Source organism: Chelonia mydas, chromosome 10 (assembly GCF_015237465.2).
Source record: "Chelonia mydas isolate rCheMyd1 chromosome 10, rCheMyd1.pri.v2, whole genome shotgun sequence".
Taxonomy (NCBI): Eukaryota; Metazoa; Chordata; order Testudines; family Cheloniidae; genus Chelonia; species Chelonia mydas.
Window position 1 is genome coordinate 69,298,137 of NC_051250.2, and position 70,855 is coordinate 69,368,991.

General features: G+C 47.4%; 2 protein-coding genes and 1 long non-coding RNA gene across 7 annotated transcripts in view; 1 reads left to right on the top strand and 2 right to left on the bottom strand.

The window, feature by feature from the left end:
* Positions 1-21,538: 21,538 nt before the first annotated feature.
* LOC114019606 lies at positions 21,539-36,364 on the bottom strand. Of its 2 annotated transcripts, XR_006284640.1 has the most exons (5): positions 36,144-36,364; positions 34,148-34,220; positions 33,456-33,566; positions 33,214-33,362; positions 21,539-22,305 (listed from the first exon to the last, which is right to left on the bottom strand). It is a non-coding gene; the product is annotated as an uncharacterized LOC114019606 (long non-coding RNA). The 2 variants fall into 2 exon arrangements; XR_005227067.2 differs by lacking the exon at positions 33,456-33,566.
* On the top strand, positions 36,315-53,913 carry DET1 (DET1 partner of COP1 E3 ubiquitin ligase). 3 transcript variants are annotated; one of them, XM_037910780.2, is made up of 5 exons: positions 36,333-36,473; positions 36,842-37,938; positions 43,858-44,048; positions 45,841-46,032; positions 50,408-53,913. In XM_037910780.2, the coding sequence occupies exons 2-5, from the start codon at positions 36,856-36,858 to the stop codon at positions 50,595-50,597; spliced, it is 1,656 nt and encodes a 551-aa protein (XP_037766708.1). In that variant the 5' UTR covers positions 36,333-36,473; positions 36,842-36,855; the 3' UTR covers positions 50,598-53,913. The 3 variants fall into 3 exon arrangements, with proteins under 3 accessions (XP_037766709.1, XP_037766708.1, XP_043380635.1); XM_043524700.1 differs by lacking the exon at positions 36,333-36,473 and adding an exon at positions 36,492-36,613; XM_037910781.2 differs by lacking the exon at positions 45,841-46,032 and having other exon boundaries at positions 36,315-36,473.
* Positions 53,914-67,875: 13,962 nt separating this feature from the next.
* MRPS11 (mitochondrial ribosomal protein S11) overlaps positions 67,876-70,855 on the bottom strand; it is a 6,732-nt gene continuing 3,752 nt past the window's right edge. For both annotated transcript variants that reach the window (XM_007060356.4, XM_043524701.1), the window contains exons 5-6: positions 68,731-68,796; positions 67,876-68,220 (exon numbers count right to left, since the gene is read on the bottom strand). In XM_007060356.4, the coding sequence (XP_007060418.1) occupies positions 68,113-68,220; positions 68,731-68,796 (174 nt within the window). In that variant the 3' untranslated portion in view covers positions 67,876-68,112. The remainder of the gene's footprint in view (positions 68,221-68,730; positions 68,797-70,855) is intronic.

The following is a 70,855-nucleotide window of genomic DNA, read 5'->3' on the forward strand; positions in this document are numbered from 1 at the left end:
TGGCTTCCTCCAACATGGGAGGCCTATCACGTGGACAAAGTCTTAGAGTCCTGGACTGAGAGGCAGGAGATTTCTGCATTCTAGTCTAACTCCGCGTGTGAGATCCTCAGGCAAGTAGTTTCACCTTGGTCACCAGATCAGTGGAGAAACTGAGTAATAACCAGAAACTCCACATAAGATGCAGCAGCACCTGAGCTGAAGATTTCCCATGGAGAGAAATAACACAGGTGGAGCATGGTACAAGAACAGGGATCAGCAGTACCTGAAGATTTAACTGAGAGCTACATGGAACGGGGAGGATGTGCCTCTTTTGGGATTAGAACCCGCAACCCTTGGATTTTAAAATAGCATCAACATTAGCTATCAACAACTGGTTACTACTAGGCATATACACACCTTCTAGTATTGTTTCTCACAGCCTTTAATGTATAAGGGAGCCATTAATGGAACTGAAATAACATCCATGAGCTGGGGAAAACACCATACCTCATGTTACTTTGGTCCCATAAGTGGATCCCTGTGGCAAAAATAAACCAGTAGAAAACAGAAGTAAAGAACAATTCAAGAAGTTTGTGTTTGCTCAGGATCTTGCTACTAACAGCAAGGAGGGCGACAGCAGGTTACCAACCCATCTCAGGCAGAGCTGATGTTCTGCGAGAAATCAGAGGTCGATTTCCTGACATCCCTTCTAGAAACACAACCCCAAACATGGCTCTGCCCAGCTCCAGCCACTCCGGGAGTGGTATTTGTATTCGGTTGTCATTGTGACTTCACCCCTCTGATCCTGACCCCAGCTCCTGTGTGGAAGAGCTGCTCACCACCAATAGGCCCTTCTCCCTAAGTCCCTGCAACAACTGGTGAACTGCCTGAAATCCGGAGTGGGGGGCTGAGCACAGAGGAAACCATATGTACTAAATAGAGAGCTCCCCTCATCAGCCTGTGGCTCTGTGCTCTAGCCTTGGGCTTCAAGGTACAGAGTGAGGAGCACTGACTATTAGAATTATCAAAGGTTATCCTGGGTGGGGTTTGTGTGGCCTAATTTGAGTGGATTCCAAATACAGCCCTAATTTCTGTGAGAAGATGACACTTGTGCAGAGGGGTCTCTGTTGAGAGCAGGCAGTCTAAGCCCATCTCCAGATGACTAATTCAGGCAGTAACTGAAGGGGAAATGAACAGCAGAAGGCTCTGGAACACCGAGAAGTCAGGCTCTCCATCTTGGCTTCCTTCAGGGAAATGTCTTAATTAAGAGTCTGTCTTGCAAGGAGAGATCATTTTAATCTTAGAGATTAAACATTTCTTCTTGAAATAGCAGTAAGGGAGAAGTTTTCCCCATGCCATCTTCTCCTCTCTGGATCAATTTGGCCAGTTGCAGAAATGAAGGACAGAGAGAGACTGGACAAGATTCCACCCCTCTTACCCCCACACGAGTTCTGCTAGTGCACCTGAGTCCTGGGCCCCTAAAGAACTCTGTAGTCCTGACCTGCAGCCCCCCATCATTCCAGTCCTGGGCTCCCATGCAGCTCTGCTGATGGTCCTCAATCTTGACCCACAATGCACCCTACTGTTCCAGTCCTGCTCTTGCTCCCTGCACTTCAGTCCTGACATGTGGTACCCCCTGCAAGGACTCGGTGCATTAGTCACAGCAAATAATTTATTCAGCACATATTGCCCCTTTCTCTGTTCGTTCAGGCTTTGATTTGGATGACTGTGTTCGCTGCATGTATTTGCATAATGGTTTGAGATAACTTAGGTCAGCCTGTTGTTTGCTCTTACCCCAGGCACCAATCATGGAAGATACAGTTATTTGCAGTGTGTCACTTCCCTGCTCCCTGTGTGGGGGCCGGCCCATCCACAATCTTCACAAAGGCTTCTGGTGCAAATACAGTCGAACTAGTGTTCACTTCCCTTTCTGCACACAGCCTTGTTGACTAGCATTTGCTCATAAGAACTTTCCTGGAGAGTGAACATATGGGTTGGGAATCCCAAAGCCAACTCAGTCTTTTCTATGACTGATTGTTTGACTGACACTTGCTATAGCCTTCACCCAGCTGTGTCCCCTGCAGTTGCAGGCCTGGCCTTTCCCAAGCTGACACTGACCACTGTGGATGAAAGGACAGTGCCCTTCCATCTGCTATATGCCACGGCCTCCATTAGCACTGTTCCTGCGGGAGCTAGAGTTGGCAGTGTGGGCTCCCTTTCTAAGGGGCTGAATGCCGAGCTTCCATACTGCTTCCAGCCAATCTCAGCACTAGGAATTAGGGGTTTAAAATCATCTCTCTTCCCTGCCCCCACGACTAGATTTGCTGCACCAGCCCCTTGCACTGTCTTGCACTGGGCTGGTTTTCTGTTACTGGAGGTCAGTTGTTGCTGCAGAGTCAGGGTTGGCCTCTGCCTCCCACAGCTTCACTAGGCCCATGCTGTGCTGCAGCCCACAATGCCAGTCTATCCCATAATAGCCTCACTGCACTAAGTGCCACAACTGTTTCTCATGCAAGTTCTTACATCAGGAAGAAGAGGCGGGCATGGGGCAGTGTGCGCTGGAGGGGAGGGGTACAGCGAAGGACCATTGTACCTGTTGCTTTTGCTTTGAAAGCATCTAGAGCATTGAAAAACCCAGCCCCTTCCCCACGGCCTTGACACGCACAGCTGTTCCCTTAGAAATAGCTGTTGCCATGGTTTTTCCAAAGAAAACACTTCCCCCCCCCCCCACCCCACCGCCTTAACCTTGTGACAGCAGCGATGACGTGGCTTCTTTGGAAAGGCCACTTCATGTAACTATGGTAACAATTAGCTCTCTATTTTACCTCAGGGGTTGTGTTAACTAGACAGACACAGATTTGTTCTCCCAGGGGCCAGGTGCTTCCCTTCCTGGCCATGTGTCCAGAGCACTGCTGCTGCCCCGCAGGGAGGAGGTCACCTCTAGCACCTTCGAGGGCCTTGCCTGGGGGAGGGGAGGGGACTCCTCTCCAGTACAGTAAGAAAATTTACTTACAGGACAGAGGTTGGAGGAGGGGGAGCAAAGCCAACCCACAGGGCTTCCCCCAAAACAATAATTCCCCCCCCCCACGTCCGTCATGCCTCCCTTCACATTAAGTTGCAAAGAGAAGCAAGACCAAAAGGGGATTGGGAAAATGGTAGGCAAGGGGTCCACCCACACCCAAACGGCTCCTGAGCCAATTCCCCAGCCCTGGCAGTTGTCCCAAGGGTGGTCAGATTTGTTGGGTCCTCTGGGCTGCAGGAATTAAGCCATGCTGTCCTGACATGGTTTTGCTGGGAGTTATGGCACAGTCTAGGCCAGCAAATGGCCATTCTCCTCTCCCTCTACTGAAGCCTCAAAAATGGGACAATGGGCCAGAGGGTAAAACCCAGTAACGCAAGGAATGTTGCTCGTACTCATTAATAGTCCAGCAGTGAAGGAGAAGAGCAGCTGGCTTAAAATGTGGCTCTAGTCTGAAAAGAGACTGTAAAAATGGCACCTTCTTACTCAACAAATCTGCTGCTTGGGTGTAACGGAGTCATAGCTGCTCACTGCAGTGACTAAAATAAGCACTGAATGGCTTTTTATTCCTCTTAGCCTTGCAAAGCCCACTCATTTCTGGGAGAGGGAGCTGGATTTGGTCCGACCTCGAGCATCATTAATACAACTGTTCACTTAGTTCCAGTTCTGCTCTCAGTTACACTCTGTGCAATCCACCAGACTCTTTATTACTGGGGAGGATGGTGCGAGGGCCAGACGGAGCCCAGCTCGTCTACCAGCACCCAGGCTGGGCGTGTGCACCAGCAGTTAGAAAAATCCTTCTTTTACTTTTCAGGAGAGCCAATGTGATGTGGGATCAATGAGAAACCAAACATGAGAGAAGCCCACAATGCCATTCTTACAGAGTTGCTTCAATATTCAGTGGGGATCTTTCTTTTTTATTGCATGAGCAAGTCAGCCATGTTCTTTCGAGACTCCATTCGCAACTGTCAAGGAGCATCTCCAGATTTCCCTCCTCTGAGCGTTAATGTTGCAAAGGATCATCAATAAACTCTAGAATGCAACATATCACTGCATAACTAGGAGCAGGCCGCAATGCAGGCCGCTTTGAAATGGATCAGATCCCTAGGGGAGGGTAGCACTAACTCCTGCCAAGAGAACGTGGGGAGCACCCTGCCTGGTTAAACCTCAGAAAGCCCTGCTTTGTGGAGGTGGAGGTCATGTCACAATGGCCAGGACACCCGACCATTGTATCCTTTTGGGTGGGGGATGGGGAGGAGAAAGAGGCCTAATCCTATGTATGAAGTTTCTCATCCTTTCAGTTTGGTGAATCTACTTCTCAGATGTCAGTTTACACCAATGTGAGAGTCCCAGTAGGAGATCTGGCTCTGGAACAGCGGAATCATTGAGATGACGGGACAGCATCAGTTTACTTAAAGGACCAAACTAGCGATCAGTTGTAGGGCTGAGGGAAAACCTCCTCCCCAAAAGAATGGGGCATGTAGATTTTTGGAGGGGAACACGGGAGATATTCAGGTGTGGATGTGCAATGTGCATAGGGTTAATGCAAGGTGTGCACTAAACACTGTCACAGTTCAGGCTTCAGGAGGCAGATTCTGGCCTCTGATCCCTGCCCACAGTTTCCTTGACTTCAGTGGGACTCACATGTGTATCACAACACGGACTGGCCCATGAAGACTTAATATGGGAGGGCAGGCCACCCACTCCCCAGTCAAAGGTTCAGTCCCTGCTCTAATTTCCTCTCCTCCCTCCTATGGAAGAGTGGATCTTCCCAATAGCAGCTGTCAAGGCACTGCAGCAAGCAAGCCTCACAGCGGGTGGGTGGAGAAGAGTGACAGAGTCTGAGAGGGCAGGCGGGGGCGTGTGCAGTGGTGTGTGTGCACAAGCGACAGAACATGCTACAACTGACAACATGAGTCAGCTACAGAGCCAAGAAGCAGAAAGGCCCAAGGAAGACAAAGGCTGGAGCTAGACTTGTGTTCTCAAGTCTGAGGGAAGTAGCCTTCACACACCCTTGTGAAGGGGAGGAGAACCCAGGACACCAAAGGCATTCTGAGCAGCTGGAGGGTCCAGCTCTGACAACCTCTCAAATGTTCCACATTGAGGGGGTGGGGAACAAGTCCGATCTCATTCACAGGCCCCATTGGCTCGTGGGATGGATGAGGAGCATGCAGATTATTTCCCCATCACACACAATCCCACTGAAGTTCTGAATGGAGTTAGAATGGGTAATTGTTTATATTTATGGGTGGCCTAGAAGCTGCACACAACCCAAGCTGGGCTACTTTCATTGTTTAGCTAAGGCCTGGTCTACCCTAGAAAGTTAGGTCAGCAAAACTACATTGGTCAGGGGTGTGAAAAGCCCACACCCCTGTGCAGCATAGTTACACTGACCTAAATCCCCACGCAGATAGCACTAGGTCGACAGAAGAATTCATCCACTGACCTACCTACCACCTCTCAGGGAGTTGGATTACCTAGGCTGATGGGAAAACCCCTCCTGTCCATATAGATAGTGTCTACACGGAAGCACACAGTGGTGCAGCTCTGCAACTGTAGCATTTTAAGCGTAGACAAGCCCTAAGGCAAGGAATGCAGTCTTGGCAGAAGGAAGGGAGGGAAGCAGGAGGGAGGGAAGAAACGGGGTGTATGCTCAACACAGCTAGATCTTAACAGCACCCTCAGCAGGCAACAGGCAAAAAGCCCCAAGTCCTTTTTGTGAGTGCAGGGACCGAGTCTGAGCTCCCATCCACCCTGGGGGAAGCAGGGTTTATGCAGAGCACTGCCCACTCTCAGAGACATAGCCTCAGTAACTCAGGAGGGGTTCATCATGTGGCCTAGGAGGAAGGTGATGCGGCATTAGAGTAGGTGATTGTCTGGTTTGAATCCTGCGCTCTGTTTCATTCTTCGCAGAACTGCCTGGACCCTTTCTTGCAGCTCCTCTCAGAGGGGCGCTTGGGCAGTCTAGCCAGAGAAGGAGGGTGATTGTGTTGTTTAGGCAACAGACAGAGACTTGGGAGAGCTGGATTTAAGTTCTGGCTCAGCCACAAAGTCCCTATGTGACCTTGGGAAATTCACAGTCTCTCTGCATCCCAGGTCCCCCTCTGGACAATGGAGATCACAACAGTTCCCTGCCTCCCAGAGGTGTTTGAAAAGTTCTATTGATGTGTATGTGAGGTGCTCACATGCTGCAGTGTTGGGGGCTATAGAAAAACCTAGACAGAGAGAACCGCTCTAGCCTTCCCAGTTCTTCACCCTGCTCCCCTACTGGCTAGCCAAAACACAGCTACTGTAAGGATCAGCCACACTCGGAATGAAAGAAGTGAGAGTAAGACAGCCAGAGAGCAGAGGGTGAGCACCCCCCAGCAATAATCAGAAATCCAGCCTGGTGTGAAGAGGTAATTATGCCTGGAGCCAGTGAGGGGAAGGGGGAGAGGGAGCCAAGTTCTCCATAGCAACAGGTGTTTGCCACGTAATGGAGCCCTTTCCGTTTGGCCTCAGCAGCAGTCACCCTTATTCACATGGTCATAAATAATTCAATTTTATCATTCACACACATGAATGCTGCAGGCTTGGGCTCCGTGCACATCCAGCCTCCATCTGTCTGGAGGGGGAAAGGCAAAGCACACACTGATAACAGAGGCAAACATTTGTTTAACATGTATGAGTGTGGCCAGATGGTACATTTGGAGCGGGGGAGATGGAAAGGAGCAGTAGAGAAGGGGAAAGGAGAGGAATGAAGTGAGCTAGAGGACATCCCCTCTTTAGCTCCAATTTCCATAGGGACCCTTAAAAAAATTCCGTGCCATTTCATGTTTTAGCCCGTATTTGCGGTCTTTGTAGTTGGTATTTGGAGACATCTTTAGATTGCCAGGTTAGCAGTTCGGCCGTGCTTCTTCCTGGGTAGCGAGCACAGTCAGAGGAAGCTCTAGCACCTATGGTCATCTCCATCAGTTAATGCAAGAAGTCCTTGCTAATCAGAGGGAGGCTGCTACATCTCCTAAAATATGTGGGACAACCCTGATTCCAGTAAACTAAGCTTACCCCTAGGACCAGGAAAGAACCCAAATAGATCAGGGGGGCTAAGACATCACACATGTATGATCATGGAATCGGGCTATTGCACAAAGATGCCAGCAACATGGATAGGCGTGGACTGGGTTTGGGGTACTCTTTGTCTGAAATCGAGTGGTACCACTCCCCTCTCCTTCCTGTCCCGTGAATGGGGATGGTAAGCTGATGGGCAGGATTTCTAGTGTGTACACAATGCCAGAGGGGATTTGGGGAGCATTAGTTTGCAGAAGGACCAAACTGGTCATCTGTTGTAGACTTGGGAAAAGCCTCCTAACCAGATGACTAGGGACATGTAGATTTTTAGGGTCAAACCAGGAAATCTTCAGTTCAGGTCTGAGCTAAATATCCCTGCTAAATATTCCTGTGCCAATATTAGTGAGGGGGAGTAAGCAGAAAGCTTTCCTCTCCAGCTGCTTCCTAGAGCCAGAGGATTCCTGGTGTTTACCGCTGTATCCCATGCTGCCTGAGAAGGGAGAACAGCCCCCCTGAAACTGTTGGCTTTGTCAGAAAATAATGAAACTGACAAACAGAAAGACACATTGCAGAACGCCCATTGTTAGTGTAATTAGTGGGCTCTGTGCTGCTCTCTCTTGTGGGTGAAGGGGGGCTGATGAGAGAAAACAATAGAATTAACAGAGTTAATAGGGTGGATTTTAAAGAGACTGCATATTATTCCAGAAGAGACTGTGCATGCTGCACACACACAAGCTGATCTGCCTACTGAAGACACAAAGATGGGTCATTAGCTCCCGGTGGCATCAGTTTCAAAAATCCCCTTGCAAATGCTACGAAATCCAGACCATATCATGCAGGGGCACAAAAGTTGAGATCTCTTGTCCCTCTCCATTAGATCCACATTCAGACAGAATGAGGGTTTTCATTCTTACACATGAATCACGCAGACCACGTAGGGGCAGATATCATATACTGTATGCGAGAATTATATCAAGTGTTATAATCAAATAGTGAAGCAATCAGAAGTCTAGAGTTACTCACATAACCTTAACTCTGTCCCCTTGTGCATTAGCTTTTCAATACATTATTATAATTCCATGACTGCATACTATTGTTTCCACAAGATCCCTACCTCATTCACTAGGTGCAAAATTAAGTACTGATTACTCTTTAGGACAGCACCTAAGTACATATTTATCTTTGAGGTTAAGTATTATCCTGAACTGAGGCCCCATGAATGATAATGATAATGAATATTAAATTATTTTAGATCACGTCGGTTCTATTGTTAAGAGGAAGGATGCACAATGTGCAATTACTATCTGTCAACCAACTTTTACAATTTTTCCTCTCTAGAAATGAAAATACTTATTTTAAATAAAATAAATGTGTGGGGACAGAGCTACAGGATACACAAGCAGCCATAGCTCTGACATTTCTGAACTGCATATACTAACTGCAGCTGTAATGCTCTTAATGTAGGGTTTTGTATGGAATTTCCTAGGATTGTTTTTAAAGTGATAAAAATATAAATATTTAGGTAACTAATATTTAAGAAATACAAACAAAACCCCTTTGGATGATCAAGACATGGACAATCACTACTTCAGCTATCTTCCTCGTATGTTGTATCCCTCTCTCGTTGTCTTTTCAGAATGTAAGCTCAAAGCCAATAACTGTGCCTTTCCATGTCAGTACAGACCTAGCACATTATGGGCATGACTGTAATAATTGTAGGCCCACAACTGTAGATAACCAGTACTAACCACAGGCAGTTAATTACACTTCCCAAACCACTTCTACTACACTGTTAGTGCCAAAGAAAGATGGTCAGGTCAGGTTCTAGCAGTCCTCCAGACAAGTGGTTATTACATTCATGGATCTCCACAATCCAATCTAGCACCCGCTATAATTGTCAACGAGAATCTGATGGGGCATTATCTTGCCATGGTATCAGAGCTCTATTCTCTGCTGTTTTGTGCAGCAGAGATTGCAAACACAGTTAAGACCTTCCGCAGGTCACCTTGCTAATCTTCCATCGGGTCAGTTACCCAAAAAGGAGCCATCTCAAGAACAACAACAGCTTCCTCAACAAGCTGGACCAACAAACCCTCTGGCAACTGTGGATACACTCATGTTTTACTAGTTCAGTCTTAGATCATACAACGGCCTTAGAATGCACTAACAACATGTACATGAATAAGATGAATCAACATGTTAGCTAGTAAATTATGGCTAGTCTCACTCTCATCATTCCTTGAAGAGGAAAGTCAGCAAGAACTGCCTGCTCTGAACTAGCCCAGGAAGGAAGATCTCATAGGTGATTAGTCCAGTCCTCATCAGGATTCCACAGAGGGATTACCATTTGACAAGCAACTGATTCAAGCTGGATGACAGTAGCAACAGCACATTATCTAGTATTCCTGATTCTTGGCATACAGGCATTTTGTTACAATTGTAGCTAACAGCAACATACAATCACTCTCCTAGAATTTTTACCTCCTCCAAAGGGTTTAACCCTCAAATTTCCCCAGGGAGGGTGTTCTTGGTCTTTCAGTGGGTTCCTAAACACTCACACCCTACTGCCTACTGCCCAACACTCCTGCACACCTTTCTGCTGCACCAGCAGGTAATGCTCAGGTGGCCTCTTGGATTTCCTTTGTGCTCATCAGTCACTACTATCTCAGCTCTCTCTGAGTGGCATGATGGTTAGGCTATTGCACAGGTGATAAGTGTCTTCCAAAGTGTCAGTTGGGAAGGATGGCTCAGTTGATTTCACCATGGGATTCAAAGGCTTCATCCATCACTGTATAGGCTTCCAATAGCAAGCTCCCTTGATATCACTGGGGAAGAGCTAGCAGGCTTTCTGGGGCTTCCTTATTATTGCTTTCAGTGGGGATTATTTTTAGCTCCTTCGTGAGCAATGTGGATGCTCAAATATCTAATCTTTATATAGAAGAGTGTGCAGTTGTTGGTGCTTCTTAGATTGACCTCATTGCCCTTCTCAGCTCTAAATTCAAGCTGGAGTAATGCAGCCACAGAGGCCATTTGAACCTTGTAATCAGTAAAGTGCTGCTGCATCACTGGCTGGAGTCACCCCATCACGTCTCCCCTTACACTAACCCCCAAACAAACAAACAAACAAAAAATCCACCCAGGGACAAGCCCCCTGGGGTTGATTGTTGGGAGATTTTAACCCAATGTGTGCCAAAGCACTTCAGCTCCCCGTGCTGCTGCTGCAAGTGGGAGAAGCAGATGTGCAAACCCAGGAAAGCAGCAGCCTCAGATTCCCACCCAGTGGGAGATTTCCATTTTATGACTTTATTTGCTTTTCTGCTACGTCAAAAAAAGGAGGGACCAGCCCAAACCCTCAGCACCCTGGGCAATTTCAGACATCATTACTTGTCACCTAGGTGACAACACCCCAACATCAGTGTAAGTAAATTCCACCAACAGATTTGTCTGCAGATGAATACTGAGGTGGGGCAGGAGACGAAGTAGAGATGTTTACTTTCTCTGACAGGGGACACATTCCAGGGAGCTGAGATATTTGCTCTGTTGCTTTAGGGGAAAAAATCTGTATATTGGGGATGGGACGTTTGACAGAGTATCTAGTAGCTCATCTATGAATAGCATCCACCCTTTGTGATCTGGGTAGGAAAGGAATTCCGTCCACAGGCAGACTGAGCTAGTCCCAGGGGGCTGACCCAGTGCCCTCCACCAACCCAGACAGACACTGAGGGCCAGATCCTCAGCTCGTGTATACCAGTGCAGCTTCTTTGAGTTGGAGGGACCTACACTCATTTACACCCGTGGAAGATCTGGTTCACTGATGTTCAAACCTGAGCACAAGGTAGCCTGGGGGAAGTGAATTGAAGAGTTTTTAAAACAGTCACATTTATACAGTCAGGAAGGCAGTTCCATATGGCGGGGAAACACACAACCCACTCCTCCTTCCTCGTCTTCTCTTAGCCTCTCCCAAGCCTCAGACCCCATCCCCCCCCACCCAGCCCATACAGTGACATTTCAATCCTTGGCAAGAAATAACGCAAGGCACTTACCTGCACTGGAGCCTGGCTTCTTCCTTCCCCCGAGATGGAAGAATCATGGATGGTAGGGCAGGAGCACTGCAAACCCGGAGAAAGCTGCATCTGCCACCTCACCCCCTCGGCTTTGTGCAGCCTTCTGCCCTTCCTGAGGTGATCATCATGTTCCCTGCCACATATACCCCGGGCGTCTCATGAGTAGAGGGTACCTGGACAGGGCAACCCACACACACACACACACACCATTTCTGCTCCGCACTCAGCGCCTGGTAGCTTTGCTTCCAGCAGGCAGCAGCAGTGTCTTCCCCATTTGCACTGAAGCTGCCGGAGACTTTCCAAGCCATCTGGCAACATGCCGGGGCCATGCCCCAAGCCCAGCTCGCTGCCAAGTGCCAAGCACGGGTGAGAAGACACCAAGCTCTCTGGCTTTGGCCAGGCATACAGCTGCATTTTGGGCCCCTCTGAATTTGAGAACCCTAGTTTGACTCAATTTAAAAACAGTCCCTGCTACACGCCCGTTTATACCCACCACTGGAGCGTCTGCTGCCTCTTGACACCCACATGAGCCTCGACCTGCCCCCAGCTCGTGCTGGGGCTGGAGAGGCAGCAGAATGAAGGGTATTTTCAAAGATCTAAATATGAACGCAAGAGAGAGCTAGGCAGACGTGGCTGGAGCCCCCCTCCAGAGTCCTGCAGACTGCAAGGACAAGGACACTGTCTGTGAAGGCGTCAACCAGAGAGATCAGCAGGGAGCTGTCCGCGGTTGTGGTGCTGCTAGGACGCTGAATAGGTATGGTCTGGGGAAATGCTGTCCACTTTGCTGGTGCTGAAATCGTACTGCAGCCTCCCTCTGGGGCCACGTTTCAGGTGTTACCGGACCCCTCACACATCTGCCCGCCGGAGTTATTGAAACCGGGGGCATTTACTTCTCAGGGTTCTGATGACATCGCCCACCTGACAAATCTCTGGTTACCATTCACCACGCCGCACAAAGGCAGCCAAATCCAGCCTTTCAATTATTAAACCCCAGGATATTACAGGACACATGACCCAGCACATGAAAAGTTCATCAGCTAGGACATCCCACCCTCCCCCCATCAAGAGAGGCTGGGGGAGATTGGAGCAAAACGGTGGCTAGACTGGGTCACTGAAGACAGAAGACTTGGGAAGAGCCAGAACCTCAGCCAGGGAAATGATTCTAACCTCCTACCCACCATCCAAACTGCAGCCAACCCTCCATCCTGAACTGTCTCTCGCCTGTTCCCCCACCTTCCCCAATCTACCTCTTTGCTGGGAAATAGCTCCCTTGTGATGGGGGACCCTTGGGAAAAAGACATGCTTTTTGCTGGGTGATGCTCAACAGAGAAGGATTGGACGCATTGATGATGGAGAAGTGCAAACATCAAGCCATTGGGCATGAGTTCCGCTGGCTGCTACCATTTAATAAACAGCAGCGGAGTAATTGGGGGTGGCAGTGACACACAATGAAGCCCCTTTGTTAAATCACAGCCCGCAATTGTTCTCCAATTCGATTTGCACTAAAGAGAAGTCAAAGCAAAGCGTTTTCTCCTCTTGTAAGGGGGAGGGGGAAGCTAAGGGAGAGAGAGAGATCCTCGGAGATATTAGATTAAAGCCCAATAACACAATCAAGAGTTTGCTGAATTACATTATTAGCATTCAACAAGTCCCGCAAAAGGGTAATTGCCATTTTCCAGGAGAGGATGCTAGGATGTCATTAATTGCACCGATCCCCGGGACGAGAAGGGAAGCCGGGACTGGAAAGCGAAATGAAAGGCGGGCGGAACCGCTTGTCGCAGGGAAAGGGGAGCTATTTAGGCTCTTGGTTAACAAGGGGGAAGCTAGCAGCTGCAGAGTCCCGGGGCAGTTTCACGGGGTGGGGTCCTTACAAGACCAGGCTGGTTGTATGCGTGGACGCTCAGCCCGATGGAGGGAGTGGGGGACATGGAAGTGCGAGAGAGGGAGGAACACAGTAGCTAGAAGGGAAGGAGAGGCAGGCGTGGAGGGAGAAGGAGAGCAGGTGAAGAAGCGGATGCAGCTAGCAGCGTCCGCCGCTGCCAAGATTTGCTCTGGGACAGGGAAGCCCTGGCTCGGGGGAGGGCTGCTAGGAACCCGCCAGAGCTGCCTCGCCCCGATTGCTCCCGAGCCGGGTTTGCAGGGTCCGTGGCAGCCGGCGGGGTCGGGCGCTGCTCTCGGGAGGACTAGCGCCAGAGTCCCTCTCCGTTCTCCCCTTACTTCCCCCAGCGCCTTCGCTCAGGCTGCAGCCAGCCGCACACGCGTGTTGGCCGCTCCCCTAAAGCCGGGGGCCGAGGCCCAGCGGGATGGGACCGGGGCAGGCTGAGAAAAGAACCGCGGCCCTGGAGCTGGGAGGGCAGCCGCCCCCTTCGCCGGTTGCAAGTCTAGACACACGCACTCACGCCAGCGCCACAAGACCCTGCGAGCCTCCCGGGGCTGGGGGCACAGGGGCTCCCGGGCAAACTTTCCCCAGCCCTGGGAGGAGGGGGGGGGGCAGTCTGAAATGAAGCCTTACCTCTGGCCATCTCCCTGGGGCGGACGGACAGCCGGTCTGGAGGCTTCGTTCCGCGCCTCGGTCTCCACCGGAAGGAGGGAAGCTTTCACCCAACGCTGCTTCTTGTTGTAGTTGTGCTCGCTGGGGGGGGGGGGCTGGGGGTGGCCAGGCTGCGCCGTGTCCTGCCACCTGGACCACCTGCCTCCTCCGTCCTGACAGCAGCAGGCTTGGACGGAGGGTGGGGCCGGGGCTGCTGGGCCCCGTCTTTTTATCAGGTGCAGAGACAATAGCCGGGGCTCCTGTTACAGGACTGTCTCTTTAAACCCTTGATCAACCCACAGGTGGCCTGTCACCACCGTGGACATCCATGACGTCACCTGAAAGGAGGTAGGGAGAAAAATCCGACTTCAGAACAAGAGTCCCTGGGCGACCATGGCAACAGATTGCAAATGTCAGTGCACACATCATCCATCCTGGTGCTACTAAACTGCCTTCCTAGTGCCTCCCACATGGGGGTGGGGGGTGGAATCAGTGTAAATCTACAGCAGTTAGCACCGTGCCAGCCTTGCTAAGGAAGAAGCATTGCAGGGCTGCCCAAAGGGGCTACCGGATTTGCAAAATCCTCTGTGCCTCAGCAAATCTCTTTCATCATAGCTCCTTCATTTATTCTCACTCTCTCCGCTGAGAACTAGCAGCAGCTCCTAGGATGGAAAAAGCTTAGCTGCTCCCTTGCTTAGAGCAAATCCCAAACAAGTGATGTTTTGCATCTGACTGTCAATAGGAAGAAGCTCTCTGAAGGAGAGAAGAGGCTGGGTTCCATTCAGAGTTAAGGAATACACCAATTAGCCTTAGTTCCGAAAACGGGGATTAAAATGCAGCTGCTTATCCTTTTTATAACCTCTTTACACACACCTGGTCCTATTTTTTCCTTGTTGCAGGAGAATAACTTGCCTCAGCTATAGACATATTCAAATCCGCTTGCTGCCCTCCTTCCCTGCTCTACCCTTTCAAAGTCAGCAAATGGGCACAGTATGTGGAAAGGTTTATTGTTTACTTGAAGAGGTTAGAACAGATTGGGTATGTAGAGGGGTGTGATAGGAGGAGGGGGTGAAGGCGCTATCTCTGAAACACTTGCAGATTCCCCCCTGGCAACTCAGTGCAGAGATGCGACCCCACAGGGCTCAGCATACTAGATGTTCAGACACTACCTGGGACTGGTATAAATACGTAACTAGATATTGATTGTGACGATTTAAGTGCCCATCTCAAGCTCTGGGCCCTTTAAAACAATTCCATGCAAAAGTTAAAACATTGTCACCCTCTCGGCATCGTTAATAGGTGGCCTGGAAATCATCTTAACAAACTAACCCCTTTAACAACAATGTCCATCAACCCACTTCCCCAAATGAAAGCGAAGGTGGGATGTTTGGATGATTAACCATCTGTGCTCTGGCAGACCAGGCAGGGGAACCAATTCCAAAGTCAAGGACACCTCCCAGAAAATGCCTTACCGAGAGCCCTGTATACACAGAATATATTATTCTCTCATATACAGAAAGGGCTCCAGTTGTGGGACCATGGTCTGAGAGAGTGCGATGGCCTCTCAGTTAGGCAGCTCCCATTCCATTCCATGTTTTATAGGTCAATAGCTCTGCTATTAAGTAGCCAGTGTAGTTACCTGAGAATGGGTGTAAATTACTCTCAAAGCGACGCACTGATTAACAAGTGGGTGGCTACATGCTGCATTAGCCTCAGTTTCCAAATGGTCTCAATGTGCAGCCACATGTTGAGCTCACTAATGTTATCTTGATGGATGGAACATACACTGATGGCAAGTCCCATTGCCTTGCTCCCTTGGCTCTGTGAAGTGTTATGCCCTGCAACATGGGTTGCTGCAAGAGTCAGGATCATTTAGAAAGATCTCATGCAACCTTTTAAATTGTCTACAGCTCTCAGTAAGCGCTTGTACAGCATCTAGCACAATAGGGCCCTGATCCCTTTGTGGGGTCCTTAGCCACAAGCGAAGTACAGGTAACAATACAATTTTGCCATTTTCAGCTGTGAAAAGAGCTTTGGGCACCAGTTAAAATGGGATTTTGTGATATTTCACTATGATGAAAAGGAAAGCGTATTGCCACGTTAAATAGTGCTATAAAGGTACATAGTGTTTTACAAATCACAAATCAAAACAAGGTCCTGGCCCCAAAAGGACGTAATCTGACTCAGACACATAAAGGACTACATAAAAAAAAAGTGAAAAATTTAAAGCAAATGGACAACGGGCCAATATCTGCTTCAATTACACCATTACCACCCTGCTGAAGTCAATGAGGTTGCAGAAGTGTCAATGTGAGCAAAATGTGGCCCCTAACTTTTTGTGAATTTGGGGACAACGCAAGTCATCCTAGTGTTTGTCTGCACTGAGAACATTTTCACTCAGAGCTGAAGTGAAGTTCATATTTCTGAATAATACTTTATTAAAGATCATACATTGCACCTTCCACCCAAAGAGCTCAAAATACTTTCCAAACATCAATTAAATCTCCCCACAGACTTGGGAGGTAAGTAACTACTGAATTAAGGTTGTTTTGGGATTTTTTGGCATGGTAAAAAATCTTAGACATTAGAGATAGTTGAGACCTTTGAAACCAGCTAGTGTCTGCCCACCTCAAAACCTAGGGCTGGATTGTTCCTTACATTCCTTGTCCAGTTACTCAAGCAATGGAGCTTCCACTCCCTCTCCAGGCTGAAGTTCAAGGTACTTGAATGTAAGGCAGGATGCTTTGCGTTAGAAACACTGTGCTGATAGATCCTTTCTAAAGAAAAAAAATGCAGGACTTAGATTTCTCATTGCAGAACTGACTAGTTACATCCTACATAGGAATCTTTAAAGGATAGCTTTTAGAGTGTTTAACCTAACTGAATTAATACTGCCTTTTATATTTAAGTGGCATAAAATACCATTCTGAAGGAAGCTTTCATAAGGCAAGTTGTAGGTTGTATGGACAACAAATGGTTTGACAGCTGAGAATGGCAGAATTCATTGAAGCTGCTGGATAACCCAATGGTCTAGCAGCCTAAGCATGCATGAGGCTGTTGTATGCACACTGAGTTAACATTTAATTAACAAGCCAAGTGTGTTCTGAGAATTCAGTCCTTGAGAGGGAATAGGTCTGACGATTGGTAAGAAATAGTATTCAAGGCTGAAGTGATCTTAACTGCTCAACAGTATCTGTACTAACCATTTTCTGAGCAAATCCCCAGAAAGCTGTATTTTCTCTGAAACAACGTGTAAGTCATGTTTAATGTTCAGCAACACTCTGTAGACCTTGTGGCTTTTGCTATTTCTGAAGCCTAGTGCTAGCCTTGGAGGGGGAAGTTAGTTTAAGGTTCATAAACGGAAGCATTTTCTTCTCTACAAGTGTGGCCCTTGCAAAGAGAGAGGCTGACGTTCTTCTTAGCAGCATGGGACTCAAGGGTATGCCTCGTGGCTTGAAATCCACAATGCAGTAGGTAATCCATTGCCCCTTGCTCATAGCATCTCCATAATCTGCCACATTAGGCCACTCATTGCACACAAGAAGGCACAGAGATCTAGATCCAGCAGGCTGTTAATAAAAGGCATCAGAAAGAGTACAAAAAAAGTATTAGTCATCAGAAGAAAAGTTGTTCCGATACCAAATAAATGAAAAGTTATACATGGGGCATAGTGCCTGCTCTCTGCACATGAGGGAGCTGGTGAAGCAGACCTGAAACAGAAGCTTTCCAATGCAAAGCAGGAGTGGGATCAGTGTTACTAGTCTGGAATTGGAAAGCACTTGTTCTTCCTGTTCCATTCAGGCCTCACAAACAGCATGGCTGAGAAGTCAGGCAGAGCCTTTCTTCTGCTGGATTGGACTCTTGAGGATAGGGGTCATATCTACCTGCTTGCACAGTGGAGCCCAAATCCTGCGTCTGGCCTTTAGGTGGAGCCACAATACAAATAATAGTAAAGGGACACCACACTGGGAGGACAAACCTGTGTCCCAGAGGAGAGGAATGGGACCAGGTTAAATGGAGAGAGAACTGTACAAAGAAGGAAACAAGGTGAAAGGTGTCACACATCAACAGATTGGTCTGTCTCAAACTAAGAGGGTTTAGGCTCTCTTTGGGTTTTGGAGATTTCTGCAAAGGACTGAAGTAAAGATTCTTAGATGAGAAATCCTAGTCTTAACAAAGGCCCTATCTGTCCCCCACATCATGACGTCCTTCACCAGAATCTTAATTCATTCCAATCCCTGATCAGATCCCAAACTCAGACCTTGAGGATGCCTACAAAACCTGACCTTTAATCAAAACTGGAAACCAATACGTATAGCACCCCAGATCTCTCTTCTTTTCAAATACGTGCCTCTGTTTTCACATATAAGTAACAATACCTTCAGAAGGGAGTTAAACATTCAGCCTCATTTGAGATTGAACAGGATGATTTCTGTGGTGGGACCAACTGACGTTTCATAGCGTGATGATTTGCTACTAATAAAACAATATCTGTGAATATTGCATCACAAATACACACTGGCTATGGTTCAAATCCATCCCTTCCTGAATTTTGACTTTATTCTTAACATATACACTAAAGCCCCAAGATAGGATTGCACTTACAAAGATAGGCTTTGGTCTGCACTAACTGCTTCTAGGTTTCCCCCCCTTTCTAGATCTCCTGACCCTCCTCCAAGCAGAGAGACTTTCAGCTGTTTATACTCCTTTCTCGGTGTTAATGAGCCTCATCTGATCTAACTGCCAGCACGAGTTGGCAGAGTAGCTCTGCACCACCCCACAAAGCCCTGAAGTCTAACACCTGGTCATAACCTGTTAATAGCAGCTATTTTACTGTCACTATGGCATCTGAAATGGCAACATAAGAGAATATGTATTAGTCCCATACAGTGGTGCAAATAGAAATCATTTCTTGCTGGTACTGTACTCATGGGACAGACATAAGACAGGAGCATGTAACCTCCCCACATGACCTTCCGTGTGACTCCACCCCACCCCCATCCCAGGGCCCCCACACTCTCCCCGTCCCCTCTGACACCTCCCTTTGTATATACAAACATCAACATGCTTAACTAATCACTTTCCCCCCAAATATGTAGTATTCAGTCTGTTTATATGGAATGTGGGAGTTGGGTGAGGAGCCATTTCAGCATATGTATGACTTATTAAAAGACAAATTTTAAGTAGAACTGTATCCCGAACTGCTTTATAGTATTGTACCCAAACATCGCATTTCAATGGGGGATTCAATTTCCTTTATAGGAACAGACTCCTGAAACTCTTACTAGTCCATAAAAGTGGTCAATAGTCATGCAAACTGTCCCATTATCTTCAATGGGATTGATCAAATGATTAAGGATTTACAGGATTAGGTTCCAAGTTTGTAAATTGTTCTGGATGAAACTGACAATGCCTGAGCTGTCAGATCAGAAGGAGCTTCATTCCAATAAAGGTGGGCAAATGTGTGATAAGTCTTAGCTCCATTGCTAAGATGAAGAACATATTTTCAGCAAAATTCTTGGCAGATTCCTAAGGCAGTTGGTTTAAGGCCATCAGTGTCCAGCATTGTAATCTTCACTTATAGTTCTCTCACCCCAAAAGCTGGAAAATGAGGCATTTTTTTGTTTGTTTAGCTGCTCCAGTTCCAGTCAACAAAATGCATGTTAGACTAGTTTGGCTGCAAAGAATAATTCTGTGTTTACACAGAACTGGGCTCACATCAGAATCCAAACATCCTCTGGTCAGTGCAAGCAGAGGCATTCCTCTAATGACCTGGACTTGATGTGATGCAGCATGAACGCCATGGATAATTCAGACCAATGGGGAGAAACAGAATAAAAACCATTGTTTTATTCAAACACCTTCCGTCCCCCTCACCCCTCCCCTCTTGAGGACTCCTGACCAACGTAAAACAACACAATACATATGCTAACAAACTTAAACAAAGCCTTTTTTAAAGTTTGTTAGCATATGTAGTGTGCTGGTAAAGCCATAAAGAATGAATGCCCTTCCTAGCCACTTTCTGCTCCTATAAGGAGCATAGCGCAGACCCGCCCCCCAGCCGTGTGCTCCTGTGGGGGTGCTGGCCCCTGTCTTTCCAGTATCCTGTACCTGCTAGAAATTTCTTGCAGGTATTGCATACTGGAGGGTACTGCCCTACTTGCACTGCTGGTCCCATGACTTGCAGGCAGGTCTGTATTGTAGATCTCTGCACCAACTCAAAGACCCACAATGAAAAAATGCATATTGGGGCTATGAATTTAAAGAGATTTCTCTGCAAACTGGAAAAGGAGCTGCTTCTTTTGCTTCTGTGCACTTCACCAGCCACTGCTGAGAACTAGGTTGTACCGTTCCATTATCATCCCATTGCTACCAGCCTTTCTTTCCCAGTGAGTGCTACTGAGCAGCCACAGCAGAGACTCCAGAAAGAGTAGCCAGAGCAAAAGATTGGAGTCTATGAACAGCTGATTTTTGTGCCGGACGATATAGGGTTCATCGAACTGGACCTCAGGGAATGCATCAGCATCCCCAAAAAGAATTTGGGGTGGACCTGGAATGAACTTCTCTCACAGTTGCTGGTCACAAGTAGCAATGGGACATTGTTTGAACAGTTTTTAGATCTCCCGGGGCCTTTGGTGGAATAGTCACAGAAAGTGCTCATCAGCTTGGATGGATGTTTGTGTCTGGTGTAGCCTTCAGCAGAAGGGTGGATGGTTATTTTCTTAGTAACATTAAGAAAAAGGAAACCGAGAGACACCAAGATAAATGGCCTTGCAAACTGTTCATTAATTCCATGATTACAATCAGGAACTGTTATCTCTCCATTAGACTCAAAGGAAATAAGGTGGGCAATGAGGAGGCCTTGGTGTTGAACTGACCCTGGCAGCCAACCTGGTTATTTCCTCTGTCAGAGACAACATAACAAGAACCCAGATCCTAACAGCAGCATGTCCTGAAGGATATAAACAGCTCTGCAAACTCCACCTGACAAACATGCCAGGAAATGGACTGTGGCATCTCACTCCCCACCTGACACTTTTATGGCACTCAATTTAAATTTATGACTGACTTGACGAAATGGCTTGTCAGCCAGCACAGACGGACTGTGCAGCCCCAGCCCCTATGGTCAGCTAGCATAGAAAGACAGTAAATCCCCATTTCCCAGTAGATGCAGAATCCCGCATCTAATGCAGAGCTGCCCAAGCCCAGCTACCTCTTTCCAGGTACTGCCTGCCCGTCCCCTAGAAAAGTTTGTGTAGACCAGGCATGGGGATTTTCCTACTGAAGAGATGACAAAGTATTTAGTGTAACGACCCAAGAAATGGCTACGTTGCCGCTGATGCTATTCAAATTTGTGTTTTTAGGGAGCCTAGGTGTTTCAAACCTTAACAGAGATGCCATCCCCTCCAGGACACCAAAATGTCCTAGAAAGGAAGTTATTTCAAACTGCCTTGGTACAGCTGTGACAATATATCCCTTCTTCTTGCACTCTGCTATGTATTTAGGTATTGTATATTCTTCTGGGCACATTCTATACAAAACCTCAGTTAACAAACACCAAAAGCATCCTCCTTCAGAGGCTGAAATAAAGTCTGGCAGCATGCCCTGAAGGTCAAGAAAACTGATCTAAGCTCTCTCTCTCCTCCACCCACATTTCTCTATGTGCCCCAACCTCTCCCTGCCCCCTCCTATTAGCTGCCTTTCTCAGGCATATCTGCATGTTTGCTTGTCTCGTGTAATACTACAGTTCAGAGGCTCATTCCTGTCCATATTTTCCATTAAATCCTTTTGTCTGAAGGTTTTTATATTCCAAGTCCAATGGAGACAGAGCTTTGCTGCCTGGTTTGGCTCAGGCTCGCTGTGAATGCTAAAGATTCCCAAAGGCACATTTCATTTAGAATCAATAAGATTTATTGTGTATCATGTAAATCCCAGCTGATTAGTCAAAACATATAAGAGGATCGCCCCTCCTGGCACACACCAAGCTCATCACAGCCATGTTGACATTGTAATAATGATGTTATTAGCTTAGGAACCTCTAATAAACACTCTTAAATGGGTCTTTTGTCCATTTAGCTGCCTTTCTCCCTTTCTATGTCTGGCTGTTGTTTTCCTGCCAGCCACTGTGCGTTTGGATGCTATTCAGTATTTAGTTTTATCCTATTAAGGTGGATCTCAATTAATTACACAGGAGGAAGAGAGACAAAGAGGGAATTTGGGGCCCACTCGTTTAAGTCCTGGCATCATGCTTTTGCAACATAGATGTAGCTATAAGACTGAGGATAACCAAGATGCCCATCTAGCTCAGGGGGTTAATACACTAGCCTTTCACCTCTGACTTGAATTCAGTTTCTGATTAAATCACAGATGGAATGTGTTTGATGGGCTCAGTTTGATCCCCATGCGAACTGAGTACATGACCACACCATGAAACCAGCAACTCATTCTGACATGACGTCACTCTGGAGTGGCTGATGGACCGGAACAGTTAGATGCACCAGAGGTTGGGATTCAGATGCAGCCGCAGAATTGGGTAGGAAAGCCCAGTACTGAAAGAGCAAAGGTGCTGCAGATCAGGTTGAGGAGCACTGTCAGAGCTGCAGAAGGAGTGGGAAGTTGCTCAGAGCCTGCTGGCACTTCACTTGCTTCTGGCCAACGTTCTGAACCTATCAGATTCATAGACCCCCACCATTCACCCAAAAAGAAAAAGGAAAGACAAGTGAGTGTTGCACCCCTTCTCACTGCCAGGGGAGCAGGGAATATTGCAGCTGTGTCGTCCCACTTCCATTCAGTCCCTGTAAATATCCGCATAGCTGGCGATTCCATGTTCACTGCCTTTGGCAACAGCATGTCCAGGCATGAGGATGCCGAGAACACATTGACATGAGTCCCAGCACATGCCCCAGAACACCCATCATCCCCTCAGTTCTCTCCTGAATCTCCCCCGCGTCACAACTTTGGAGCACAGCGGAGATGTGATGCCTGTCACATCCCAGTGCCCTTTCACCTCTCTGCCCATCAGACAGGTAGTGGCTATTGGGTTTATTTAAAGCACCATGCCTCATTAAACCAGAGCCAAAGTGAAAGAAGCCTGTCCTCTCACTCTGAAGTTCAAAGGTGGTAGTAACAGATGTCCCTGTCAGCTTTACAGCACCTGAGGCAGGCCTGGCGCTGTTTGTTTAACAGCACCATCAGTAACTGATTATTGGCACCAGCAGGGAACATCTGTTCAATTTACAGAAATGGCCGTGCAGCCCCTCTCTCACCTGACATCCTCCCTGGGTTTTATTGAATCTTTGGTCCTCACAATTGCCTCTAATTTCATTGCCAGACTTGTGAATAAAAGCACTTCCCCTGCAGCTACTTCAAGACACTTTTATGTCCCCTTCCCTCTGTCTCCATATTTTCCTTTTATCGTACACGTGAGCAGCACTTAAAAACTGCATTGAAGGAATCAGAAAAGACTGGCTGGCGTTTATCACCAGTATGGCCAGGCTCAGGTGCCTTGGGCAACCTTCATTCGAATAGGAAATCTCCGATCCTGCCCAGCCTCCAGACCAATTGTGCCTGGGCTAAACACGCCTAAGGCGCAAAGAACATGTAATAAAATCAAGGTTAAAATAAATACATGGAAACCAAGGTAAGATGTGCAGAGCGAGATGCAGATTATTGATGGCTGCTTGAAGCAAGGTCTGTTGTGCATAAGGCAGGGCACAGGGCTTATACTCCTTGGGGTCATTTTACTGTTCTCAGCATTGGAATCAAGATCTGTGAAACTCAGGGTCCCCATCTCAGCAGTGTTTTCATGCAGCTTTCTTTGGTGTATATCAGGGGTGGCCAAACTTACTGACCCTCTGATATGGCAACTGTCAGAAGTTCAAGAGCCGGGGCATGCCTGCTGGGGCTTGGGGCTTCAGCCCCGCGGAAGGCGCCTGTCAGGGCTTCAGCCTTGTGGGAAGGGAGGTCTCAGAGCTTCAGCCCCGTGGGAAGCCCCTGCCTGGGCTCGGGGCTTCAGCCGCACTCCTGCTGAAGTCCTGAGCCCTGGCACATGCGCCCTGTGGGGCTGAAGCCCTGAGCCCCAGCAGGTGCACCCCACAGGGCTGAAACCCTGAGACCCCCCTTCCCATTGGGCAGAAGCCAGAGGCAATGCATGAGGGAGGCATATGGGGGTCACATGCCCCCCTAGATTTTTGCCAGGGTTTTCTGGCCCCACTTGGTCACATGATGCACCAGCCCCCCCCCCCCCCCCTTGCACTGCAGCTGCTGGAGTCAGAAAGATGGGAGCTGCGCCTTGGGTACAGACAGCGGCAAACAGCTGAGAGTTGCAGGAAAAGCCGCTGCTTTTGCTACTGTCTCTCCCTGCAGAGCTAAAGCAGCAGCCCCTCCTGCAGCTCCAGCTGTTTGCCGCTGTCCCTCCATGCGGAGCTAACACTTGGGAGCTGCAGGGAGGGGCAGCTGAAGGTAAGAGGGTGGTGTATGCATGGAGGGCGTGTGACTCAAGCTGTTGGGGGGTGGGGGGACGAACCTTTCACTTGTGCCCCCTCTCCCCCGCAGCAGGCACCAGTCGTCTCTGCTCCTAGCTCCAGCACCCGCCGCAGGGCAGAAGCCCCAAGCTCCCTCTCGGTAGGCCGAGAATGGGGGGTGGGGTTGGGAGCTCCGGGAGCCACACTTTAACTGTAAAAGAGCCACATGCAGCTCACGAGCCATGGTTTGGCCACCCCTGGTGTATACGTTGAATGTTCTTCCAGTCTCGATTTGGCCTTGGTGCAGTAACTGCCATGTATTTCCCAAGATCCTGGCCCACAGTGTCCTGTTCTCCTCAGTCCACCCAGCTCGGCTATCACTCCTCAATCCTGACCCACCTTGCCTCACGCTGATTCATTCCAGGTCTCCCCACACAACTCTGCCAGTGAGCCTCTGTCCTGAACTGCAGTAGTTCCCAGAGCCGGAGCCCGGTTTTCCAGAGGTGGAAGGCCTACTGCACTGACCCCCCTAGTGTCATCTGGTTCTTAAACCATTTTTAGTAGCCTCCAAACTCAGGTGTGGGCTTTTGGATTCTTTTCTTGGGGAGGGTCAAATACTTAGGCTAGATGAAGCTCACCCCTTGCAATGATAATAATAATAATAATAACTACTATGATTATAGGTGGAGCCAGCAGTGCTCCCTATAGTTCAGGTTTCCAGACACTTTCCATTATAACACCCTGTTTTCAGTTGCTTATAACTTTGCCAAATGTTAACTATTTGCACTGAAATTTCCCATGCAGGGTGTCTGTCTCTGGCTGAATTTTTTTTGGAAAATTTCAGCGTAAATGGTTCAGATAATTCCGAGAACGAGAATCTGAAAAAAATACATTGTTTTGCCCATGTCAAAAAAAATTCTTCCAACCGTTTCTCTAGCACTTCCATTCATTGGAACAAGGACTTGCAGTTTGGCAGGGTGTGGGCAGGGGGCAGCAGGTCCTGATGTCAGGGGTGTGCCTTTTCTGTTCCCATGAAAAAACACTCCAATTTGGCCATGTTATAAGCCTTTGAAAAATCTCTGTTTTCACATGCTCAGCAGGGACTTGTTAGAGTTTGGCAGGTAAATTCTCCAAAGATTCCGTCCGCATGGGATAAGCCCCAATACCTCACAGGTCTGACATGCTGACTGGACTGTGCATAGGCACCCACTCCGTGGGTGATTTGGGGCTGCAGCACCCACGGAAAAAAAATAGTGGGTGCTCAGCACCTACCAGTCACCCACCAAACAGACTGTTCCGTGGGCCCCGTTGATCAGCTCCTCCCCCCCTCCCAGCATCTCCCGCCCACCACCGATCAGCTGTTTGGCGGTGGGCGGGAGGCATTGGGAGACAGGGGGAAGAGCAGGGGTGGGAAGAGGTGGCGTGAGGGTGGGGCACTCTTGGGGGATGGGGAGGAGCGGGGCAGGAAGAAGCAGTGCAGGGGCACTGGGGGAAGGGGTGGAGTGTGGTTGAGGCCTCAGGGTGGAGCAGGGGTGGAGCACCCCCAAAGAAAGCCAAAAGTCGGTGCCTGTGGGACTGTACATGCACCATCCCCACACAATGACTGGGCATGCTCCATCCCAGGGCTTCATAGCTGAACAGGACTTCCCTGCAAGTACCACTCTGAGCTGTTGCCAATCGCTGTGGCCCTGGACACTGAAAGCAGGGAGACTGTCTCTCCGGTGCTCTCAACGCTCCCTCTGCTGGTGCGCAAGCAGCTTGGAGGAAACTGAGGCAGGGCAATGCCTACAGGTGTTTAGATTTTTGTCTAGCTCTGTGTATTCCTTGAGCTATCTAAAGTAAAGAGTAATTGTGTTAGAAACCTTAGCAAACAGGCGGTTATGTGCTTCCACTATCTCATGTCCCTGGGGGGAGATACAGTAAACCAGAGTGCCATGAGGTTGGTGCTTTGGGAAAAGGTGTGCTTAAGGAACTGGGGAGCCTATGATGGATCAGGAGAGGTCCTGGGGACCTAGGGCAACTGGATTGTGAGGTCTCAGTTCTAAGCAAAGCTAATAGGCAAAGAGCCTGTGTCCAGGAAGTGTTCCAGAGAGCCCAAGGTAAAAGACAGTGCTGGAGCCCACTCAGACTCAGGAAACTTAAAGCACAGGGGTCCAGTGTGTGAGGATGAAACAGCAGCAGGGTGAGGGTCTCATGATTAAAGAAGCTGAATGCTGCCCTGGAGAACTGGATTCTACCCCGGCCTCAGCCACGGAATTCCTACATGATGCTGGGCAAGTCAGTTAACCCAAGTTTTTTGCAGACACTCACTAATTAAGTGTTCCTCATTTACTGGGTGACTGACTTGAGACCCTGGGATCTGGTTTGCAGAAGTGCTGAGCTGTCACAGCTACGACTGAAGTCAACGAGACCTGTGCTTTGAACAAATAAAGTGCTACATAATGCTAAGTACTGTGAAAAACCAGACCCTAGGCATCTCAAATTGGGCTCTCAAAATTAGTGGATACTTTTGATCTTAACCTCTCTGTACTTCAGTTTCCTATCTGTAAAACAGGTATACCCCTGGATCTTACAAAGGGGTTGTGAAGATAAATCAATTCATGTTTGTGAAGCGCTCAGATGCTACAGCGATCAGTGCCAAAGAAAAGCCAATGAGGAAATTAATGCTTCTGTATTCAGAGCAGGGTTTGAATAGTGTGCAGTAAGGAAGACCTGGGGCCACACACTGAATGTGGAGGATAAAAGAAACATTGAAGAGCTACCTATTCACTGAATGTGGCTGGGATGCTGTGGGAAAATAGTATGTGATCGTGTAATTAAAGACTGTATCATAGTGCATATGCACAAGGGGAGGCAAATTAAGGCTGCACAGACAACCTAGAGTCTGGCATTGCCTAGCTTTTGAGTGCTTGACTCTGCAATCTTAACATTCTTTTAACATAGTTTTTTAAATGTAATCTAAAATTTCTATTGTGTCAAATCCTTTGTCGGCATCAGGGTCCCTCTGTCATAGGTGCCAACTCTATGGGTGCTCTGAAGCTGGAGCACCCATGAGGAAAAAATGGTTGGTCCTGAGCAATCCCCCTGTCAGCTCCCCCTCACCCCCTAGTATGTTCTGCCTGCCTGCCAGGGGGCACCATAAATCAGCACCTCCCTCTCCCTCCCCATGCCTCCCGCTTGGCACAATCAGCTGTTTTGCATCATGCAGGAGGCTCAGGGGGGCGGAGGGAAGGAGGAGGAGCAAGGATGCAGCGCGCTTGGGGGATGGAGTGGAACAGGGCAGGAAGAGGCGGGGCACGGGTGGAGCGGGGGCAGGAAGAGGCAGGGTCGGGGTGGAGGCTTGGGGGAAGGGGTGGAGTAGGGGTGAGGCCTGGGGTAGAGCCTGGAGTCCAGCACCCCCTGGCACATTGGAAAGTTGGTGCCTGCATCCGCTGTCCTGGGCAATGTACAGATACATGGATGATATGGTCCCTAGCCCAAGGATCAACCTTGTTTTGTATTTATAGAGTAAATTCTAATATAGGATATTGCCCAGAGGAACCAGATGTAAGATCGGTGGTGAATACCCTCCCCACGCTGCATTTTGAAAACAAAATATATAATAATAGCATGTCTAGATCATCCATTGGATGGGAAATAATAACCCCCTCTCACCTAGGTACCTGGGAGATGGGGTCTCTGCCAGCTAGTACAGATCCTTTGGGACCCTCATGCACCCCGGTCCCACTTTTACTAATAAGGGAGGAGGCATCAGCCTAGCTATTGGGACAGGAGGGCTCCAGGAGACACTAGAGCCAAGGACAGCTATTCACAAAGCTCAGGGAGTTGGGAGAGAGTATGAACCCTCTGAGCCTGATTCACTCACACAGCTGTGCCGCCATCCTCACAAAGGGGCATACAGAGAGACTGCCAGAGGGAACTTCTCTCCATTTCCTCAAGATGCTCAGGCAGTGATCTTGAGAAGAGCTGGCGTTGTTATTAGTTTACACCACTTTGGTTCCTTTGTGTAGCCTGCCCAGGACTGCTGGGCTGGGCACTGCACTCAGGTCTCGTTAGATGGGATGGTCTCTGCAGCACATAAATGAGGCCTCCGAGCAGGAGGTTATTTTGTTTACTGCAGTGAAGCCTTTTGTGGTGGGTGGATCTGTATATGGGGCCCGGTTACAGGCTCTCTACAGACCATAGACAGGTTAGCTCCAATATCCTCTCTCAACCCTACAGCAAGCAGGGGCCCACTCAGACTGCTGGCTATGCGATACAGAATGCTAGCATTTTCAACATCATCCTCTTTCACCCTCCTCCCCCAGTCCCATCTCTCTTTTATATCTACTGCACTTATATCCCTGCTTTATGAAGTAGCTCAAAGTGCCTGCACCAGGAATGCTTAATAAACCACTCAGCCTCAGAGTGAGAGAGGACAGACCAGCAGCCGGCAAATGGAACTCGAGGGACCCCTGACATTGTTCCTTTCAAAGAAAAAAGGAAAGGGGGAAAAAAAAGGCAAGTGCCCCTCTAGTGCATCTTCCCCGCTCCCGCTTCCTTGCCGCTGCTGTGTGTCACTAATGCAAAGGGCGTGAGAGGAAGAGCTGCTAAAAGCCTTGCAGACTCAAGCCTCAGTTTGCTGCACAAACCTGAGGAGAAACAAAAAGCTTTCAAGGCCTTTAAAAGCAACCGAGTGCTGCCCCTCCTGAGCAACCCATTGCCCGCTGGTCATTCCTCAGGTAAAGAAGACACCCACTGACCAGGCTAATCGGCCAGTTATAGTCCCCATGTCATGCACAGATAGGAAGAAATGAGTTGAGAAGGGGAAAAATAAGGAATCAATTTGATTTAAAGCCTATATTAATATAGAGCTTGTGAAAGTGAGGGATTAAAAAGCTACTGGCTAAAGGTAGGTGTGGTACAGAGAGGGGATGGGCAGCCTTCCCACATCAGGTCTGCCGATGCTCCTCACTCTTGACCAGCAGCATCCCCTGCTGTTGCAGTCCTGAGCTTCTCCAGCCTCCACACAGCAACACCACAGCAACTCAATCCTGACCTCCTAGTCCAGAAAAGGTTCCCCACACAACACTACCAATACATCCAACTAGTGACCTACAACATTCCCTGCTGTTCTGGATCTGGGCTCCCCATACACAGCTCTGCCATTGCCCCTTAATCCTGCCCCACAATATCCCCCGAGTGTAGCCCAGGAACCCCCTCGCGCACACACAGCTGTGCCAATGCACCTAAATGCTGGTCTGTAACGCCCCATCCTATTCCTGACCCAGGACTCTCTTGGGAAGACACCATTATGAAAAATTGTGTGTGAGCTTATGAGCCCTGGGTGAGTTGGATGTGGTTTGAAAGAAACATGAGGAGGGCAAGGTGGAGTGGTACTGAGTTAAATGAAAAGATGGTTTGTATAGGAACTGTTTGAGACAAGGGCCTGTGCCACTAGAGAGGTCAGTGTTCAAGGATACAGACTGGCAGAGGAGGAGTTTGGGCAGAATACATTTTGTAGCTTGTTTGTTTGGATGGAAGGTTTTGCAGAAAGTCAGTACTCTGAGAAATTACTTCCGTGAATCAGCTATGACTGCATCTCTCAGCATGTGCAACCCTGAGATCTGGGGGAAGATCGACCAGACCTCCAAAGAGTAAGGCAGTGAGTAAAGCTTTTTGGAGGGACTGTGGGACCAGCCCTGAAATCCTCAGGCAAAGCTCCTCCTGTCTTCAGGGTGAGTGTGTTACACGCATGAAAGTATGCAGTGTAGTTGTAGCCATGTTGGTCCCAGGATATTAGAGAGACAAGATGGGTGAGGTCATATCTTTTATTGGATCAGCTTCTGTTGGTGACAGAGACAAGCTTTTGAGTCACACAGAGCTCTTCTTTCTGTATGGCTTAAAAGCTTGCCTCTTTCACCAACAAAAGTTGGTCCAATAAAAGACATTGCCTCACATGTACCAAAGGACAGAATTCAGCCCTTAGAATCCAGTGTGTCCTTAGAATTGTGTGCATGCAAGGGCAAAAGGGGATGGAGAGAAAGCAGCGATTTCTATTTAACAAACACAAGGCAATGGAGGCCAGACGGCTGCAGTTTCTCACCATGCTCCAGATCACTTTCCAGCACCCTGCAACATCAGCAGCATCTCTTGGAATTAGAACAATCTCTCTGAAAAGATGAGGTGTTTACTGTGCAGGGAAGACCAGCCTTTGCTGTATATTAAAGTGTGTCTCACAAATTTTCATGTGCCTTAGTCTGGGTCGAAAAATACCCCCCACCATCAAATACCAGCAGATTTTAACTCAACACTAGCCATGAAGCCTAGGCTTGACCTGCACTGACTGGAGATCTTGAGGCCCTCAGTGTAGCAGAGGCAGCCAGGGGACAGCTATTTACTTGTGCAAGAAGGGAGGCCACACACAGCTGTCCAGACTGTGGAGCAAGGTATACAGCGTGAAATAATAAAGTTTGCAAATGACAATGCAAACCACAGAAACACAGAGAAGGAGAGCAGACAAACTCATTCCCTGTCTCGGAAATTGCTAAGCATACAGAGGTAAAGGGAGATTCTTGGCTTTTCCCCTATAAATAATCTTTGCTGGTACAGCACAGGTGAGAGGTAGAAGGGGTGGAAGAGGCACAGAGGTCAACCGAGAAACGTTACTGAAATATGGGAACAGCTGACATTCAATCAGAAACCATCTGAGAGAGAAAGTATTCCGCGCAATCAGAATGGACAGAAATGCATTGTAACCTGGGTACAGTACAACCAGGGATTTAAATACACTAGTGCTGAATTTGGCTTAACATGACTCCATGCTCATTTTTTCTTGAACCTGTTCTACCAACAAACATGATCTGCTTGGATGCTGAGCTCCCACTGAAGTCACTGACTCAGAGGAGCAGGGCCGACAGAAGCAATTCTGAAACTGCAGATAAACTGGAATGGCCTCATTTGGGTGTAACAGTCCCAAGCCACACTGGTCAGATTGTATTGTACCAGCATGGCTCTGCCAGTGCCTCCGAATGGACAGTTACATTCAATCCTGTATGTTTAAATTACAGACCCAGCTGCTGAAAGTTGGCTGAGGGGGCAGCGTTCACTCTAGTTAGTTCCCATCTCGCCTTGCAGATGTAAGCGCTGAGCATCCCTCTCGCTCAAGTTGATTGGTGCTCTGGTGCCGAGCACTTTTGAATATGAGGCCCCCAATGACTACAAGAAAGGGCAGATGATTCTTTGTTGAAAGAATCCGACTCCAAATTCCTCCTTTGTTTGTTTCCCTCTCTCTGCCTCTCAGGCTATTTTGGGAGGAAGGTGTTTGCATAAGAGGCACTTTACAATAATTGTTTCATTCCTGCAGATCCACGCAGCACCAAGATATGTTTTGCAGCTCACAATGTCTTTAATGCAGAGACATACTGAGACAGAGGTTACAGCTCAGCTCAGGGCCAGCCTTGCAATTTGTGGGCGAGTGAACAAAAGAGGCTGCTGGGAGTGGGACATAAATGGGGCTGAGAGTTGTCTCTCCCTTTGGCCCCACTGTGGGGGTCAGTGGAGATCAGAGTGGGCAATAACCTTTTCTGTTTGTTTGTCCCCCCGCCACACACCATACTCTGAGAGGTGAATGGTATCACTTCTTTGCTATTTTACTGCCCTGGGGAATCATTTATTTGGAAGCTGAATCCCATAAAAAATATACCATGAAATAGAACGATCACAAAATCATGTCCTTCTGCAAACAAACTGCTCTGAAAACCTGGAGGCCATGCACACCTCATGGACCATACACTACATTAATGGAGGCCATGGGTCAGTTTTCAGCTCAATGCTTTCCCTATTTCTCTCTCATTTTCGGGTGACTCTCCCTAGTGGCCACCTGGTCACTAAGGCCAAAGTTACAACAGTTACAAGCCTGCAGTCTGCAGAATGGTGAGGACACCACATTTCCTGTGCCGATGTAAATGTAATTGCTATTAGTCCTTGGAGGAGTGGAAACAGTCTGAGCTCTAGAATGAGATATCCCTATTTAACAAACTCAGGGCTCTGTATGTGTGAGGCATGCAGATCTCTGGTGGATGGGAGAGGATAGGGAAACAGGAAGGGGAAATTCTGCCCTCCAAGCCATTTTGCTGAATCTGACCTCAGGAAAGACCCCGTCTCAATCTGCAGCCTCCTCTAATTGCTGCTTCCCTCCCACAAAACAATGTTCATTAAGAACAAGGGGACGGGACTGCCAGAAGTGAATGATAGCAGGAAGTATATCCTATCCCTACACCACTCAATGCCCATTGGCATCCAACCAATGACTGTTGTCATTGGCCATTAACTAGAATGGAAGACTGAGATACACAAAGCATAGCTCTTCCCATCAAGAAGCAAGGGTGACACCAAGTGACAGAAGAAACATCCTCTCTATTCCAGTACTCCCACTATGAGGGAGCATGCATGAGTGAGTCCCTCTGATTACCAGAAATGATAAGATATCTCATCAAAAAGTGTTCAGGAAAACTAGTGCCCAGTCCTTGGGGAAGGAAAGAGATGGCAGGGATAATATTATGCATTAGTGCAGTCTAATCTCAGTGATAAGAGGGAATCTCAGTTCAGATCCTTGGAGACATGATCACAGGAAAAACCAAAAAAATTGGCTTCCTTGTTGGGATCCCACCATAGAGGCCAAGGATTCACTGGGCCCTGGAGCTGAACTCATCTGTCACGCCTTTGAAATGGCCCATTGGTGGAGAGGCTGGTGCATGGGGACATGGTTGCCTGCTGTTGCCTGCACTGGTGATCTATAGAGGTTTCAATCTTTAGCACTGCTGGAACCTGTATTTTTCACTGGCACAATATTCATAGTTTTATACCAATGGTCGAAATGCCAAACCCTTGGATTGCATTGTGTTCTGATAACAATAGGTCAGCTGCATCCATTGGGGACTGGCGTGGGGCACAATTCATGCTGCATCACTTCTGTCATATTTAATGATCAATAGAGCCTACAATCACAGGGGCTGTTGTTGAATTAAATGCACAATACACAACAGGAACGTTGCAGAACCTCTTACTGAGAGGAGAGAGATATTCCAACCACCGAAGGAAGGGGTCAAAACAGGAAAAAGGTTTTCAAACCTGTGACGATTTTCACTGCCTCACTGAAGGACCAGGTGGCAACGTGACAGCATGCACTTGACTCTCTTCTCTGGAGGCGACCAGGCTTCCCAGTTTGCTTGGATCACAAATGTGATGAATTTGCTGGTCACAAGGGGCCAGGTCATATCCTTTAGAAAGGAACATTTTGAGTTAGCAAAACTGTTGCTCTCATTGACTCCTAATCTATTCCCAAATGGCAATTAGGAATGTGATAATCTTACTGGGAGTGGGCAAAGCCAGGCGATCCTCAGGGAGGAGGGTGGGGTGAACTCTTCTCTGAGAACTGATGTGAAGAGAGCGTTAGAGTCTTCAAGCAGCATGGTTCTCTCTGACTAGAAGGGCAGTGAAATAGGGCACAGCGTGCCCTTCCCACATTGAGTATCAGCTTTTTCTGCATTCAGGCTGTACAAAACTCTTCTGGGGCGATGGTGCTTTACCAGGAGGGGAGGTAATGCTGGAAAGTGAAGGGTCAGGAAGGCTCCATGGCAGATGGCCAATGAGAGCTGGACTGAAGAAAGCAGGCAGTGAGGCAATACAGGAGGGGGATTGTGCATCAGTCCCAGTCCTGAGGGGGGAACACCCACAACACATTTTGGAAAGACATGTTTGTGACAAGGTGTAATGGAATGCACTCGTGTATTCACCTTATGAGGTATCATTTGAAAACTAATATCTCACTGGTCAATAATATCATGGTGGAATGTATGTAGCAACATTCTGTGTAAAGTTATGAAATTCCCCCCTGTATAATGTTAAAGGCCCATGTTTAAAGTCACGTAACCATTAGGTAAAGCTGATCAAGCAAGTCTTAAACAAAGGGATGTGTGTGTACCTCAATTTGCATATAAGCTGTAAACAGAGCCCTCAGACAGAGGGGAGAGAAGGAACAGTATGAAATCTCCCCCCCACACACCTGATGTCTCCTTGCTCTCCCCATGTGCCAGCAATGCCCCTCTGCCATGTACATTGGTCAAACTGGACAGTCTCTACATAAAAGAATAAAAGAATTATAACATTCATAAACCACTCGGAGAACACTTCAATCTCTCTGGTCACTCGATTACAGGCCTAAAGGTTGCAATATTACAACAAAAAGACTTCAAAAACAGACTCCAACGAGAGACTGCTGAATTGGAATTAATTTGCAAACTGGATACAATTAACTTAGGCTTGAATAGAGACTGGGAGTGGATGTGTCATTACACAAAGTAAAACTATTTCCCCATGTTTATTCTCCCCACCCCAACTGTTCCTCAGACGTTCCTGTTAACTGCTGGAAATGGCCCACCTTGATTATCACTACGAAAGGTTTTCTTCCCACCCCCGCTCTCCTGCTAGTAATAGCTCATCTTAAGTAATCACTCTCCTTACAGTGTGTATGATAACACCCATTTTTTCATGTTCTGTGTGTATATAAATCTCCTCACTGTATTTTCCATTGAATGCATCTGATGAAGTGAGCTGTAGCTCACCAAAACTTATGCTCAAATAAATTGGTTAGTCTCTAAGGTGTCACTAGTACTCCTTTTCTTCTTACTGGAAAGAACGTTATCTAAGGATATGTCTTCATTAGCAATGTTAAAGCGCTGCCATGGTGGCGCTTTAACGTGCCTGTGTAGTCGCGGCACCAGCTGTGTAGTTGCGGCACTCCACCTCCACGAGGGGAATAGCTACCACCGCTGGGAGCTGCTGGTGCACTGTCTACACTGCCACTTTACAGCGCTGAAACTTGCAGCATTCAGGGGGTGTTTTTTCACACCCCTGAGCAAGAAAGTTGCAGCGCTGTAAAGTGGCAGTGTAGACAAGGCCCAAGGGTCACTCTCAAGGAAATGCATTTCAAAGGGTGATTGAAGAGGCAAAGCCACTCCAAATTATCTGTCCCTATCGATCTCTCTTGAACTTAAGAAGACAAGGGAATCCAGCTGTTTGACTTTGGGAAGGATCCTGACCTGAAGACTGGTCAGTAATGTTGTTGGAAGCATATGGTAAGAATTTTACCTTGAACCAAGCCTAGTTTGTAAAAGTTTAGTACAGTATCTTTTTTTCTTATAACCATTTTTGACTTTAATGCTTTAATACTTGTACTCACTTAAAACCTCTTTCTTTGTAGCTAAATAAACTTTTTTGTTCTTAAATCAAAATTAATCTAATGTTGTGAACTGTGTGGGTAACTCCAACTAAGGTGGCAAATTGTATATTGTTCCTTTACACGGACAACAGACCTTTATTATCTGATCTGTCCAGCAGAGGGCAGTACATTTTGGGGGGGGGAAATCCAGGATTGGGAGTGTGCTGGGGTTACCCTGCATGTGGTAATCAAGGCTGCTGGAAGTCAGAGTGTGGCTGGTATTTGCTGACAGGCTGCTGAGGTCAGAATTGTTGGCCCAGGACTGTGGCTACACACAGACATTCAGGGTGTGACCTGCAGGCTGTTTGGCAGGAGCCCAGGTTAGAAGCCACAACAGCAAAGCATTGTGTGACACCCACAGCTGAAGGGCAGGGGTGACACAGTCCCTCGCTGCTCTGGATTGCACCCCAAAATGTCATACAAGGGAAGTGGGGTAGTGCCCCAGGCAGCACTGCAGAAACCCAGGCCCCAGTAGGCCGTGGGAGTGTGCACCTGGGAGAGAGTTCCAAGTTCCCATAGCGTTTACCCTACACCCGCCATGCCCCTCAGAGCCAGGCTCCCCCCAGAGTCTGCCAGCAATGGCTGTAAAGCGAGGGGTCAGGCTAGGAGCAGGGGAGGGGCTAGGGTGGGCACTGCACGCTGGGCAGGGAGGTGCCTGGCACGCCTGAGGGGGCACAGCTGGGCTCGGGGGGGAGTACAGCTCCCTCCTGGGCTATGCCTGGCCGGTGCCCTGGGTGGGGGGAGGTCAGGGGTGCCCTGCTCTGCTGCGGATGGGGCCCACCTGCCATGATGCCCGACTGCCGCGGTTGCCATGGTCCCTGGCGGGGCTGGCCCGGCCCCTGAAGGCGGCTCTGAAGGGCCCTTGGCTCCCGCAGCCCCGCGGTGACTCCTCCGGCCGCCAGGGGCCACTGTCTGCCGGGTGCGGCGGACACTCGGCGCCTACCTGACGCCGTGGCCTCCAGAAGCCCTTCCGGGCTGGCGCGGTACCCTCTTGCTCTCGTCACCAAGGCTGCGGAGGAGTCGGTAGCAGCGCCGCCCTTGGCGGAAAGATGGCGGCGGCCATAGAGTGACCGGACGGCGGAGGCGCCGGGACCCGCTGCGGCCCGGAGAGGTGAGGAGACGCGCGAGGCCCACCAGCGCCCCCGGCTTCCGCCGCCGCACGCCCATCCCGGGGCCCCGCGGCCCCGCAGCGCCCAGGCGTCTGGAAACCGCTACCTCCGTCTGCCGGGGCGCCCAGGGCCCCCTAACCCTGTGAGCCTCCCACCCCCGGGCCCTGACGCTGGGGCCGCCTCCGGGGGAGCCTTCCGCGACCCCTCTTCTCAGCAGGCATCTCCAGAGCACCTCGCCTCTGGGTTACCCTTGCGGCGCCCTGCACCCCTAGGAGACCCTCTGACATTCCCCGCCCCGCGACACGGTCCGGTGTAGGATCGTGCTGCTCCCCGTCCAGTACAGTGGCCTCTGTGTTTCCTTCCCTCCCAGGGAACGATGAAGTGATGGATCATGACGCTCCAACCATCAGGCCCCGCAGAATCCAGAACCAGAACGTCATCCACCGTCTGGAGCGCCGAAGGATCAGCTCTGGTAAGGCCGGCACCCACTGGCACCAGGTCCGGGTCTTCCACCAGAATGTCTTCCCCAACTTTACTGTGGTCAACGTTGAGAAACCGCCCTGCTTCCTGCGCAAGTTCTCCCCCGATGGGCGCTACTTCATTGCTTTCTCCTCCGACCAGACTTCCCTGGAGATCTACGAGTATCAGGGCTGCCAGGCAGCAGAGGATCTCCTACAGGGTTATGAGGGAGAGATCTTGGCCAATGGCAATGACCAAAGATCTGTCAACATCCGTGGGCGGCTCTTTGAACGTTTCTTCGTCTTGCTTCATATCACTAACGTGGCCTCCAATGGCGAGCACTTGAACCGCGAGTGCAGTTTGTTCACAGATGACTGTCGCTATGTAATCGTTGGCTCTGCTGCCTACCTGCCCGAGGAACCTCATCCCCCATTTTTTGAGGTTTATCGCAACAGTGAGTCGGTGACCCCTAATCCCAGGTCCCCTTTGGAGGACTATTCTCTGCATATCATAGATCTTCACACAGGTAGACTATGTGACACAAGGACATTCAAATGTGACAAAGTCATCTTGTCTCACAACCAGGGCCTATACCTGTATAAGAATATCTTGGCTATTCTCTCTGTGCAGCAGCAGACTATTCATGTCTTTCAGGTGACGCCTGAGGGCACATTCATTGATGTACGGACTATAGGTCGCTTCTGCTATGAGGATGATCTCCTGACCCTGTCCGCTGTCTATCCAGAAGTGCAGCGAGACACTCAGACAGGGATGGCAAACCCGTACAAAGAGCCCTTCATAAATTCTCTGAAACACAGACTGTTGGTGTACCTGTGGAGGAGGGCAGAGCAGGATGGGAGTGCAATGGCAAAAAGGAGGTTCTTCCAGTACTTTGATCAGCTGAGGCAGCTGCGCATGTGGAAAATGCAACTGTTGGATGAGAGCCATCTGTTTATTAAATACACCAGTGAAGATGTGGTCACGTTGCGGGTGACAGACCCTTCACAGGTAGGGCCTGTCCTCTTTGGGCAGCTTATTGCTTTGTTGAGGTTATTCTCATGCAGATAAATACTGTAAACTACATTTCTGGTCTAAGTGCTGATTTGGGTCTTTGAGTGTTGGGTAGAAATGTTCTGTTAGGATCTACACAGTATATAATTTGGATCCTGTTGTGAGGGGCCTTGGTGGTATCTTTGATGAGATTCAGTAAGATTCCCTCTCTCTCAATGTCAAAACTTCATAGAAATTAGAAAGAGAGAAGACCAACATGGTTATCCAATTCCATCTTCCCACAAATGCAGGATCGTTTCCTGTACTACACTTATTGGTGCTTTGCCCAGTCTGTTGTTGTTTCTTTAGTAGTCAGGATCAGGGACCTGTGATGTCTGTCATTGTACAAATACAGGCTGAAAAATAGTCTCTGTCCTGATGAGCATACAATCTGATTATAAATGTCCCAAGTGACAGTATTTCTACTTCCCTTGGGTGACTATTCCACAGTTTAATGGAAATTTTTCTTAATTTCTTCCAATTATTCCTAATTATATTCAAATGCTACCCTTTTTTCCATCTTTGGTAAATATACTCTTCAGTTACCTGTTGAGAGTCATCCAGTCATTTCCCCGTTAGATGTCTTACACAAACTATACAAAAAGAAAAGGAGTACTTGTGGCACCTTAGAGACTAACCAATTTATACAAACTATACAATTAGTCCTTTAATTTAGCTTCTTATTTCAACCCCTCCAGCCTGCTGATCATTTTCTTCCTTTTCCCCACTCTCACCAGTTTCTTTCTGTTGAAGGGTGCCCAGAACTAAACAGTGCTTCAGAGGCAGTCATGCCAGAGTAATATAAAGAAAGGACTGTTAATTTCCCTACTCTGTGGTGTACAGACTCTGCCAGTGCCACCCCAAACTGACCTTTTTTTCTTGCCATATTGTACTGCATAGTTGGATCTCTAAGCTATTACTGCTTTCCAGATGCTTCTTTCCTATTAGGTATGTATGTTTGAGTATTTTTCAGATGTAATGACATTTTTCAAGCTGAATCTCACTTTTTCTGCTTAAATTCTAATCTCTCAAAGCCTCTTACTATCTTTGTCCTGGATGGTATTTGCAACTCCCAAATATTCCTGGGAGAATTCTGCACCAAAAAATTAAGAATTCTGCACACAATATTTTAAAATTCTGGAAATGTTATTTGTCAAAATCACGCCAGTTTCAATTATTTTGGTAGTTTATTTCAAAATACCTGTCAGCAAGTATGTCTGTAACAATACAGACGACAAAAAAGGTTCAGGAAATGGTTTTTGACAAATAGATTCCCTACTAGGCATAAAGAAAAGGAGTACTTGTGGCACCTTAGAGACTAACCAATTTATTTGAGCATAAGCTTTCGTGATATTAATACAGAACTTTGAGTAATAATTCATTTAAAGTACAATTCAGAAATGTATTTCCCGCACCCCTCCAAAGCAGTGCAAAGGCTTTGGGAAGTTGGGGGTAATGGAGGAGCTGAGGGAAAGGGAAGTAATTGCTGGGAAGGAGCCTGGGAGAGAATCTGGAGTGTTGTTGGGTATGGGTGGGGGAAGTATGGAACAAGGTGTTTTTCTGGAGGGGGGGCAATTGTTAGGGAGTTGGGGAGCCTCCCCCAGGCAGACCCTGGCTGACTACTAGCCTTTCCCATTCAGTCAGGTACATCTGCCCCTGTCCTTGTGTGTTCCTGCACCCCCACTCCTCATTCAGCCAGGCATATCTGCAAATGTGCCCGTGTGGTCCTGCACCCCCACTCCCCTCTTTCCCCATGTGTCCCTGCATCCTAACTCAGCTATGCATAGCTGCCCTGTCTCCACGTGTCCCTGCACCCCCCACTTCCCATTCAGCCAGGTATAGCTGTCCGTATCCCCCTGTGGCTCTGCATCACCATTCCCATTCAGCCCCTGGGTCAATGTTGTCACCCCACTAGCTCCTGTACCCAATCTGTCTCCCCTCACTAGCTCTTATGAACCCCAGTCTGCGTGACCCCTTGCAGCAGCCCCATGTGCCCCACTTTCTGTCTCCCCCCCCACCCCATTCCATGCCTCCTTACCTGACTCTGCAGGCATTGTTCTGTGAGTAAGACAGCATCTGCCCCCTCCCTCTCTATGGTTGGCTGTTCCTGCTCATGAGCCAGTTGTCCTCTCTTCTGACATCACATCAGCCCCTGGTGGGCAAAAGATGTAACTGTAGCGTGACTCCTCACATGACTTCCCTTTGCCTTCCTGTCAGAATCAATTATTTTGCGGGGAAAAAAAAATCTGCGGAGGACATTAATTCTTCACTTGTGTAGTGGTGCAGAACTCCCCCAATTTAGTATCATCTGCTATCTCTAATTAAAATGTTGTTTACTCCTGTTTCCAGGTCGGTAATGAAGTTAAATCAGACCAGCTCTAATGCCTATCTCTGTGGTAGACATCCTTTACCTCTCTGTCCCCACCATAACACATGTTTGTCATTGCCTTTTTTCCTAGAGATCTTCAGTTTTCAATCCATGTGAGATTGGTCTGAGACTACTTTAAGTTTTTTAATCTATTTAATTCCTTTCATCTGCTTATTTTATAATTCTATTAAAAATGTCTGGCAAGAACTCTTTCTAAACTTGCAGTGCTGCTCATTGCTCACTGTTCTGTTTCCTCCCCGCCCCCCCTTCAATATTTGTCCCATTGTTTTTCAAGGGCTAGAAGTTGGAATGAATGGATGTTAACTGTCCACTTTGAAGCTTTCTTTGTGTGTTACTTCTTCCATTGTGCGCATACATTAATCTGCTGTAGATTGTGTGCACTGTTTATTATTGTAAAGTAGTTGAGGATTGAGTGTCTTTTGTAAAAGCAGCGTTGAAATATTTGTCTAACAAATACACATAAACAACATGGATATTGCAAAGATATTAAACCGTTGTCCAAGTGGGTTGCAATTTGGGAGGTTTTGGGGCCCACTTTACTGCTCCTGGAGTCTTGAGCTCTGTCAGTGGCCAAAAATATCATAAGCCTTCCTGATTCGGTGAATGCAACCAGTTCTCTTGGATCTGGACTTTGACAGGCATCTGTGACTGGTCACTGCAATGCTCTCTAGAATGCTTCCATTTGAAGACCACTTAGACTTCACAGCTAATGCAGATTGTGGCTGACTTGAAGCTGCAGAGGCAGGCAGCAGACTACACTAGTTCCTCAGGAGATGAACTTAGCTTCCCCTTTGTTTCTGGGTCCACTTCCAGATATTGACTTTGATCTGTGAAGCTCTGTGTAGGTTCTGGCAGTCTGATCAGCTGAGGCATTCAAGATAACTGGTTAACAGGTTCTAGATTTAAGCACCTGTGGCAACTGTTCTGTGTGTAGGGCTCTCAGTTGTGGAAAGTCTTCCCCTTACTTCTGATTTGAGGGAGCTAGAGCTTATTGACAATTAGGCCCATCTCCTAGGGTTTCCATGAGGAGGGGTTGGTGAATTGGTATTTAGGGTACTGGTTTTTTTGGTGCATTGAGAGGGAAAAATTAAGGTTTTAATTTTTATTAAAACTCACTAAAAGGTTGTTTTTCAAATGTTGTACATGAAGCCTGAGTTTTGATAAACACATTTATGCATCTTAATAAACAAGAAGTAGTACAAAGTAAAGCAAAAATGGTCACGTTTTAGATCTGCCAACCTGGCCACAAGGTCCCTTCTTCATGCTCTGCCACTTCCACTGCTCTTGGATGGTTTCTATGGCAGCTGTAGCAGGGTTCTATATTTAGTGAAAATTCTGTTCTTTCCTCTGCACTTGAGCCTAACCTTTCCTTTGTTTGTTTGATTATGCAGTGAGGCCTAAAATTATGATCCAGTTGAATATCTCTGGCTGGTTTATTTCCCCCCCACACACACACTTCTTAGGATCTGAGCTTTAAATTGGCAGTGACATGGACCAGATGATTTAGTAGGTTTTTCCTATCTCAGTCGTCTGATTAACACCAGCACGAGTAGTGGGAAAGTATGGAAGATGAATTTTCAGTTATTCAGATGGGTCGAGATATGACGCGTTCTATGGAAATACTATGTTTTTCTCAATAGCTATGTGGTTACCTAACTTATGCCAAGTATAGCATAACATCCTACCCAGGAACTACAAGTGGCTTTAAAACATAATTTGAGAAAAGTTTTTCTCTGGTTTAGCACATTCTATAGACACATAATTACAGTAAATATAGAGTTCCCTGTAAAAGAAATATAATTGTAATTTTGCAATCTTTAAAGTGGTAAATATTTGTACAGGAATGAATCGAGGGTAGTCAAGCCCTTCTTCCCTCTGCACTCCAATCCTATAGCCCAGAAGGACTTTTTTTTTTTCAGGAGGTGGTGATTTAGCTAATAGTTCAGGTGATTGGGAGTAATATGTGGGTATTTGGCAACCACCCGTTTCCCCCATTTTCTGAATAGTCTAAGTACAATGTGTCAGTAACAGCTCCCTTGAGAGAGAAAACTGGATAGCATGGACCAACTTCTCCAAAACCAACACAATTCTTTAAAAAGCCATGGGCTTGGTATAGTGATAGTCTAAACTCTGTCCCATTTTGAGAGACCCATCTGAGTTCTTTCCTCATTCTTCTTCTCCCCAGCCCACAAATTATCCTATAGGGTGAAGTCTTGAGGTGTGTCTGCAGCTGGGCTTTTTTGTAAAATGAGGCCAGTCTTGCATTGTGAGTATAGCAAGGTGGAGTCTATAGGTTGGGAATATGTTCAGAGCTTCCCCAAGCATCTAATATATATGGAAATCCTAAGGTCTGAGTTCATCTGGATTTACAAAGGTGCTACTCTGTTGTTATATGTTGTTAGAGGTCACGCATGTGACTGGTATCTGGGTTTGGGACGGGGTGGCAAAACTGTGGCTCGCAAGCCACATGCAGCTCTTTTACCATTAAAGTGCAGCTCGCAGAGCCCACTATGCCCCCTCATTCTTCACCTACCAGACTTGGGGAGGAGAGGAAGCTCAGGACCTCTGCCTTTTTAGTGGGATGGTGCGGTAGGGGCTTCTGTCCAGCGGGGAGGTGGGTCTTGGGGCATCAGCCCTGCAGGGCACACCTAGAAGGGCTCGGGGTTTCAGCAGGAGCCAGGCTGAAGCCCCAACCCTAGCTCCCAGCAGGTGTGCTCCGGCATTTGAACTCCTGAAGATTGTTGTATGTGGCTCTGAAGGCCAGTAAATTTGGACACCCCTGGTTTGAGAGTTAGTGTCTGTAGCGATTGAGTAACCTTATCTAGGGAAAGATTTATTGCAGAAGTACCTGACTCATGTTTTGGATTTACAATGGCACCTGGAAATTCTTGGATAAGAGTGTCAGTATTAAAAAGAAATAGTTATTGTCCTTCAGACTTTCATTTCTATAATGGGTAAAACTTTTGCAGGCAATGTTGGAACACAATGCACTAAAAATATCTCATCTCTGCATGCTGGAAATATTAAGAGGGGGAAAACGGTAAATGCCCCCCAAAAAGCTCTCAGCTCTTCACATACAAGAAAAATAATTTGTTGCCAGCCAGCACCTGGTTTAAAATCACTTCCCCAGCAGGAAAGAAAATTAAATCTGCCACTTTAAAAAGCATTTTATATTTGGTGGAAGGTGAGGAAGAGAAAACACAAATATTGACGTCCAGTTTGAAATGAAAAATTGAAAGTGCATTTAGTTCCCTTCATAAATACACTGTCGTGAATAGGCTGGATAATCTGGTACCCTCTGAGGTATTTGAATAGCATAATGAATTTGTATAGTGAATGTGAGATTCTCCTACATTGCAGAGTAATCATGGGTAGTCTTTTGTATTTGTGTTGTGTGTATGCGGGGGGAGGGATTCCCAACTAACATAGACACTGTATTGTCTGTCTGCACTCTGTTGGAAAACCACTAACTCTGCTACTCTCTGCAGCCTTCATTCTTTGTTGTGTACAACATGGTGACCACAGAGGTTATTGCTGTGTTCGAGAACACTTCGGATGAGCTACTGGAACTCTTTGAGAACTTCTGTGATCTCTTCAGGAATGCCACCCTGCACAGTGAGGCTGTTCAATTTCCCTGCTCAGCTTCCAGTAACAACTTTGCCAGACAGATCCAGCGCCGGTGAGCCATTCGGAGCATGCCTTATACCATATGGGTACATGCTCAACACTGCCAGCCAAAGGCCAGTATCAAATAGCGGTGGCAACCTTGAGAAACATAGCTCATTAGTGACTGACCTGGTGTATGAGTCCATTCTGAACATGGCACATCTCACCACAGCCTTATGGTTCTGAAATGTGCTGAAAACTCAAGGCTGAGGCAGGGTACACCTGGTTCTGTATTCCACATTTACTGTCTTGTTTGGTCTGCCATGTAAATGGTAGACCAAGGCTAGAAAATATACAGAGGACAATCTAAGCACCCAACCCTAGGGAGAAAGATTTCTGAGGGAAGCATGCTGCCAGCACACCTTGTGCTGTGACTTCCTTTGGGGCTGTTTAAGTGATGCTCTCTGAGTAGTTAGGGCCCAAAACTAGGATTTGTTAAACCAAAAATGTCACCACATTTGGGATTTATTTTGCCAGACAGGTTTCCCCAAATGTAATATGAATTAAACTGTGTGTTTATGGCATTTTCTGCAATTTCAGCAAAAAGTATGCTGTTCCTTTTTTCAGTGGGACCTTCCTTTCCAGTGTGAGAGTAAAACTGACCAGTCTAGTGTCACAGTGAAGGTGGAGGGAGAGATAAAAGTAAATCAGGCTTCTAAAATTCTTTTAAATAGACCAAAGTCATGTGAGTAATGCAGGTGGTGGTGTTTCTAAAATGTGGTCTTAGGAATATGTGGTGATGTACCCAAGTTGTGCCAGAGTCTTTTGTACTTCCCACAACTTTTTTAACTTCAGCAGAACTATATAGTGACCATTGCTGCCATTGCTTATAGGGGAGACTTCTGTTGATTCAAGTTGTTGAATCCATGCAAGTGAAGGAGACTTAGTCATCTTGTATATTTCCATAACTCCCACTGGAGATTCCTTACTGCTTGTGAGAGACAGAACTTAATGCCAACATATGAAGTGCGGCTCTTGTTTTGTAGCTGAAACCAGAGGCAAAAACCTCTTCAGCCTTCTGCTTGGTGGTCAGAGCCTATAACGGGGCTGGTTATAGGGTTGGTATGGTGCTTGTTAGATAAGTAAACACAATAGGCCCTTGCCCTGAGAGTTTACAGTCCAGTATAAACTGTTCCTGATAAGTTGCTCTTATACCGCTGGTCTCATAAAAGTTGGATCTCACCAGCAGAAATCTCAGATTCTGCTTACTAACTTGTAAAGAAGAAAAACTCCAATCCAGATCAATCTTCTCACAGGAAAGAACTTTTCAGACTGTGCTGAGCTAAACAGCTGCAGGCTTCTTTCTTCAAGGTTCTTCTTCTTCTACAGTTTCTTCCCTTTATGCAATCAAAACATAATGGCTGAGGAGAGATGGATTCCCAAGTCCTCCTTTAACCTCAGGAATTCAGCTGTTATAGCACACCCTTCAGGCTTCACTTACAATGTTTACAGTCTTTGCAATAAAACCTGGATTGATTGATAAGCTGCTAATCCATCATTCCCCGTTTCTGATCTGTACATTTCCAGTACTGCTGGGCAGCTGTAGCCAGACCTTGTGGAATGACAAGTTCCTATCCACTTGTCAGTCCATAGTTCCAAAACAGAATAGAACACTGGTAAAAGGTCACCAGAATTGAGACTGATGGTGTATTAGATGAAATACAGCTTCTGAATTTAGTAGTACTAGTTTTTAAACTGCTGCTGTTTTGATTTTTATCTCTGTCCTTTTCGAACACTAATGTATCTACATTGTGCCATTTACCTGTGTGCTTTGCAAATAAAATCTGTCCCTTTGTATGCTCCAGGTTTAAGGACACTATTGTGAATGCAAAGTATGGAGGGCACACAGAGGCTGTGCGGAGGCTGCTGGGTCAGCTCCCAATCAGCGCTCAGTCCTACAGTGGCAGTCCTTACCTTGACCTCTCCCTCTTCAGTTATGATGACAAGTGGGTGTCAGTCATGGAACGGCCAAAGACATGTGGAGATCACCCCATCAGGTATGAAGAAGAGTCAGAAAATTGCACATGGCTAGGACTGAATGTGTGTTTCTCAGAAATGTACATGTGTCTCGACTGTGTCTCAGACTGAAGTGTACATATAGGGCTGTTTGCCTTTTCCCCTCCTCTATCCCATTCCAGCAAAGTCCTTGTGTAAATTATTCCAGAGAGACCAGTAAATTAGGAAGCTCTGCCTTTCCTCTCCTATGGACTGTGCCTATTTTACATACACACATTTACATTCGGCTCTTTCAAAATTGGAGTTGAGGCGCATTGGCCATGTTGAGAGGCAGAAATGGGTAGCGAAACTTGAACAGCCTTTTATATGAACATTAAATTCCTCCTCTTCCCAGACTCCAGCCTTCTGCTATATGACAGCCAGCATGCTATGGTTGCAATGTATGAGTTTGGTTTGCCATGTCAAGAAAATGCTCATTTTGGGAGGTGGGGCTGGCAAGCACTTATACAGGTCTGATTTGTTTAAATATCTTTATATGTTATCCATAACATTCACAGCAGGGTTTGACTGTCTTCATACTCCGTTGTCTGTAATGCACACTGAGAAACTTAGAAACCAAAGTCATCTTTCACTATGAACTTTATTCCTCTTCATTTAACAAACACTGGAGTCCGTGGTCCCCTTTTCCCTATCGTCCCTTGTGTTTCTCATTAATTGGAAACCTATAATGCGTAAGAAACTTGCTTGCACAGCAGAAGCTTTGGTCAGACCTAAGGGCGATTCTTCTTATTTCTGTCTGTGCCTTATTAACAGGACTGTGCCTAACCTTGAAAGTAGGGAGGTTTGCAATGCTCCTTGCAGACTGAGAGGTGGAGCTTGCACATTTCTATCTTGGGCATGCACAAATTGTTTCTGTCTATTGGCCACAGCAATGGATTTCAAGAATAGCTGTTTGGATTCTGGCACTTCCCCCACCAGATTCAAAACGTCTTAAGGAAGATCATACTTTGGGCCTAAATGTGCTGAGTGTCCCAAGGCAGAAAACTGCACAGCTCTTAGTGCTTGAAGAGCAAAATAAATCCTACATTTTGTGAACAAAGAGAGAGATCGAAGAGTTGATCCTGTGCTCTGTGACTGCCCTGAGGTTGGTGTCTTGATCTGCCCAGAGAGATGGGAAACAGGTCGCAACCACCAACTTTATTGCTGTCCACAGTATTCCCTCCTGCACCATGCACATGACACCTGCCTAAGATTTGGGAACTTTTGACCATTCATACACACACAATCCCCAAATCATAGCTATTTAATTGATTTCTCATGTATGGTTTGGTTTGATCTCAAACTCTGTGCAGTCTGCAGAGAAATATCTGCTTCTTTTCCTGTCACTGTTCTTGATGTTCAGAGATCTCACTGGGTGGTGTTTGTCCGCATCTGCCAACATTTGTGCCACTTCTACAGACAAAAGGGAGTAGGACTGCAGACATTTGCTATGGTCACGTCTTCTGTAATAAACAAAGCAAACTACCACCTTCCCTCTCTCCCCTGAGTAGACGTGTAGCTTTGCGCTTTAGAAGATCAGGTTATAAAATGCCAGAGTCAATCAGGACTTGAATAGGGGTTTGGAGCTGTGGGGGGCTCCTGCTTCCCAGCTGCCTGCTTATAGTATGTAGGGCAATTCAATAGCAGAAGTAACCCTTAACCCTTGAACAGCTGGAAAAGTGCTGCCGTGTTTCTCTCACACAAGACAGTGATTAATAAAATACAACAGCGGCCCATCATGCAGAAATCGGTTTTGAAATAAAGACGCATTAGCTTTATTTTCTCTTTACTGGTAATGTAGGATTTATAGTGACAGTTCCATGCCCCTGGCTTTGGCACAGAGCCCATCAGCAGCCCAAGATACACTCAATCTATATTTTATTTTCTTCTACGCCATACATGGTTTGAGGTCCCATAGTTGTGTCCTGCACCGACTCGGCACCCACTCATGCTGCCTTTAGCTTACCTCCTCCTCACTCTTGTTTTTACTGTCTCTCTTCCCCTGGAAGACTGCAGCAGCCCTCTCTCTCAGCTGCTGAAGTGGTTAACATCCTGCTTCCTGGCCTCTTTGCTGATGGAATGGCTTCAGGGCCTTTTCCCAATATCTGTTTACAAGAGGCTTGGCAGCAAACTCACAGCAGGGAACCACAAAGCTTGTGGGGGAGATGCATGGGCTGCCAAATCCTTAACACAGCAACTTCTGTGTTAGGGGGTTAAATCTTGTAAATCTAAAGGGTTAATAAGGAGCCTACAGAAATGGTCTGCAGGTAAATTTACCATTTTTGTACAATTTGAAAAGCCTGGTCTTGTTGTTTTTATTGACACAAGGTCTTATATTTCAGTGCCTAGTTTATCCACAGAGTGAGAGTCCATGGAAATGACCTCTGATTGCAGAGCACTATACCAAACTGAGCACATCTTTGAGATTACCTGAGATTACAGGGAGCTCATCTTGAGTGTGTTTAAATTACATTGAATTGTGAAAAGAGGAGCAGTGCATAGGCCATGTTTTAGTTAGAAACCAACCCCCCACATGCCTAGTTCTGTGTAGGAGGGAGCTTTTTAGAAAGCCAACTACTTCTAGATGATCATAATGGTCCCTTCTGACCTTAGTATCTATGAATCTAAGATTGTAACTCTTTTGCTTCGTTCTTATGTGTAATCGGCATGCCAGCTGGTTGGCATTCTTATTCAGGTGAGGAGGGAGATTGGAGAGGAGAATGGCGCTCTAGAAAAATGCAAGGAATTTAGCAGTTCCTTAAGTGCATTATCAAAACCTGGAGGGTGTCTGATATTGAAAGAATCTGTCTGGAGCCATTGCTGCCAGCCTAAGAGCTGTGAGTGCATCAGGCTAGCAGGTGGTGTTGGGAAGAATGTGCTCTGATACAAAAGCAATTTTGAGCTGAAACCAGCGGCAAATGCAAACAACCAAAAGCTACAAGGCAGGAAGGAAACAGAAACCGATAGGGACAAAATGACCAGCACGAGTCTGTGCTCGGAAAAAGGTCCTAGTAGTTTTGGTTTCCAAATTATCTGAAGAACCCACTGAAGTATTGGGTGGAAGGTGAAGTTGCAGAGATCATCGTGTTCTGCTAGAGATGTAGGGGGTGGAGCTTGAAACAGCATAACTCTTGGACATGGAGAGGAGTTCCTCCACAACACAGGAAAGATCAAACAAACAAAGGAGGGCTAGGCAGAACTCCCTTTAGAGGCAGCCAACACTGCTCTGCTTATGGGCCAGAAAGTCAGTGGAGAGCAATGTCCACTTCTTACCTGAGCCACATTGCAGAGCACTTCAGGTTTGGGAAGCAAGGGTCCTATCTGAGTCTCAGAGGTGGATCTCTGCATGGTAATACATTGGGTGATTTCTTTCCCTTTCCAGATCACCCAGACTTGCTGTGATCACTGCATTTGCCCATTAAGTGACTTCCTCCTAGGCTCTTACATTGACAGTTTTCACTGAAAATCTGCAAGTGACTGTGAGGTCTGGCTGTAAAGTAGTTTAAGGAACCCTAGAGCAAGTCAAGTCCAGTAGCTCTCCTACATCTTCTGAATGGGGATACAGCGAGGGGACATGATGTGCGAGTAGCCAAGTCACATAGCAGCAATGTGGTGTTGTGAAGTCTTTTTGGTAGAACAGGAGAGAGACAACACATTCTCACAGTTGGAGAGCGAAGGCTGTTTAAAATTTATGGGTCTGTTTTCTCATTTGCTCATGTGTAACTCCTATTATGACTATGGGAGATGTTTGGCTTAATGGCCAAATGCAGTGATCACAGCAAGTCTGGGTGATCTGGAAAGGGAAAGAAATCATCCAATATACTACCATGCAGAGATCCACCTCTGAGACTCAGATAGGACTCTTGCTCCCAAAACCTGAAGTGCTCTGCAATGTGGCTCAGGTAAGAAGTGGACATTGCTCATTTGCTCATGTGTAACTCCCATTATGACAATGGGAGATGTTACAGTGGGATGGTAGGGAGCCAGTATGTATTTTATTAGGGATAAACCCTTTTATTCTAACTGTGGATCCTGAAATCGGAGCCCGCAAGAGTGAAATACAGCTCTTTGCAAGAGGCTTCTCTCATTTATGGCAATAAAATGAGTTAAAAAGTTAGAGATTAAAAACTTCTACCCAGGAAGGGACTTTCCCTACACGACCTTCCATCATTTGTATTGCTTAGTCAATGCTACGTATTGGCCAGGGCAGGCTGAGTCTATCGCACCATCTTGCCAGCATGCCTTTGGGTAAATACCAGGGATGGAATAATGAGCAGCCATCAGCGGCACCTGTCCCTTTTCATGCAGAGTTCAAGATGGCAAAACCAGTGAGCAGGAATAGACATAATCAGCATTCTCTGTTTCTCTCTCTTACAGATTTTATGCCAGGGATTCTGGCCTCCTGAAGTTTGAAATCCAAGCAGGACTCTTGGGCCGACCCATCAATCACACAGTACGACGCTTGGTTGCATTCACCTTTCACCCCTTTGAGCCCTTTGCTATCTCGGTGCAGCGGACTAATGCAGAGTATGTTGTTAATTTCCACATGAGGCACAGCTGCACATAGTACAATACTGGGCTGGGACAGCTGTTGTCATCATGGACACACCAAAGCTGGACACTCATGCCTTCTAGGAAACCAAACCATTGCTCATCTAAGGAACCTGACCTGGAAGACCTAACCAACCAGCATTGTTCCCCAGCATCTGCAGCTGGCACTCGCAAGCCATTGAAAGAGAATCTCATTATGCTTCTGAAGAAGCCATCTTGATCGGAGATTAGTCTTGTGACCATTTCTTTCTATAGATACCATCCAGTTCATATTGCCAAAGCCCCTTGTTGCATTAAATCCTGTCTTTTCCCATAACTATTGGTGAACAAAATGTAGCTGAGAAACCTTGCCTGTTTCCCCAAGAAGTGTCGTCTTTTCTCTCGCTTTGTCTGCTTTGTGATAGCAAAGGCAGAGTTCTCCAACACTCCTTCTGTACCGGTGCCCTTCCATCTAGTAAAGACAAGTAGTCCATCTTACAGAGCGAGAATAGAAGCCATGGTGGTGGGTTTTTTTTAAAAAATTTGTACCTTCACTGTTATGAGGAAATGAAACTAGCTCTTGTGATTCACACAGTGCACTCAAGCCACGTCAATATGCAGGGCATTAGGGGAGAAAGGTCTCTGTTAGTGGGGAGGTCTAGTAGTTAGAGCAGGGGAGATGATTTCTGTTCCTGACTCTTATGCAAGTCACTTAATCTTTGTGCCTTAGTTTCCAACCGTAAAATGAGGATATGACTGAGCCACCTTCTGTAAAGAACTTTGAGCCCCTCAGATGAAAGTTGGCAAGTACAAAGGGAGGGAAACCAGAACAGCTGACTGTATGCCTAATGTGTGAGCTGGTGGGTAGCTAGCAGCAGGAATGCACGAGAGAGGCTTGGAACTTGAGAGCAGCTTTCTCTTTGGTGCCTCGGTTAGGGAAAAGCACTGCATGGACCAGGAATGTGTCCCCAGGGGTGTGTCGTCCTCTTCCCTCACCCTGTTTCTGCTGACAGGGTGGGAAAGAACCAGCCGCAGTCTTTGGTGCACGCCAGGTACGTAAATGTGGAGAATAACTTGTGGCATCCTTGTCTTTCCCATGTCTACTATGTGATGCCTCAAACTGTAAGGTTATAGTCACCGGGGATAACAGAGTTAGACCTGAGAGAGCTGATTCCATAGTGTCTGCATCTGTTTGGCACTAGAATGTCGCTGTACTTGCCTTTCCCCTGCAGTTAGAGGACAGCTAGGCTGGATTTTGCACTGGGAGAAGGGGAGACTTGGATTCATGTGTATTGCTGGGAGCTTGTAGCCGAAGGTTTGACTTTGCTGACTTAATGCTGCCTGTCCTCTCCTGCTTTACACCCTATTCTCTGTGAGAACTGGGGGTTAGGTGGTAAGGGGTGCCAATGGGTGACTCCCTGGGATTGAAGCACATCTTGCTGGTGTGTTGCTGTATACTTGAAGCAAGATTGACTTCTACGTTGTCTGAGATGTCTGCAAAATGAGCTGCTGGACTTGAATCCAGAAGATGTGCACCTAAATGCCTCTGGGTCTAAGCTTGTGCAGGCTTATAAAAATGCTGGCCCTGCCTTGATCTGAAGACCACTTCATTGTTTGCTGCATTTGTACTACAAGGTAGCACATGGGCTTTCTCAAAACGTGTGCATACCAAAAATGTGCATGTTGCTAGGGAATGTTGTCATCTTAGGCAAACACGGGGCTGGTGAAAGGTGCTGGATTGACACTGGAGACTGCTGTTCTCTGATGCATATGATGGGCCGTGACAGGGCATTGTCCTTGAGGGTGCCCCCCTCGAAAGAAAGCCCTTCAGACTAAAAGCCCATTCATATCTGCTGAAGGTACCAAAAAGGGGGCCAGTTGTGGGTAATGTTGTGGCCACTTGTCTGCTCAGAAAGTCCCTAGGTCACAAGCTAATCTCACATATCACTGAATAGCCATCAGATAATCTTATTTTTGTCACTATTGACCTGGGCAAGGTTTGGATACCTCACCTAGATGTGACAGGCTCCACATCCCACACCAGATTCTTTGAGCCATCCTGTCCTTTGGATGTTTACAGCCCTCAGTGTAGTTCTTTTGCTCTATCTTCCTTTCTTCTCTCCTCCCAAACATAACCCCATCTCAACACTATAACGCAGTTTTTGTATAAGGATCTCAAAGCACTCGTACAAAAGTATTGCTGCCATTTTGCAGATGGTGAAATTGAGACTCAGATGAAATAATTCATATGACCTTGTGTAAACTGAGTATCGAATTGACTTCCAGTTGTAACCAGTAGTCCATCCACATCTGTGCAGGATTGCTAAGGGCTTTCAAAGCCGGGCTATGGAAAATGTAGTCCTAGGGCAAGAATACATATTTCTTTGTCTTCTTTCCCAGGGTATTTGTGTTGATGGGAAGTTTCTCGGGGCTGCAACAAATGACTCCAGGTTGGGAGGCCACTTGCTGGGGAAAGTGTCAGGACATGCATGCAGTAGTGCCTCATTCCTCTCCAGCCCAGAACACTATTTCATGGTTTTAGAATCTTTCACCTACAATCTGTTTCTCAAATTCTTTCTATTAAAGCTCTGAGCAGGGAGTCTTCGCATATTGTCTCCTGCTTGATAAAATGCACTGTATCTGATAGATAACTGAGTTACCTGCTTCCTCTCTCACCAAAACTTCACTCTTCATTACCCTTTTCCATTGTTAATGTATCCTTCTGTCTTTCCCAAAAGTTCTCAGCAGTTCCCATTAACTCCTTAATGCCACAAGCTAGCATTCCTTCTCCCTGGAGCTCCAGATGGGGTAGAGCCGTGCTTCAAAATATCTCCACTTTCTGTTGATACCGTTTCCTTTAAGTGATATAAGTAACAACCATATTCACAGCTCTGCCACTAAATTGTGTAATCTCAGGCGAGTCACTTCCCCTCCCTCTGCCTCAGTTTCCTTATCTGTAAAAGGAGATGATGTGGACTCACTTTTGTAAAGCACTTTCAGTTCTGTGGATGAAAAGTATCAGGTAAGTGCTAAATATTGCTTTAATGTGTTTCTGGAGGCACAGATTGATGGTTGTGAGGAGTATGAATGCCTTGGTGCAGCACTGTAGATTCTATGGCTGGGGCTGCTACATTTTGTATCTAGTGAAGGATTAAGGTTACCACAGGAGTGTGTTGAAAGAAAAGCCTGTCTCATTCTCATGCTTGAAATTTTAATTCTTTTATTTAAGAAACAAGAAGTGCGGGTGTAGGGGCGGGACATATATTTTCTATCTAATATTTTTACTAGGTTAGGATGAAAACTTGTTAGCAACACAAGATAAATACCAGAATAAAGAAGAACTTGTTTCATGAGTCTGACTTGTATCCTCTTTCCAAGATCTCCTACCAGATATCAGTGGTAACTTAAATCCTTTCATTAAGAAAAAACAGGGTGCATTTGTCTTGAGGAGTCATGACCTATATGTATTGGAGGGTCTGCATAAGTCTAGGATATTAATTCATTGTGCTGAAGTTTCACCTTAGAGCGGTTAAGATGTCCATACAAATGAGTCTGTAGGAGCAATGGTGTGAGCTAATGACAAAGGTGGGACGCACTTCTCTCTTCCACTTTGGCGTTCAAGTTGCCAGCCCAACTTGTGAACATAGACTTTTTCCTTCTGCCTGTTCCTAAGGCCTCATCCTATGGCTATTTTATCTCCTTTCCCTGAGACATTAACACAGGGGCGGTCAAACTTTTTGGTCTGAGGGCCGCATTGGGTTTCGGAAATTATATGGCGGGCCAGTTAGAGGAGGCTGTGCCTCCCCAAACAGCCAGGCATGGCCTGGCCCCCGCCCCCTGCTTCTTGCCCCCTGACGCCCCCCGCCCCGGGACTCCTGCCCCATCCAACCCCCCCGTTCCCTGATGGACCCCCCAGGACCCCTGCCCCATCCACCCCACTTGCTCCCTGTCCCCTGACTGCCCCCCGCCGCCCCATCCAACCCCTCCTCTCATTCCTGACTGCCCCCCCAGGACCCCTGCCCCATCCAACCATCCCTTCTCCCGGTCCCCTGACTGCCCCCTGCCGCCCTCGAACCCCCCCCGTTCCCCACCCTCTGACCTCCCTGACTACCCCTCCCCTCCGAACTCCCCTGCCCTCTATCCAACCCCCCCCCCCCCCCCCGCCCCCTTACTATGCTGTCTGGAGCACCAGTGGCTGGCAGCGCTACAGCCACACCAGCGCGCGGCACAGGGCACCAGGTCAGGCCGGGCTCTGCAGCGGCGCTGCCCCACCAACCAGAGCATTGTGCCGGCGATGCAGTGAGCTGAGGCTGTGGGGGAACAGCACGGGAGGGGCCAGGAGCTCAGGGGCCAGGCAGGACGGTCATGTGGGCCAGAGTTTGCCCACCTCTGCATTAACGTGAAAGTTAAGCCAATGTGAGTGGCTTTGCAGGGCTGTCACCAACTCTTTTCACTGTGGGCCTGTCATAAATATAAAGGGAAGGGTAAACACCTTTAAATCCCTCCTGGCCAGAGGAAAAACCCTTTTACCTGTAAAGGGTTAAGAAGCTAGGATAAATTCGCTGGCACCTGACCAAAATGACCAATGAGGCGACAAGATGCTTTCAAAGCTGGAGGGGGGAGAAACAAAGGTTCTCTCAGTCTGTGTGTTGCCTTTGCCGGGACCAGAGCAGGAATGCAGGTCAGAACTCCTGTAAAGGGCTAATAAGCAATCTAGTTAGATATGCATTAGATTCTGTTTTGTTTAAATGGCTGATAAAATAAGTTGTGCTGAATGGAATGTATATTCCTGTTTTTGTATCTTTTTGTAACTTAAGGTTTTGCCTAGAGGGATTCTCTCTGTTTTGAATCTGATTACCCTGTAAGGTATTTACCATCCTGATTTTACAGAGGTGATTCTTTTACTTTTTCTTCAATTAAAATTCTTCTTTTAAGAATCTGATTGCTTTTTCATTGTTCTTAAGATCCAAGGGTTTGGGTCTGTGTTCACCTATGCAAATTGGTGAGGATTTTTATCAAGCCTGCCCCAGAAAAGGGGTGTAGGGTTTGGGAGGAAAGACGTTTCCAAGCGGGCTCTTTCCCTGTTATATATTTGTTAGACGCTTGGTGGTGGCAGCAATAAAGTCCAAGGGCAAAAGGTAAAATAGTTTGTACCTTGGGGAAGTTTTACCCTAAGCTGGTAAAAATTAGCTTAGTGGGTTTTTCATGCAGGTCCCTACATCCGTACCCTAGAGTTCCTTGACAGGGTCAAAAATACTGGTGGGTTTTGTTTTGATTTATGCATTTTTTTCACTGCATGGTACTCCCAGGTAGAAAGTGCCTCTGCTGAGCTTGAACAGTGGCTGCCAGTGCACAAATGGGCCCGGCCTGAGGCCTCCACAGCTTTGGATTTCTCGCTACTCTGCTGCACCGAGTACTCAATAGCAACACTGTGTGTGCACACCTCCATACTCAGTCTCAAGCAGGAGAGCACCGGAGAGGCCAATAACTGCACTTCCTGAGCCCTTTCCCTCTATTGTGTGTAGGTGTTCTTTATTCTACGGCTTCTCTTGAGCTTTGTGTCAGAATGACCCCACAGAAGCCCTTTAGCACTGAGCACTCCTCAATTCAGTTCAGTTCTGAACTAACCGGCAGGGAAACTCATGCCTTGAAAAGACCGTGTGTTGGTTAACAACGGATCTACTTTATGCTTTCAGTGACTCCAGCCATCTTTGATCTGGCAGACAATCAAAATAAGATTGGGTCAGTTGTGTGAGGATTATATATAGCTGTATTAAGTGACAAGCTACAGAAGTCATTGTGGGCTCAAAAATGCTGCCTTCTGTACATCTGTGTATTCATCTAAAGGTAGATCCCTTCTTAAGACTCCTTTCAATTAACCTTCCAGCACAGACTTCCTTTCCACCATTTCTGCCCTCTTCCTTGGCTTTGCTCCCTTGCAGTCCCAGTGTAATTATGGTAGCTTCCCTTTGTTCACGTGCTCTCCAGTGTATCTGCTAGGTTTGTTTAGGACTTTTCTGACACGGCGGGAAAAAACAGGTTTGTGGCTTTCTGCAACTTTTTTTCAGGTCCTTCCTGTCTCTTCTCTTCCACCACCCCCTTCTGTGGGAACCATTTCATCCCAGGGGGAAAGGGGAAGAAGTCACTGAGGTCTAGTAAGACCAGGATTGCTTCTGCTAAATGTTTTTTTGATTTAAAAGAGTGAACATAGAAAATGTTTTGTAATCAATAAATCGTGTGCCAGGTGTGATGGTTGTGTGTTCATGTTACTCATGCCGTGTTAGGGTCCAGGTTGTTAGTATGTCCTTGTCCCTTTCTGCCTCCCTGGCATCATGTTAAAAGTTGTTCTCTTGTCAGAGTAATTGTGAGAAATGTTCGGCGAAAGGAAGGGAATGGAGCGAGGGAGACAGCTACAAACTCCTGTTGCTGCTGGGCTGCAGAAACGTGCTCTGGTGAGTTGTACAAAGTAAACTCTTACGCAGATTGCTTAACTCTAGGACCCTGCCAGCTGCTATGAGACGTGGCTGACTTCAAAACCAAAGCTGCTTTTTGGCTGGCAGTCTGTCTGCTCCGGTGCAGAATTTTAGTTGGCATGCTGGAAAATGAGTTCTGGTTTTATTCAGAGAAACATTGATATGAAAATGCTGAATTGTATAGGGTTTTTCTTATGTAACAGGATAAAAATACAGGCTTTCAGACGGTAACAACCAGAAAACTATAGTGACATGTGGGTAACCAGCAGCATAGCTGTAGGTTTGTGGGGGGATATACTAACGAAGAAGGGCTAGTGAGTTCTGACAGAGCTGTATTGCATCTAGTTATGCTCCATTGGCAGCTAGTAATGGTAATCCGTATATCCAGACTTGAGTTGGTCCTACAGTGTCATGTTTTGGAGCTCTGCTATAATGCTAAGTTAGCGTGTTGACTCTGTTGCTTTGATCCTAGGAGATGGCAGGCTTGGAAGCTTTACTGTGTCTTGTGGGTGGGTAGAGACATGCCCTAAAGAGCTGGCTTCCAGACAGACAGCTGCAGCTGGTAGACTTCTCTTGCATCTCTGCCTGGTTTGGCTGTTCTTCCACGGTCTTCCTTTTTGTTTTCTCACTCTGGCAGCTGGCGAGATCCTCTCTTAAAACATCTTCTGCTTCCTGCAGTTCATCCACCTGACAGAATTGCCATCTGCTTTGCAATGACTGGAATGCCAAGTGCACTGAGGAATTCAGGGAAAAGTTGATTCTTGCACTGGGGGTGGGGAGACAGACTATCGCCAGCTGCTCAGTGAGCTTAGCAGAACCTACTTGAGCTTAGAGAGGAGACCAGGGAAAGAATCCACTGGTGGTTGAGAAGATCCAGAGGGCTTGGAGGCCAGTCACTGGGGCTGGGGAACATCTTGTGGAAACTGAAATGAGGCAGCATGAAGCTAGAGCAGGGGTGGGCAAACCTTTTGGCCTGAGGGCCACATCTGGGGCCAGAAATTTCATGGTGGGCCGTGAATCGGGGGTTGGGGTGTGGGAGGGGGTGACGGCTCCAGTTGGGGGTGGGCTCTGGGGTGGGGCCAGAAATGAGGAGTTCAGGGTGCGGGAGGGGACTCCAGGCTGGGACCGAGGGGGGTGAGGGCTCCGGCTGGGGATGCGGGCTCTGGGGTGGGGCTGAGGGGTTGGGGGTGCAGGAGAGTGCTCCGGGCTGGGACTGAGGGGTTCAGAGGGCAGGAGAGGGATCAGGGATGGGGCAGAGGGTTGGGGCACGGGAGGGGTGTAGGCTCTGGGGGGCGCTTACCTCAAGCAACTCCTAGAAGCAGTAGCAAGTCCTCCCTCTGGCCTCTAAACAGAGGCGCAGCCCGGCGACTCTGCGAGCTGCCCTGTCCACAGGTGCCACCCCTGCAGCTCCCATTGGCCATGGTTCCCAGCCAATGGGAGCTGCAGGGGCGGCGCTTGGAGCGGGGACAGCATGCGGAGCCCCCTCGCTGCCCCTATGTGTAGGAGCTGGAAAGGGGACATGCCACTGCTTCCAGGAGCCGCACGGAGCGGGGCATGTCCCAGACCCTGCTCCCTGGCTAGAGCAGGGCAAGCCCCAGACCCCGCTCCCCAGTGGGAACTCGAGGGCTGGATTAAAATGTCTGGAGGGCCACATGCGGCCCCCCAGGGCATAGTTTGCCCACCCATGAGCTAAAGGAAACCTTAAACATCCCCAGCCTCTACCCTAGTGGGGCAGTCTGACTTGTCAGGTTGGAGGCTGATGCTTGGTGTCACTGGCCTTAGAAGTGAATACTCTTTGTTGGATTGCTAATTTACAAGGATCAACTGAATTTAACAGAAGCTGTTAATTTTTAACCAGTCACATACTTAGTAGCAACTATCCCTGTTCCTCAGTCGGGAGCTCTCCAAATGCCTTCATTATGTGCCAGCTGCTGGTTATGAGAGAGAAATCTCAAGGAAGTGGAGCCCTTCACAGGCACACGTTGTTTGGCTTTCGCCTGAAGGACACATCAAGCTTTTGCTCCTGGACACACACCTTCAGACTTCCCAAATTCGGACTACCCTGCGGAGCAAGCTCCTCTTGGGGACTCCTGCCCCTCTCACCTGCCATATCTCTCTTCTCCCAGCCTCGCTGGGGCAGCTATAGGCCTTGAGTACAAGGCGAAGTAGAAATAGGAGACAGTAAACCCTAACTCACTCTGAGCCCCGTTCTCCATTCCTTATGACATAAAACTTCCTGGCTTCAGTGTGAATGTGTGAGAAAGGAATGATCTGGTCCTTCAAAGCAATGGGTATGGCTGCTTGCATTTTCCTAGCCTGTGTCTGGGAGGAGTGGTATGGAGGTGAGCCTGCAGCCAGACGGCATGTGGAGTTTGGTGGTATGCTTGAGACATGTGAACAGCTGCACTCAGGCCAGAAGGTGTCCAAGAGATGTGCGGACATACTGCTATACCCAGGCTGCCCTGCAGGTAGTGGGTTTCTCACCAGTAAGAAAGCAGGAATGATGGGCAAGGGGAAAGGAAGAACCCGGTCTAGAATTGAACAAATATAACAAGGTGGGAGGAGGTGACCCAGCCATCTCCAGAGACACCTGTCTGCCAGTTCTGGTCAGATTTGATTTAGAGTGTTAATAGGAGTAGCTGGCTGAGTACTGCATCCTCTCCGAGCAACTATCGCAGTCTTGGAGCTGGTCATTTGATAGCTCCTTGATGCTTGTCAAAGGCGTAAGCCGGAGCAATGCTGGGATTAGATGTACCTGCTGCCCTTGGAGAGCACATGGGGAGATGCAGCTTTTTCCCCTCCCCCATCTCAGGATTGAGCTCTTGCTAATCACTGTAACCATGACAACCAGAAGAGACAGGCCGCAAAAGCAGCTATCAACATGGCAACGTCCTCGGCTCAGGGCAACAAAACCCAGTTAAAACAGCCGCTTGGAGAGGAAAGAGCAGCCAGCAAACAGCCTGGGCTCTCCTGCTCAGGGGGGGAGGATGCAGCAGCGCACATGGCTACTCTGCACGTGGCCGAGGTCATTTCCCACCCTTTGGCCCAGTGTCTGGGCAAGGCCCCTGTCCTCGTTAAGCCTCCCCAGTATGGGATGCAGCAGCCTGAGCTAGATGACAGCAGGGTCGAATGAACCTGCTACTCAGAGCAACCGGCGCAAGGACATCTCCTGAGAATGGTGCTTGCCAGCCCTGGAGACAACCCCGGAGCAGGCTCTTACAACAACTCTGTTCACAATGGCCAAAGAACTGCTACTGGGACTATGCTCATGCCAATACTTTCTACGAGGGGGTTAGTAGCTAGTGTCACCTGCAGAGTAGGCCCCATGCTCACACTCTTGGTCCCTCTTTCTCATTTTCTTTCCTACCCCAAGGGAAGGTTTTCAGTGCTGCTTATTCCATTTTCTAGCTAGAGGCTGAGTCCAGCGTCCAACCAGGTTAGACATGCTGCTATTGGTAGAGATAGCTGGGCACTGTCTCCCTCCCAGCCAGTGCGTGCAGAGCACTGATAAAAGCAAGGGACAGGCATGGGCATTAATTCCATTCTTTGGCTAAAATGTGTGCCTGTTGGGAGGGAAAAGGAAAGTAGCGCTTGGCAGCCAAACAGCTCTGCTTTCCAACCCCTCCTCTAGTTCGTTGTCTCTCTCGGCTCATCCTGTGCTGATTAAGGGAAAGGTGAAACTGACCTGAAGGACTGAAAGTACTTGTAAAGCTAGCTATAGCCTAGGGCCAAGAGACTATTTTCTTTTAAAGCTGCAATTCTATATACCCACACTGACTGCTGTGAATCTCTTGTCTAGCCCTCCCCGCTCTTCCCACCCAACATTTTGGAGAATAAAATCCCTATTCTGCCTGCACCTGCTTCTTCCAAAATCGGTTTGAAGTTAAAGAGGCATCTATATGAGAGCCTGGCTGGCCCAGAAGCAGGGTGCTGGAAGCATTTCTCTTCTACAGGGCCTGTTTAAACCCAGCTGTGCTTATCGCTACCCTCCAGTGGTCCTTCATTGACATCTGAGGAATGGGTTGAGCATGACAATATTCACTTCCTGCTGCAGAGGTGCCCGTATCACACCAAACACCAGCACACAGGGTGGCAATCTCAGCAGAGGGAAAAGATGGACTGGCTGCTGCTGGTCAGGCCCATTGAGAAGGGAGCTTTGTTTGCAGCTGTCCAGCCGGCTACGGTTCAGTGGGTAAATGGAAAATATCAGTGTGGCTCTCATTGTTGGCATTAAACAGACTCTTTACCAACATGCACAATGACAAAGCATTTTGATGCATGTTGGGTGCAACAAAGACTGTTGGAGGGAGGAGTAGGGAGAGAAGCTGCACCTGTTATTCCCCCTTCCTCCCTGGAATAAGGAGAAATGCATTGGGGGCTGACACTGGAGGTTAGTCTGACTCTTGTTTTCTAGACTTTCTTGGGCAGAGTGTGGTCCTGACTGCTCAGTTAATCGGTCATCTGCTTCTGTGATGGACCCTGCAGGAGCAAATGAAGGCCAGAGTCCAGGTCTGTGCAATGGGTGGCATGAGGGCTATTCCTGACAATTACTGGAGAAAGTTGCTTGCCTCAAGGCAGGAATGGGAAGAGATTAGAATAATCTTTCAACACTTCAGCCTGTGACCTGCCAGAGGGACCGATTAGGAGGGCTGCGAGCGTGGCTCTTGCTCAGCTCTGTTTTTCTTATGCAACGCTGAGTCCAGTCTGCTGTAGGAAATGCAGCCTGTTCTTGGACATGGTAGTTAGTGGAAGAAACAAGGACGCGTGATTAAAATGGACCAGTAGTGAAGCTGTTATCCAAATGGTTTTGGACAAATGTAGAACATGAACCCAGGCCATTCCTGTTTTTCACTTTGGCTTTGCCAATCAGAATCCTAACTCTAATTCTAAACTTGCTCTGATTTTACCTAGCTCTAAAGAAGGGATCTGTGCATAGCAGCTCAACTCAGCAGCATCTTTGGGGGAACTCACTGGTGGACTGCTGCTCCTGCAGTCTCTTATGCTGACAAAGAATCCATCTCTATAAAGACAAGCAAAGGCAGAGAGAGCCTCATGGACATACCCTTGGAGCTTCCCTGTGGCCAGACCCATGGGGCATTTCAGAACCAGAGCGGGAGGGAAAGGAAAGTTTTTTGAGGGGTGTCATTTCCACATACAGAAACTAAAATTTACTAAAGAGGAGCAAGTTGGGAGTCAATTCCCAAGGGGATTGTCAGGCCAGTATTAAAGGCAGCTAAGTGAATACTCCCCATGGACACTTCATGCTAATGTCAGGGATACATGGAAACTCAGCTGCTTTTTTGGGTATTGGGAGAGGATGAGATTTGGGAAAGCAGGGTTCTTCCCTGCTAGGGAAGAGGAATGAGTCATTTGAATAGCTGTCAGAGTAGCAGCCGTGTTAGTCTGTACCCGCAAAAAGAAAAGGAGGACTTGTGGCACCTTAGAGACTAACTAATTTATTTGAGCATAAGCTTTCGTGAGCTACAGCTCACTTCATCGGATCACTTGGCCCGGGCCTAGGGGAAGAGTTATTGGGGCTTTCCAGCTGGTGCAAGATTTCAGTTCAGATAGGAGCCCATTGTAGACTCTCCAGCACTCAGCAGATGTGGGGCCCAGTGAGGGAAGGATCATGAGCATCTGAGAAACAAAAGGGAGGGGGGTGGGTCAGTGGGACAGGAGAGCTTTGCCACTGCTTTTACAGGAGGGCAGAGAACACAATGCTTCCTCCTACACTGGTGCTCAGTTTTCTCACCAGCTGTTGTTTAGCTGCCCAGCAAGAGCTTGATCAGCAAAAGGAAAATAGCCATTGTCTGCCTACTTCTCCTGGTACCCCCTCCCCAAGTGAAATGTGCTGCCTACCCCCACCATTATCTCAGGAACTTGGATGCCATTAGCTAGCTGAAAAGCAAAACCTCCAAGCACTCACTGCTGTTGAGTGCCAATTAATGCCTGAGCCTCTTCCTGGGGAGTGGAGAGCATTATGAAAGCAAGAACACAATCTGAAGACCCTTGACCTAATTTGGCCTGAGAGGTTGCATGCTAAGAACCTGGAGAGGTAACTAGGAAAGGAAGAGAGATGGCCAAGGTAAAGAGGCTTGAGCTGGGTTGGTATCAACAATTTGTTTGCAGACTGGAGAATACCTCTATTTATGCCAAAGTCTCAGTGCACAGGAAGAGCAGAATCATACCTCAGTTGGATCCCCTCCACCCTTTAGGGGAGTTCATAAGGCTTCATAGTTAGGAATGTCCAATCATGGAGTTAATTTGATTTACCCTCTATAACTGAGCATGATTTTGGCCCACTACCACTTTGCCAATGTAAAGGAGTGTAATTCCACTGCAGTGCTCCTGAGGATGATTTCTGGTTACAAACATTTCCCCCTGGGGGCAGTGAGGGGAAAACTAAGGCAAAGCCCTACCACAGGCACACATTGGGCTGAAGTAAACCACCCCAGCTACTGCAGTTTATTGGCACTGGAAGCTCTGCCCTCTTCTCCTCCTCACTTGCACTTGGTGTCAGCTATTAAAGGACAGCGGCATCATTTGATTAATGGTTCAATTGAAACATGCAAAGGAATTGGGCACGGGACTTGTCACCAACAACCATTTACAGCTCAGCTACAAAGGAAGTAGTGAATCACTGGTTGAGCAAACAAGGATGACCATTGATCCAGCTCCAGGGTGGAAACTGCTTGGTGCAGGGACTAGGAAGGGGGTTCCCCCACGTACAGCAGTGCACTGTGAGGGATGAGTTTTTGTGGCTTTTGTTCAAAGCACCAAGCACAGATGCACAAGGGAGACTTTGGCATCTGGGTCCAACCTAAATTCCCGCTAGCGAGCACGCAGAAAGCGGTCTCGTACTTGACATTACCGAGCTGCTTCATGCCAGGCTCACACCTGAGCCCAAGTGGGATTGACAGACTAGTCATTTCCCTGTTCCTGTCTTGCCTGATCCACTAAGTGTGCTTCTACATCAAAAAAGGTGATGGTGCCCCTTTTTGTTCTATAGCCCAGGGATTAGGGCACTCACCGCTCATGTGGGAGGCCCGGGTTCAAATCCCCATTCTATCTGATTCAGAAGCATGAACTCATGTCTCCCACCTTCAAGCTGAATGCCCTTGCCACTGGGCTATAGCAAGGGGGCAGGGAGCAGGAGTGCCACAATCATCACTTTTTTTTTTTTTTTTTTTTTTGCAAGAAAGGACTGACCTGGTTTAGGCACCAACTCCAGTAAAATGAGCTGAGAATCCTGAGTGGAGGAAGGGGTATGCCTCTGGCCCAGAAAGATAGGTACCTAACTCCCTTTGAGGGTAGGGTATATGCACCCAACTCGGGCTTATGAATTCCACTAGACAACAAGGCAGCTAAAAGTTAGGCAGTGCAATGGCCATGCCAAAGTCCCCCTTGTTAAACTAGTCCCAGGTATTGGCCCCTGCTAGAGGCAGGGTAACAGATCAGCAGGACTAACCACCTGAGGCAGTATGGTAAAGCCTACATTCAATAAGGTAAACTCATATTACCTAGCAGGGTATCCATAAATGAGTAACCTATTTTGCATTTTGATCCCCCACTATAGGGAATTTGGGTACGTTCTAGTTTAAAAGAAAGGGTAAAAAAATAGCCTAGGTTTGCGCCATGATAGGAAAGAAGAAAAAGCAGAGCTTTGCCCTCAGTAACAGACTAAACAGCTTGTGTTCAAAAAGGCCTGTCTGGGCAGCCTTGAGTCATGAAGTGGAAGCTACAATGGTAGGCAGAGAGTTATCAAAGCAAGGAAGCGAGAAGCCTCTCTATGCCTAGTGAGTGCCAGGGCAAACAGAGAACTCCTGAGAGGAGAGAAGTCAAACAGGGGCTGAAGAGTCTGACCAGAACAAAATTACTAGGACCAAATGGTGCTGCGCAGGGAGGAGCAGCAGCTAAGCAAGCCAGCATGGAACTGTACATCACCCAAGCACCAGGGAAAGCAATTAAAACTTGTAAATCCTGGTGGCTGACTCAAATCGGGTTTTAATTAACGGTTGAAATGGAATTATAAAGAAATCCTGTAATTAAGTGCTGTTGAGGTCCATTCGTACCCAAAAAGCACAACTGAGCACACGGCACTAAAAGATCTGCAGCAGACTTTCATCTGCAGCACAGTGTGTGAAGGTAACTGTCCCACACAAGGGGTGTAAGAGTCCAGTTTGGAGGCAATTCTGCTCTTCCCCAAGGCTAAAAGCTGCAGCACGGGCCTAAGCTTTGCAGAACAAAGAGGGTTAAAGCTGCAGCAGAGTCAAGGCTCCCGTGCTCTTCCACTCACACTTTATGAGCGATTGGCCTGGGCTCAGACTGTCCATTTTTCAGCAGTGAAGTCAAAGAGAGAAAGAAGGTGGATGTGGTGGATTTGAATTCACAAACAAGCTCTGTAGTTGACACATTGTGTTTGCAAGTCCATGAAGATTATGCTGAGCTGCGGGACTGGAAGAGAAACAAACATGTCAAGATGTTCTATATGGCCAGCTAATGAACAGATGGAAAGGTAATGCCAGGTACTTCTGGCCAGGTACACAGGGATTCTAAGAGAGAGCTAGGCAAACATCAATATAGGATAGGAAAAGACAGAGATAGGCAATGGGGCGAGTCAGAACAGCAGAGAAGAGATGAGAAACTTCTTTACTGCACATACAGTGCAAAGAGTTTGTTGGCTTCATGTGTCTTTTACAAATGCTGAGGAACCAACAGTGTTAAAAGCCCCGTCTTCATAATTGCTAAGAGAGTGGGAAAGGCCAAGCTTTACTCTAGATTTGGCCGGGACCTACAGAGGGTATATGTGATGAGCATGTGACTCAAAAAAAACAAGACCTCCCCACAGCACTTATTTTTTCACTCCCTTGTACCATTTACACTTAGAAGCACTTCTTGCTGCCCCAGTGGTGCTCACAGTACCATTGGATTGAGCAGCACATAAGCTACTTGTATTCAAGAGTGAATATTTAGATTGCTCCAGAAAACATATATTATCATCTTCATAAAAGTCTGTGTCTGTTCAGCAATGCTCAGACATGCACCTGTTTAGAACTATGCCATTTTTTTGCTGGATAGCGAATACACATATTCTGGGATACTGCTAAATTGCCATGACTACTTGCTGAACCCAGCACTAAAGATGATCAAGCTTTACCCACATCTCCATGTACACTCTCCCTGGCCATTAATGAAGCATGTGGTTAATATTTTTCTGTAGGGTCTACAACTGACCGAGCATCTCCTCCTGGACAGTGTTTGGAAGTCAGCAGAAGCCCAGAAACCCCTTTCCTGAGGTTGGGGGAAAGCTCTCTTAACTTTTTGAGTGATTAAATCAAATCAGTGGGGACCCTACAGGAAAAAGCTTCTCTTCCCCATCCTGCAGTCTTGTGAATTGTAAAGGGACTTCCCCCACTTTAAAACAACTTCCCCTCTGCCCAAATTCACATACACAGAGCTGGAATGAGGTAGGAGGAGTCATTCAAGCCTTGTTTTGTCATTGGTTAAATTTAGCCGGGTAGGCTCCTCTAAACAGCCTGATTTCATTAGCTTTCTGCACATCTCACAAAGCCATGAAGGAGTTAAACATTGCCTTGTTGCTATGGCACCCTCTCTCTTTAAAGGGGAAGAGAATAGCTAATTACACTGTTTGAGAAACTAAAGAGGAAGCAAAAGAAAAGAGAAATAATGGAACAGAGAAGCCTGGATTTGTGCGAGACCTGGCAGATAGACCAAAGGAGAATCTGTGCTCATTAACATCCCTGATAGAGGTGAAGTACTTGCCCAGTGTTTGGGATATGTAACCAATGCTTCTTTCTGTTCCTCTTGGTCTCCTCCTGGAGCAAACTTCCCTCAGCCAGGAAGAGACACCTTCCTCAGTTGCTAGAGTTACCACCTCTCTTTCACACTCCCGAGTGCCCTTAGCCTACGACAGGTTTCAGAGTGGTAGCCGTGTTATTCTGTATCAGCAAAAACAATGAGGAATCTTTGTGGCACCTTAAAGACTAACACATTTATTTGGGCATAAGTTTTCGTGGGCTAAAACCCACTTCATCAGATGCATGGAGTGGAAGACTCCTCATTGTTTTAGCCTACGAGACTCTCTCCTTAGGTGGAGCTGAAATAGGTGGCAGCAAATAGCAGGTACATTCCAGGCAGACAGGTCCTGCCTCTAGCCAAGGGCAGCATTGGCCTGACCTAGCATTTGCTTGTTCCTCAGGCCTCCTAATCCCCTACTTACCCTCTCCCTTTGAACCCTGGCACAGCAGGTGCAGTTGGCATGAGAGAAGACTGAAAATACTGCATGCAGAAATAGGTGGGAAAAATGTACCAGCGACTGTATGTGCATTTCACAGTGCTACCTATGGATGGAGTTGGCACAGTCACAGCAATGATGCCGTAGATCAAAGCTGGCAAGATTCCTGCTTCAGTAGAACTGGGGTTTTCTGTTAGTAAATACCACCAATAAGCCAACTGCAGCAAAGGCAAAATGAAGAAACAAAACAAACCTACAGCAGCAATGACTTCAGACTCCTCCACTCAGCGCAGCTAGAGGAGCTGGCTGTTCTGCACCCCTCTCACATAGCAGTGCTGGGCTCTGGTGGGAACACCACGCTTTGTAAGCTAGATGGAGAGAAGAGGTTCTCCACTTCCAGCTTCCAAATCTCTGTGTTGGATAAAAGGGAGATGAGAAAAATCTGCCATTCATTGCAAGAGGGTCCCTTCCTAATGACAAGAGTAGCAGCACCTGGATTTGTCAAGAGCCACATATAGCAGTGACAGGAGGAAAACAGCAGTTGAGAGAATAATCCAAAATGCTTCCAAGTAGACATGGCCATCACAAAGACTAAAACATTTTAATTTATTAACTTTACAGACAATGCTTCCTACTCAGAAAGTAAATACAGGCTCGCTTCAACCACTAGGCTAAAGACCAGGGTTGCGTCCATTCTCTAAGTTTCTCCTAGGAAAGGCTTCCAAGGAACACGTCCTGCCAAGATCCATCAAAGACAAAATTCAAAACTAGTTCACAGGGCACCAAGCTGATACTGTACACGGTGTCTCCCTTCCACTCCCCTCTCAAAGTCTTCGTGCCTTCCGAGGACGGCAGCCGTTGTGTGGAATTGGGGTATTGTCTGTGATGGAGATGACCTCCAAACCCCCCATGGTCAACCCCTTGATGGCAGACTGAAAGAGCAAGAGAGTGGACATTAGACTGCATGCTGCACTATTACACAATCAGCACAGACTGGCAGAAAAGTGAAAGGTATCTTTGAGGAGGCAATCTGGAACAGGGCGATCTCTTTGGAATAGTCTTAACTATCAGGAAGCCCTGTTTGGTCCCAGATGGTCCATTCCTCCTGGCTAGGGCAGGATTGTTTCTTACAATGAATTCTCCATTGTTTTGCTACTCTAGTTTGAAGTGACGTAAACAATTTGGCTTTCACTCAGTCCCTTACACAAAATTATTCTAGGATCTCACCAGGAGGACATTTTTTTTTTCTTTTTGTGATTAATGCTTTGGGGTGACAAAACAGTAAATTCCCTCCAGCACCTCTGTCCTTCATATCAGTTTCAGAAAAGCAGGTTAACAGGCAACATAATTCCGTAGGCCTGAATAAAAAACCCTGCAGCCCTCAGAGAAAGGAACAAATAGATGAGGGCTCATGTCAGCGAAGAGGAATCTTAGGCACTTACCATACGCCCAGGGCCCAGACCTTTCACCACCACTCGCACGTGGGACACACCCTTCCCGCAGGCTTTCTGTGGGGAGAAAAGAGCTTTCAGTGATGAAAGGCAGGCAGGTATCTCTCTGGATTAATCCCTTTCATCCACTCTCACAAGCTTCTTCAGATAGAAAGGAAAAGGGAATCAAGAATGGTTCTGGGGAGATAAACATGGAGATCATTTGGATAAAGCCAGGGATTTGGGGAAAGTTAGGAAATGCGTGGCCAGGGCAGATTTAACACAACATTATGTACAAAGAGGAAAGGGGAGCTGAGAAGGGAAGCTGTCTTGGGTCATGAGTTGAGGCAGCAGATGTTGTGTCCTTTTAAGGCTGGTAGGTGACCAAATTAGGGAGGGCCTAAAAGAACTTCAGATCAACAAATCTTAACGGTTTCTCCTAATGTGGCGCAGCACTGCCATCTAGTGGAGATCTCTAACCCTCCCTGATGGTGCATGTTAAAAGTTGTCTGGGGACATGTTTACACTTTAAAATGCTACAGCCGCAGAGTTTCAGGGCTTGTCTACACTTAAAATACTGCAGCTGCACTGAAGCACTTCAGTTAAAACACTACCTACACCAACCGGAGGGCTTCTCCCATTGGTGTACATACTCCACCTACTCAGGTTAGGTTGGTTTAACTGCATTGTTCGGGGTGTGGATTTTTCACACCCCTTAGCAACAGAGTTATACTGACTTAATTTCCTAGTGTAGACCAGGCCTGATGGGAGGGGTTCTCCCATTGGTGTAGATAATCTACCTCCCTGAGAGGCAGAAACTGGATTGACAGAAGAATTCTTCTGTCAACTAGCACTAGGGTGACCAGATGTCCAGATTTTATAGGGACAGTCTTGATTTTTGGGTCTTTTTCTGATATAGGCTCCTATTACCCCCCACCTCCTGTCCCGATTTTTCACATTTGCTGTCTGGTCACCCTAACTAGCACCATTTACATCGGGCGTTCAAATGGCATAGCTACATCTCTTGGGTGTAGATTTTTCACACTTGAGAACTATGCCAATGTTTGTTCCCAGTACAGACCAGGCCCCAGGATTACAGGGATAGAGGCTAATTTCTGACACTGGCTGTTTGTGAGGGGTAACAGTACAGCACTGCACCTGTATTCTAAGAATCAGTCCCTGATGCATAAGATTAGTGCTGGAAATGGTTCTTATTCATCTAAACCAATCGCAACAGGTTGTTCTTCCCACAATAGGAAAGAAAAACTCCAGAGGCTAAAGGGTTAACTAGAGTGAGTTCTATCCAGTTCAGAATGGGGATACTTTAGGTTTTCATTCTCACTGCGCCTCATTCTGCAGTGCTGCAGTCTGGGACACAAGCAATCTCATCTTCCCCCACACATCACGCACAAAATTCGGTTCTTTTAGAAACACTTACACTAGATCCACAGGGCCAGATATTAAACTCTTGTGTGAAACTGATAACTGTAAGTGCAACTGTGTCATATTCTCAAAGTCTGACCATGCTCTTTTAGGAATGAAGGGTTACCAGAATGGCTCAGATCTTTGGTGTGATATTCTGCCTCCAACAGCAGCTTACAGCTGAGACTTCACTGGGCCAACTATGCGGTGCTGCTCATGGAATAATTCTAAACACAGCAATTCCTTCCTGCCCCTCACACCTGCTCGGTTTGTGCCTAGATTTTATTTCCCCTTATTTGGCTTTTGAAAATAAATGGTCCATGTTTCAAGTGAGACCATCTGAGCAAAAGCTGCTCTCAAGTCAGGGCCACAACTCTGCACAAGGTAACAAGAATTTCTTACCCTAGATAAGCTTATAACTGAAATGGAAGCTCTGTCTCTCACAACAGCAACTGCCATTTTACCAATAAGTGACACTGCTTATGACAGCATCGATATGTGGAAGGGAAGTCACAGCTGAGTAACCTGTTTCCATCTGGGCTTAACAGTCAAATGAAATGTGCTACTTAACATTTAGACCAATGGTTTAAACTACAACACTGTCCAAACTGGAGCCAAAAAAGGATAGGAAGTAACTTACATTTCTCCATTACAGGCCACTAAAGCCACCACATTTTCATTTAAAGCTCCCATTTCACATACAGTTTATCCAGGC

Excerpts from the sequence above, each read along its gene's own strand:
- DET1 (XM_037910780.2), top strand. The coding sequence starts at position 36,856 with ATGGATCATGACGCTCCAACCATCAGGCCCCGCAGAATCCAGAACCAG. Across the intron at positions 37,939-43,857 it reads GGGTGACAGACCCTTCACAG|CCTTCATTCTTTGTTGTGTA; the intron begins GTAGGGCCTGTC and ends TACTCTCTGCAG. Across the intron at positions 46,033-50,407 it reads TGTGGAGATCACCCCATCAG|ATTTTATGCCAGGGATTCTG; the intron begins GTATGAAGAAGA and ends TCTCTCTTACAG.